Raw genomic sequence first — 72089 nt, forward strand, 5'->3', positions numbered from 1 at the left:
TTTTAATTCCTGCAATCAGTGCACAGTGCAGGTGATTTTGTCATTTTCAAGTGGAAAAGAGCAATGTCTTTCATGGAAATCTTCCATCCCATTAGTTGTCGCTGTCCCAATGTCAGGGTGCACCGACCCGCCTCAGAGCATGGGCGTCGAATCACCACGGTGCCAGAAGTAGTAGAAGTGACGCCACATACCCTTTGACCTTAATGACATCACAGAAAGTGACATCATTTGACCTTTGGCACAGATGTGTTTCCCAGGAAGGCATGTCACATGACCCTAACATCACAACACTTGACATCTCTGAAGTGCCATCAGTATAACAGCATCATTAGCATAACACAAACACCTGACTGCCTTAGACACCACTTGTGCTATAGTGCTGAACTGATCTTCAGAGCTGGAAGGCATTATACGTGCCCTGAATTGTAATGACCGAGTAAGGTGAGTAACCTTATACCATAGGTGACCTTTATGTCAAAATTACCTCAGTATTTCAGGGCCAGCGTTTTGCCGTGGTTGCCACCCTCACATATGCCCGCTTGTCCATCTTTATGCCAAAAAGTACCCCCATTATTCTAGTAGCAGCGCTATGCCCCTGGCATCTATGTACTAAGAAGTTTCGCAAGTATGTCAGTATTTTTCCACGAGTGCCATGAATTACCTCCAGGAAGCCAGAATCAGTATTTTTCCATTGGTGCCCTTTATGTCTAGAATTGCCCCCATGTGCCAGAGCACACTTTGCCCAGGCCTTAACACCTCTCTCAGATCAGAGCTGGGTCTGTCAGGGGTCCCTAAAAGGTTGGGGCCCAGGGCCAGAGCACACTTTGCCCAGGCCTTGAAACCTCTCTGCAGATCAGAGATGGGTCTATCAGGGGCCTCTTGAAAGGCTGGGCCTGGGGCTGGAGCACACTTTGCCCAGGCCTTAAAACCTCTCTGCAGATCAGAGATGGGTCTGTCAGGGGCCTTGAAAGCTCTCTGCTTACTGAGCTTCACAGACAGAAGCGGGATGTGCCCGCAGTAGCCCAAGATGTAAACGTCTACTTGAGACGCGCCAGCCACTGAAGGCTCTAACGCATTACTGACCAATCTAAGTGAAACTGCAACTCTCTCTTGAAACATCAGTGTAGATGGCAAAACCGAGAAGTCACCTGGGGATCAAGGCAAGATTCCTGGTGCTTGAAGGACTCTCCAATGGAGATCCGCAGAGCTGACCGGAAGCTTGGTTTATGTAACAGATCGTTATTATCATTTTTATTTTTTGGTGAGCCATGCTGGTGGCAGCAGTGTCGTGATTGGCTGAGGAGAGTCTGGAAGTCTGCTCCTGCACCTTTGTGTGTTAATGTTTTTATCGCCTCCGAGACCCCAAGTAGTGCAGTCTCGGTGCTGAAACCCGGTCTGAAAGCAAACTGGGCTTTATCCAACATCTCGTTAGCTTCTAGATGCTGAGATGCTAAGATAGGCGCATATTCAAATGATTTGCCCAAAGTTTTGCCATAAAAGGGAGACAAGAAATTGGGAAATTGTTTGATTCAGCAGTTGGATCTAAAGTAGATTTTTTTAATAAGGGCAAGATGGAAATCTTTTTTCCAGTGAGTTGGAAAACCCCGCAGTTATGATAACATTCAGCGAAGGGGTTACTAATGGGTGCACCAGGTTTGACTAGTGCAATGGGCTTACTGGTTAGGTCCATAGTAAGTGGGAAAAAGTTGGCAAAAACCGCTTTACGACCTATCGCCTTGCTATTTGCTGTTGTGGTGAAAGCCGCCATTTGGAGCTTATTTTATACAACCTGGATCTTAGATTTAAAAACAGGCCGCAAGTTTATCTCAAAATTCTTGGCTCGAGGGATTACTTGAGGAGGAGAGTGGTGTGGAAATGGAATGAATAATTTTAAAAAGGTATTTCAAAGAATTGGAAACTACTTCGATTTTATTAGAAAATAAATTGTTTTATCCTTGACAATCAGCCGCTTATATTCCGCAATGGTTACTCTGTATGAGTTTCTCTGCATCGTGCTGTAGTCTGACCACCACAGCCTTCAAGTGTGTGGTATTTCCATCTCATATCTATAAGTCCAGGAGAAAGCCATGGAGCGTAACGGCGATGCCTATGGGAATTGATTGTTTTGGGTGGAACAAATTTCAAATGTTCTGAATTCAGCCAATCGTGATATTCGGCTGCGGCCATGTTAGCTTCATTGCCTAGGTCTGGCTTAGCAAGCGCAAGACTTTCTACTAAGGCCGGCCTATCGAATTTATTCCAGGGTCTGACCGGTATGCATTGCACATCTTGTTTCATAGTAAAAAAAGGTTTAGGAGATGTAAGATGAAATTTAGGCCCTCATTATTTCTTTGGTGGTAAAAACCGCTTACCGCCAAGGCGAAAGGCACCAAAAGATCATCGCCGCAGTTACCATCCGTCAGCCATAATATGACCCCAACTGGATTTCCGCAACAAGAAGGTGGAAATTCAGCTGAGGCCATGCTGGCGGATGGTGGTAAGGTGGAGCTGCTACCACCAGCAGTGCCACACCAGTAGACCACTGCCAGCCGTATAATGACAAACAATATGTCCTGGCGGTGTTCTGCTGGCGGGCACTCCTGGGGGTAGCAGGGCCCGTCCCGTCCCCTGCCGGAAGACACCCCTGGATGCAGGTAAATCGGGAGGGGGGCGGGGGATGTTGTTTGTGTGTGTGGTGGTGTGTGCATGTATGTGTGTGTGTGCGTGAATGCAAGTGTGTGTAGTGTTGTTTGCGTGCATGTATGCATGTGTGAGAATGCGTGTATTCATGGAAATGTGAATGCGTGTCAGTGTGCATGTGTGTACGGATGTGTGTGTAAATGAATGCATGCATGCGTGTATGTATGCGTGTATGTCTGTGTGAATGAGTGCGTGTCTGCATCTGTCTATGGGAGGACGTTGGAAGGGAGGGGGAGCATGGATTAAGGGGGGCTTGGGGCGTCTGGAGAGTGTTGGGGGCCTCCTATCAGTGACAGGGAAAGAATTCCCTATCACTGATAGGACCTACCGCCATGGTTTTTGGGCATTACAAACGTCACGAAAACCCTGGCAGTCGGCAGGGTCATGATACCGCCAGTGGGACAGTAGCAGCCACCGGGCTGGAGATTTTCATCTCCAGCCTAGCGGCTGCTTCCACCATGGCGGTAGGTGTGGTACATTGGTGGGTTGGCTTCAGCCAACCCGCCAATGTCATAATGTTGCGGTAAGTACCGCCAGCCTGTTGGCTGTACTACCGCCACATTATCTCCGACCGCTGGGGTCATAATGACCCCCTTAATTGCCAAATGATCAGCCCAGGTCAGTGGTATTGTGCCGGTACATTGAAGTTTAGGATCATTTGAAACATGCTTTCCAAAGTGTGACTAAGACGCTGGTGGAGAGCTGCATGGGATCAGCCACCAGTGGACTTCGCAGGTAAGAATGGTGATGAAGTGTGTTGCGGACGAGTAGTCAACGAGGCCAGTGAATCTGGGCTCCTGGGCGACTGGAATCTGATGTGGGCATTGAGGGACACAGAATAAAACAGGCACCTATCTTTCACGAAGAGGAAACACTGCTTAATTTGTGCTGGTGTGTGCAGGTGGTGGGCACTGGACGTATTTCTGGAAATGGGGCTTATTTTTCACCATCAGACTTTGATGAAGCAAGAGCAAGGCAGAAAAGAGAAACAGGAGGATGAAGAGAAAAGTAGGCCAACAGTGACCAAGGGAGAAGGCGGGTTGAAAGAGTGCCTGCGGAGTGAGGTACAGGAACCGGAAGTGAGAGTGCTGGAAGCAAGAGACAGGAGTCATAACTTGGCAGCCTTGGGCTCTAGCAACCCCAGCACTGGGCAGCAGCAGGGGGCATTGATATGGAAAACTCTGGGCTGGTACTGCTGCTTTCCACAGACTAAGCACTGGAAAGAAAATGGGGTACAAAATGTTCTGGGGTGCATGCAGGGGTAGAATTTTCGTAGTTTTAGATAGATGAATGTTATTGTTTTTAGTTATTTAAAACCATAACAATTAAAAGGAAAAACAAAAAGCAAAAAATATATATTTTTAAAGCGGAGCGCCATCCGACTGAATAAACAGGACAAGGCGCGCATCCCCTGATACAAAATATTGTGTGTAGGAACAAAGGGTATGTGGGGCAACAGCTCTAAGGCAAAAATGACCCTGCATGAATGTCTCTTTTACTAACATAATATGTAATTTTATATGTTCACAATCTGATGTGTTTCCTCAATTACTCATGTGTAATGCACCACATAGGTGCTTATCAGAGAATACTAATCCTAAAAAAATTACCTAGAAGTGTGATGCCATCCTTGGAAAATGGCAGACGTACGATTAGTGCTAGCTGGAGGGCGCGGGACATACCAGGCGCCCCCCGAAGACCCGTCTTTTGGATCACTTGCTCTAGGAGTGTCTACGGTTGACAAGACCATCAGGTGCGGGCACCTCCCCTGTCTGATAGCAGCGTCTGCATCCCACACTGGCTTTACTTGCAACTGTACATCTCTGATCTGAAGTAACCAAAAAGTTATGTAGTACATTATAATTCTCCTAAGTAAATAAAGAGGTACCAACTGGTGATGTCAAATCATGAATCTTGTGTCTGAGGTGGGCTTTAGGGTGTGCAGTGATGGCCTTGCCCTCCTGCCCTACACTGTTCCCACAGCCTGAGAGGTTGTTAGCCAGGAGTGATCAACCAGATTGTCATCTGATAGCAACAACTTTTTAAATTCTTGCCCCTGCTTCACCCTTTGATTCAGTTTTTGTGTTTTAGAAAATTGGTTACTTATTGCAGATTTTCATGGAATAACATCTAAAACAATCCCGCTAGGGTTAAGCATTCAGTTCAAACCATATGTACGTCACTGATGACCATATAATGTGAGGCATCAGTGGCTTCCTTAGCAGGGCCGAGCATTCAGTTCATAAGTTGTACGCATGCCATTGATGACTAGATAGTATGTAGGATCTATGGCTTCCGTAGTAGGACCAAGCATTCAATTCATAAGTTGTACGCATGCCATTGATGACTAGATAGTATGTAGGATCTATGGCTTCCGTAGTAGGACCAAGCATTCAGTTCATAAGTTGTACGCATGCAATTAATGATCAGATAGTATGTAGGATCTATGGCTTCCGTAGTGGGACCAAGCATTCAATTCTGAAGTTGTACACATGTCATTAATGACCAGATAGTATGTAGGATCTATGGCTTCCATAGCAGGGCCGAGCATTCAGTTCATAAGTTGTACGCATGTCATTAATGACCAGATTGTATGCAGGATGTATGGCTTCTGTAGTAGGACCAAGCATTCAGTTCATAAGTTGTACACATGCAATTAATGATCAGATTGCATGCAGGGTCTATGGCTTCTGTGTGAGGACCAAGCTTTCAATGCAGAAGTTGTACGCATGTAACTGATGACCAGGTAGTATGTAGGATCTAAGAAGCTGTATCCTGGCCGAGCATTCAATTTAGAAGTTGTACACATGTCATTGATGACCAGTCAGTATGTAGGATCCATGGCTTCTATAGTAGGACCAGGCGTTCAATTCAGAGGTTTTACGCATGTCATTGATGACAGCAGAAGGCATGCAAGCAGGATAGCCTTAGTAGGACCTCGCATTCATTCCAGAAGTTGCAAGCATGTCACTGATGAGCGGTATCATATTACATATGTATGACAGACACAGCAGGACCACGTGCTTTTGGATCTGTAGCCACAATTGATCTATTAAAAACATTTACCCAATCTGGGGACAGGTTTGGAGAAACCATGAAGTGCTGTATGTAGATGGAGTGAAGACTGTAAAAAGCTCAGACAAACCCTGAGTTAGGCTGAGGACGGGATCAGTGAGGTAAAGCACTCTCTGCTCATGGCAATGTGATCCAAGTGTCCACAAGTCTCATCCTGGCAAGGGGAGCTCAGCCTTTCACCCGCCTGGGATGGATAAGCAGAGCACGAGTAAATTAGGTAACTGTAGCATCAGTTCTGTACTGGAGTTATAAACAGAAAAATGTACCTTTAAGCAATGTATAAACTCAGTTATTGTTATATAGCACCTGTTTTATTGCTGTCCCTTGTTGTAGGACACTCTCAAAACCTATGAGAAAGGACTGCTGCTCACACGTCACTACCTTGGGTTAAGGTAAATAGATTTGAGACATTTATTAAATATGTACACTCTTAGCAGCACTGAAACATGTTGCTTGAGAAAAAAGTGCTTTATTGAGAACTATGTACAAGTTGTGAGCTATAGGCTGAGGGGGGCCTGGCGTCTCACTCGTCGACGCTCCTTATTGGTTCTCTTTGCCACGTGCTCAGCCTCCATCCCGCCCCATCACTTCCGGTCCGCGCCTCAGAGCACGTGCCGGCGCCATCACCAGCCCATCCGTACGCACCGTGTGATGACCTAACAAAAGACAGGGCCTTTGTTTCACACTCACCGTGTGATGACCTAACAAAAGACAGGGCCTTTGTTTCACACTCACCGTGAGATGACCTAACAAAAGACAGGGCCTTTGTTTCACACTATGGTCAAGTGCTCTTTGGACAAGTAGGTGGCTCTCCTCACACAGGAAGTGTGCACTGACAGATCACGTCCGGCTCCCCCTCACTCTGGCAGGAAGGAAAGCCTCCAAATATCCCACTTACTTCCTGTAACGGGTGCAAAGGTCTGCATGTCATACCAAAGGCAGAAGTTACCATCTGCAGGATTACTGCAAACGTGAGTTTATTTCAGTAAAACATCGAGGGTTGTGACAGTTGCTGAACAATACCATGCCAAGATTCTGGAGCTCGGAAGAGTGAGATTTAGAAAGTATCGGGAGAAATCCGTTCCCTTCAACTTGCATTAAAGTGGAGGCAGTTTTAGGTGGAGAAACCCCAAAATTGAGTCATTTTGAAGACCCGCTCCACAAACGGAGTGCAAGCAGTCATGACTTGAGTGACGTCATGAAACTTACATGTACAAAGATGTCAACCGCCGCTTGTCAGGTTCGTGTGGGTGGGATCTGTGTCACCAGGACCAAGTATGTTGTCACTCGAAAACGTTAGTTACCTTCTGGAAGAATTTATTTTGGTGGATACTCTATCTAACGGCAGATTCCTTGTCTGTTTAATAATCCTAGGCGTCAGGCTGGATCTGGAAACTTCAAGACTCTTTGATGTTGTTTCGGAGCACTGGTTCCGTGTCGGCACTGTAAGTGATGCCGTCGGAGTCATATAGCGTTCGCCCTGGTGCAACACTGTCTGATTCTATCTGTTTCTTTTGTGCCTTCGAGGTGAACAGGTGGAGTGACATAAACCCATACAGCTCAGTGCAAGAAGCCAATCGGGACCTCAGTAAAAGTCTACTTGTCTAACCATCCATCAACGAAGAGAAGGGTGGGCTCGGTGTGGAGCCCACAGGTAGACAGAGTCTCCACCAGAAAGATCGTTACCAAAGGTGAGTTCCTCTTAATTCTGATGAAATCTTCTACCTGCAAATTCCTTACCTGTTGAACAGGTTCCCAAGCACTGTCTCTCCAGGAGGTGGGCGGATGGATGGTCAGAAGAGGAAATCTTGAAGCACGGATCTGGCAGTGCGCACCTCCAAGTCTGAACAGTAATGTTTGCAGAATGTGTGCAGGGGTCCCAAGTTGCAGCTTTACAGATCTCTATGATGGGACCTCCTCTTGTAAGAGCAAAAGATGATGATTTAGCCTGAGTGGAATAGGCCCTGATTCCCTCTGGTGGTTCCTATCCAGCACGGGCTTAGCACATCTTGATGCAGAGGATGGTTCAGGGGGACCGCATCTGCTTGTGGGCTGCTTTGCCCTTCCTACTGCTACAGCAGCCAACAACGAGCTGGTTGTCCATTGTGAAGTCCTTGGTGCAGTCAACGTAGTAAATAACTGAGCACCCAGGATCCGGGCGATGCAGATGCTCCTCCTCGGAACAGGGTGGGTATATAAGGATAGACTGATGCTGTTGAAAGGGAGTAGCCTCCTTGTGGAGAAAAGCAGCTTTAGTTCACAACACCAGCTGACAGGGAAAAATGTTGTGAATGGTTAATGGACAGCCCACTGACCTGTCCTGTGAAGAAATAGCAAACAGAAAGACTCTTAGCAGCAACTACAACTCTGAAGGGACTCAAACGGAGACCCATCAAAAGGTGTAGATCAAGGTTTCAGTGGCACAACAAAAGAAGCCAGAGTGAAAATCATTCAACCCCTTGAAGATGGGCGGAATCATGTGGTGCACCTCAAGTGGGATGTGTCCCCCAAGGCTCCCCTCAATGGATACTGGAGCGCGCAGAACTTGTAATGCTAAGCATTTTACCATAAAGTGAACATGTTTATCTGAGGAGTGCCCCAACGGGCGAAGATATCCAGGGCTCCCTCAGGTGCAATATGTCACTTTTCACCAGCAGGCTAATGGTGACTAAGGCTGTTGGCACTAACATTCAGAGACGCCAACAGGTGATTGGCTGTTAACCACATCCCTTGATGGACTGCCTTCTGACAAACCAATTCACACCATACCCCCCCTTGCTTGTTCACGTACTACATTGCAGTCATATTGTCATCAATGCAAACTGCACGTGAGCTAGGGTCAATATCTTGAAAGTTTCATTCCAAGAAAACCTTCAGGATCCTGTGATCTAGGATTAGACGCACACCGGCTTCTTTCTTTGGATCAACGAAGTATCATGAATAGTATCCATGCCCAATGTCCTGCTCTGGAACTAACTTCACTGCCCCCTTGAGAAGCAGCACTGCCCCCCGCTGCAGAATGGAGAGGGGATCCTCGGCAGGGATGAAGGTTGGTGGGGGAAGGGTGGAGGGGACTGTGGGAAGGGTAGGGCATACCCCCTTTCTATCTGTAGGACTCATGTTCTGAACTAGTTGCCTTTCAGGCCGTAGAAAGGAGGGTAGCCAGCCGTCCACCGGCTCCTTTGCTCTGGGAGAAGAAACTAGAGCTACTTCTCTGGTGGTGCTGGGGAGAGGAGGAAGAGGGGGAGGAGGTGAGAGGATGTTGAGATCCTAGACTTGAAAGTGGTAAAACCGCCTGTAATCCCGCTGAGGCTGTTGTTTCTGTTGAAGGCCTAGAGACCTCACTGTAGTCCTGCTGGCACTGAATTTTTCCAGGGATCAGCCAGATGTGCTCTCAAACAAATGGGTACCTTTAAACGGAAGGTCCGCGAAGGTGGCCTGTACGTCTCCAGAAAAAACAGGGACACAAAGCCAAGTATGGGGAATGAGGGCGACACAGAAACCTATAGCTCGTGTCACTGGTTCAGCAGTATCGAGGTCATACTTCATGACGTATCTGGAGGCATACTAGCTGTCCCCAAGGACCTCTGAGAAGTGAGATTTAAGGTCCTCCAGAAAATGGTGGACAACTAGCTGGGTCATGCCCCACGGGGCACTACTGTATCTGGCTAAAAAGAATGCGGTGCTGACATTTTTTAATTCCATGCTGCCATCTGGAAACATTTTCCTGCCCCAAACCTCCATGCATTTGCACTCCCTGTCTGACGGAGTGGGTGGAAAGTATCTGAGACCTGACTTGAGGAACAGGAAGCCTAGATCACCAGCCTCTCCGGAGATGGGTTGGTGGACAAGGAGGGGTGTGTTCTGAGGGGCAGGGCAATAGTGTCTTTCTACCAATGGGTAGCACAGGATGAACAGAAAGCTGATCCAGTCCCTCTGATCCATGAAGGTTGAGCGGGCCCGAATAATACTCGAACAGTTCTTGCTTGACATGGCCACTGGGAGTGAAGGTTCCTGATGCTGTCTCTCCTCCTCCACCAATGTCTGTGCCTCTCTTTGGGATCCATGCCTTTCCATGGGGAGCACCAGCTCTGACCCCGAAGGAGCCGGTCTGGGTGCCGGTGGCACAGAACTCGATGCTGGTTGGGTCCCAGATTGATGAAGAGACAGCGTTGGTGGCCTCAGGGGCAGCGCCGATTGTGACACCAGTGGCGAGAGTGGCACCACCTATCTCTGAGCCGGCATGAAAGGAGGGGTCTGGTGGCACCAGAGGCGGAGAGGTTGACCCCGAGTGCCAGTGAAGTCGGCATGGGGGAAGAAGGTGTTAGACGGGGCCTTCTTTCCATCTCTCGCTCCCTTGAAAATCCTAAACAAAGCGTCTAGAAACACTGCTGGGCTGGGCTTGGGGGTAGGAAGCTGGGCTATGTTAGGAGGCTGGCTCAACTGTAGGCTCTAGAGGCGAAGCCAGAGGTGAATCTGCCTGCAGATCTGGTTTAGGCGGCGTAAAGATAACTAACTCTGGTCCTGGGGATGCAGGTCCTGTGGGAGTAGGAAGATACCTACATGCCTTACCTCTGGAAGAAGCCCTATGTGTCTTGTGTTACTTGTGTTTCCAGGAGTGAGAGGATGGTGACCCCCAAGAGGCCCCCGGAGGGTCTTGCATCTCGTCATCAGGGATCCTCTCCTTGAAAGTGTAGCCTCCCCCTCCTTGGTCGCCTTAGAACGCATACTCCGAGTAGAGTCAAGGGCTATCGAGTCATGGTCCGACCCCAGTCACCACAAGCAAATCAAAAGAGGGCCGCTCTGGACATCTGTATCTTGCAGCCCCTACAGGCTAAAGCCCAAACTCTTCATAGAGACATCCTCGCACTGCTGCTTGTGTGTTCATTCAGGAAGCATGCAAGGCATGAAGCTGTCAGAGAGAAAGAACTTAGTCCAGGTTGAAGGCGCGGAAAGAAGGGAATTGATGTCATTGAGCCAGGGTAAGTGCTATATGGCTTCAGTGATGTCACCTGGTGTCACTTCCTGTGCCAACACAGAGCCAGAGCCCCCTACAGGCCTCAAACTACTTTGAAGGTTCCAGATTCATTAGAATGACATTTTATTGCCTTTTTGCATCTAAGCTGACAGGGCACCTGTGCCAAGTCCTTATGTGAGCAATAGCAAAAGAGCTTTGCTACTGAAAGAGGGACTTTGGGCAGAGTTTCTGTGCTTCTGCTAAAAACAGGGCTTGTGTTATACTTCGTGCCTAGTTGGTTATGGCGAGACCCCAATGATCATAGCTATAGGCCTGGGCTGTTTATGAAAAGTTACAACTAAGGCAGTAAGCCTGACCTATCTATTGTGAAAGGCATACAGTACTGCCAATTTGTGTTTAAAGGTGCATGAACCTTACAATGTGCGAAAGCCTGCACATAGGTATTTAGTCACAAGGAATCTCACAGACGACCATCGTAGGCCAGGTTTTGGGGTCGGTTTCACTCCTGTGACAAACCTCGGGGAAAAGGTTTACTTTGAGAATCGCTGATATGCCTTTATATGGAAAGGTTTGTATATTAACTAACTGTAGGTTTGTACTTGTTTGTAATTTTATGACTGTATATTTATTGTAACCTTGTGGGAGCTTGTGTGGTAAACTGTCAGTGATACAGGTTTAGGCTTGATAAATCAACTGGAAAATGTTACGCCAGAGGCCATAGGTCTAACCTTTTCATTGTGAAAATTTACGACAAATGTAACAGACCTTTCTATGAAAATCACAAGTTGATCCTCTTAGGGGAGCTGACTATTGTTTTGCCGGCTGTACTTTTGTGTATATTTACAATTTTCTGACTGTACATGTGAGGGTTGCATTGTATGAAATCTTCAGCCAACTTCAGTAGACATGAGTTGGTTATAGTGAGAAGTCAATGATAAAGGCTACAGGCCTGATTGTGTGGGAACATGTATGTGCCATAGGTCTGATATGTTTATTATGAAACAATTTAAAAAAATCAGTAACCCTATTGTGAAAAGCGTTTGTTGAAATCAACAATTTTAAGGGTGGATTGTGGTTAAACTGTATTTAAGGCAGTAGGCAGTTTTTGTTTATTACATAGAATCTCACAGAGTAAAATGTCAGACAACAGTTTTGGTAATGGCCCTGCTCCCCCTCTGACAAACACTCGAGTTGAAGATTTGCAATGTCATAATCCTTCTTAGGCCATCTTCAGAGGGGGTATATCTTATGTTGCCAAGCATAATTTTGTATCTACCTGTAATTTTATGACTGTGTTGCGTACTTATGTTGAATGCCAAAGAGCTCTGTTCGTTACGGCAATAAGCCAGTGATGAAGGCTGTAGGCTTGATTGGTTCATTGGAAAAAGTTATGTTATATACCGTAGATCTGATCTGTTTATTATAAAAAGGTACAACAATGGTAGTAGCCTGAGTTATTTGTTGTGAAATGCATTTATTAAAGCCAGAAGGCGTTTGATGGTAGATTGTTATTACATTCTGTTGAAGGCGGTAGATCAGTATTTTGTTACGTTGACTCTCACAGATTAATTCAATAACCAGGGGTTTCAGGGTTTGTTTTCCCTCAGAGAAACCCTTGCGTAGAAGATGTGTGCTGTGATAATCTTTTCTAGACCTTTCAACTGGTGTTGTACATAGTTTTGGCCATGGTGTACTGCGTATGTCATTTTATGACTCTACGAATTATTGCTTTAGGCAAAGCTTGTCCTCAATACAGGTGGGTTGACTTTATTATGGAGACTAGACAAAGGTAAAAGCTAGAGGTCTTATTGGTTCATTAGGAAAAGTTATGTCAGGTACTGTAGATCTGATCTGTTCATTATGAAAAGTTACAACAAAGGCAGTAGGCCTGGCTGTTGTATTGTGAAAATCATGTGTTACAAACAATAGGCTTTTAAGGGTGGATTGATATTACACTCTGCTGATGCCTGTAGTTGGGCACTTTGTTACATGGAATCTCATAGATTACTGTACTAAGGAAGGAATTTTGTGCTGGTTACTTCCTTTGACAAATCTTGGGGGGCGGAAGATTTTCACTGTGATAATACTTGCTTGACCCTCATGGGAAACAAGTTGGTCCATTTGTGCCCTTGGCTCCACTGTCCAGTAGAGAACAGCATTTTGCCTAATCACATGTGCACATTGGCCTGAAAATGAGTGTGTCTCATTGACTGGGATGGTGGACAGGACTCTAGTTTTGCATTATTTTCTTATTAAGAGCTTCCAGCAACTCCCCAGAGAGTCCAACCAGGCTGCTCATTTGTCCTTCTTTTATCTGCAGTAGGCTCCATCCTGTGCAGACAATAATTCTAAACTGGGTAGCCATCTTGGAAAGGTATTGTTCATATTGTATCATTGTTTTACTGTTCTAAGATGGCCACCAGGTTTAGAACCATTATATGTCCACCTTGAATCACAACAACAGTGATACACTTTACACTTTTGCAAAGTAGCCTCTCACTGCAATGGTTACTGAGCGATCGTCTTGAAATGCCTGCCATGCTTAATTTTATAATTGTATTGAAGTTTGCCATGTTTAGACGGCAGAGTGTTTTCTTTTACTATTTTAATTCTATTAAATGATCATCCATAGACTTGCTGAGCTTGTTTTACTGCGGAAGGGTAAGCGGGTGAATGCAGGACAGATTCACTTGGTCGATGAATGGATTTTTAAGTAAAAGGATGAGTGACAGAGTGCATGCTTATTACTTACAGAGTGCCTAAAGTCATCTGTTATGTTATGTTATAAAGGTTTATATAGCGCCCAACTGCCAACGGCCTCGTAGCGCTTATACAGCCATAGTGATGACATACTGCTTAAAAAATTATTCAAGGGATTTAAGTTTTAAATAACCAGGTCTTCAATTCTTTTCTGAACAACATCTCTTGAGAGATAGCTCTCAACTTGAGAGGAAGGTTATTCCAAAGTAGAGCACCTTGGTAAGCTACCGATCTTCCTCCCCATCTGGCTTTCCTCATGATTGGGACTTTAGCCAGATTAGCTGAGGAGGATCTAAGAGGTCTGGCTGGAATATAAACCTGAGCAAGAGTTTTCAGCATTTCAGGTCCCTTATCAAATATAGATCTGTGGACGTGGCACAGGGTCTTGAACTGAATCCTTTCTGCTACCGGGAGCCAGTGTAGAGAAACAATTCCTGTCCGTATTGAGTGATGTTTAGGGATATTTAGTAGCAGACGAGCCGCTGCATATTGTACTCTTTGCAATCTCTGAATTACATATTTCGGGGAGCCAATGAACAACGCATTTCCATAGTCAATTGGGGCACCAATCAGTGCCTGGACAACCATTCTCCTCGCTGTGAAAGGTAGAATAGTTAAAACCTTCCTCAAGGTCCTTAGCAGAGCAAAGGCAGTTCCTGCTATTCTATTTGCATGTTGGGCCATTGAGAGAAGGGGATCAAGCCATACCCCGAGGCTTTTAATCAAACCTTTAGGGGGGATAAGGGTCGATAGTCCTCTCAGTATGCTGGAGTTAAAAGGGGGAATTTTATTTCCAAAAAACATAACCTCCGTTTTATCATCGTTGAGCTTTAGTTTACTATCAGCCATCCAGGTTGCAACTGCCTTCATACATGGGGCTAAGGCTAGGCCCATATCTGGATGGGAGTTAGAGAAGGAAACTATCAGCTGCGTATCATCGGCATAAGAAACTATGTTCAGTCCGAAGGGCTCAATTATGCCTGCTAATGGCCTCATGTAAATGTTAAAAAGTAATGGACTCAAGGCCGAGCCCTGAGGAACACCACAACTACTAAAAGTGCTCCTAGAGATACATTCTCTGTCAAGTACCTGAAATGACCTTCCATATAAGAAGGAGCAAATCCAGTCTAACGCAGACCCAGCAATTCCACATCCTTGTACCCTTTCTATAAGGATTTTTAAGTCAACTGTATCAAAGGCCGCACTTAGGTCAAGGAGGATAATCGCGGTTTCCATACCTGAGTCCATCCTCTTCCTTGGCTCTTCTGTTATGGCGATCAAGGCAGTTTCAGTGCCATGTTTAGGTCTGAAACCCATCTGGGTCGGATGTATAAGATTATTTCCTTCCAGGAATGAGGGTAACTGAGAGTGTACAGGTTTCATCTGTAACGGAAGAGGCACTTTCAGTTATAACTCAGACTGGTTGTCATTGCCAATGCTTATTTTTGGTCTTGTGGAGTGGTTCTGGTCCGCTGACACGACCCTTGCCATGCATCCTTGATGTGTCACCAGAGTAGGAAGGCATGATGACGCCTAGAGGTGGCCCTACCATAGCTATCAGCAATTCGCGCCCATGGCGAACGGGGCACCCCAAGTGTTCCATGGAGCAGAGTCAACCAACGTGTGATAAAGGAAATACATGCACTAAGCCTTGAGGGTACAGTACATACCCTGTTCACACATAGCTCATATATAGGAAATAAGCATCTTGTAAAGCCCGCTGACTTACAACGAGTAATCCCTGCGCTGACACTTGATACATTCAATATTATATTATGTGCAAACACACAACTAGCCATGCTCCCACCAGCTGTTATTATTGGAGCATTAACCAAGCTGTTACTTAAAAGAAACATCGCAAGCACTGAATAAGCCACCAATGTGGTGGGAGAAGTGCATATTGATTCAAAAATGAGCTGTGAGAGCCACAAGGATGCCAGAGTGCAGAGACAAGAAAGGTAAGACTGAGACAACGGGAGTGGGAGTGTGTGTGTCCAGGAGCATTTCCAGTTCAGTCGCAGTTTAACTGTACTCCGCGTTAGTGACAGCATTAAACACATTGGGGCCTATTTACCAAAGAGCTGCACCGCTCTTTTGCCAGGCAACGGGTGCTAGTGCGACGCATCCCTCAAGTTTGACTTATCAAGCCATGCACGGCTGGCCTTACCTCGCTTCATTAATCTGGAGTAACACAACGCAGCACAAATCTCTGCGTTTCGTTATTCTGCCCTGGAAAAGGCATTCCATGCATGGGTGGCACATGGGTGTTCCGCCCGCATCCACGCATGGATTGTGGCGCATTGCTAGATTTACCATTACTGGTAGACCTGGAAATGCATCAGAATACTACAGCTTACCAGGAGAGGCGCAATGAGAAGTAACTTTATTCCTACTCGTTAGAATGCAGCACACATAGCAAGAGGAAAAGCCTCCCAGGACTGTCTTTGTGCAGGAAGGTGCCCCTTGCTGCACGAAAACAATCCCGTCTGTAACACCGGCACCCCTGCGCCATGGTATAAGGGAGTCTGCATTGGAACTGGGCAGCAAATTGTGCTCTAGAGCAGCGAAAAGCCAGGAATGCACCATACAACAGTGCATTCGTGCCCTTTCCTTATTGTATTGCGCAGCAAGGTGGCTTGCTGCATTGCATGAATATTTGATAAATATGCCCCATTGGGGCACATTTATCATTGCTTCACGCAGCACAGCAAGGCTCCTCGCTGCGCTGCGTGAAACTAAAGGGCAGGAATGCGCCATATTTAACACTTTACCTCGCATTCCTGTCATTTCCTAGTGCTGGTGCATATTTGGCAAATGCAGACACCCTTGCATCACGGTGCAAGGATGCCTGCGTTGTAGGCAGGATTGGTTATGTGTTGGAAGGAACCCTTTCCTGCACAAAAACAATCCCTTGAGGCTTTTTCCTCTTTGTATGTGTGTTTCAGAATGCGGCATACGTGGAAAGAGTAAAAAACAAGGAGAAATAGAGGTATTCCTCCTTGTTAAGCCTCACTTTGGAAGGTGCAGCATTTTGATGCATTCCCAGGTCTGCCACTGGTGTAAGTCTGGGAATACTCCAAAATCCATGGGTGGATGTGTGGGGAACACCCACTCTCCAGCCATGGGTCGCCTCGCGGCCGGAGAGTGAGCCGAGGCAGAGATTGGCACTGCTTTGCGTTACTCCAGATGTATCATGGATGCATGACTATGTAAGGTGGCCTTGCGTGGCTTGCTAAGTTTCATTAAGGTTTTTTATCGCTCTCTGGTCCCTGTGTGTGGTACAAGGGTGATGCAAAACCTTTTTAAATCTGGCCCATACTCTCTCACCTGTATTTGGGCCAGTGTGTTAATTTATACACAATGCAGCTTGTTTTCAGTCTCATAGCATAAACCACCCATTGATCCTCTTACGGAAATTCCTCCTTACCCAGGTTTTCCCTTTAACCAAAATCAGTTCCAATGACTGTAATGGGAGTAAGTAAAGCAGACGCACTTGGCCAGTTTCCGACGTTGACTTGTTGCCGTTGATGAACAGAAGTAAGAACTCATATTCCCACTGTGGCATCTTCATAGCTTGGGGCTCTGTGAGATCTAATGCATGGCACCATGAGGAGGCCACTTACAATGGAACAATAATTCCAGTCTACAGTACAGAATGTCTAAATGAGGGGAATACTCACAAAATTCAAATATTGTCTTGCTTTGAATCATTTCTATATTTGCACCTGTAAAGCACCTTAGGGACGGGATTTGGGAGCAAAAGGCTGGTGCGCGGCAGAGAAGTCCTGATTGTAGTAAGGTCAGGAGTTGGAATCAGTGCGGATTTTACCCACAATACCTTTTTTAGGACCCGCCTCAGTACAGTGCCTCTGAATCTAAAGAGAATTTCCATTCCGAAGGCAGTGAAAGGGTTAAGGCGTTTTACGTTGGCGTTATTTCAGCAATATAGATAATAAAACATCATTCTGGGGTAATCCTGCTATTCAAATTGGAGAATAAATGTCTTCGACTGGAATAGTGGCATTAATGTGGGGATTTATGAAATACGTCTACCTTGTCTTGAAGAGGAAATATTGTTATGTGACCTTTTGAATTAAACACACACGATTAGAAATAACGAAAGGTCTGCAATCTGAAGGAGGGTTCTTGCAGCCTGGATATCTGAAGCGGTGATTGTTAGGACTGGATCTCTTCCAAAGGCCTGGTTTAGAGTTTAGCGGAGGGGTTACTCTGTTACAAACGTGACGGTCCCATCCGCCGTATTACAAGTTCCACAGGCTATAATGGGATTGTAATAAAACTGTAAACTTTGCACTTGTATAGCGCACTACTCACCCGTGAGGGTCTCAAGGCACTCTACACATACCGCTGTGGAACCCCTCCTGGCTTTTTCCTGTGAGGCACCCACTCCTGCGTAACCCCCAGGGTGAAGCCAAGCATCCAAGTGCTATGAGGGCCATTGTGGAGATTAAGCAAGCTATTGCCCAGAGTTACAGAGTGGGACCCATTAATTAAATTAGGCACCGAGGTGAGAATTATCTGGTCCAAGGGAATTGAGCCCACGACCCGCTGAGGCGAGAATTGAACCCTGGTCCCGGGCCAGATCTCTGCATCAGGGTCTGCCGCTCTAACCATTGTGCCACACTTCTCCACATAATACATGGGGCGGACTGGCCGGAGTGGGCTTCGGGCGTTTTCCTGGTGGGCTGAAAGGGTGGGGGCTGGTTTTTCAGCGGTGGGGGCTGGTTTTGTTACTGGGGGCCGGTTTTGCAGCTGTGCTGCAATATCAGCCCCCAGTAACAAAAGATAAAAAGCAGCCGTGCTTCATCCTGTCGGGCCCCCCCAACCCTCGACCCGGGGGTGGCCTGACAAAATTGCCAGGACTGCTTTGGGTTCCCAGTCTGGCCCTGGTAATAGAGCGGACGGGATACCCGCCACGTTTGTGATGGAGTGACCCCACCCCCCCAAACGCTAAATCAGCCTCAGTCTGTATGATCTTTTCTTAGGTGACAAAATGATCAATAAAATGATATCTGAGAATGATTCAGCCTTACCTGAGATGTTACATATTAGAGAAAACAAGACCCCAGATAACAAAAAGGTGGGATTGATGTGTTAAACAATATTTAATCTGACATCGGTCTCAAGGTTAGCTTACTCTGAGAGGCCGTTACTTTGTGTATGCCGAACCCCAGTCTTAGTTGTGAAGATCATATTGAGCTGTTCAGACAAATGCAGGGATGTGCGAAAAAAATGAAAACCCTTTTCCGTGTGTTATGGAGATGTGTTAGAGTGTAATCTTATTGGACAAGTGTCTTTGGATGAGTTTGATAAGATACACATGTATTTTTCTGCTACCTGATATTCACTGCAATATTAAATTACATACCAAATTACTTGAGCTAAGAATTCAGGACCTGAGTTAGAACTTGGCGGATGAGTTACTCTGTCACGAAACGGACGGACATCCTGTCTGCCGTATTACAAGTTCCATAGGATATAATGGGATTTAGGTTTTGGCGGACGGGATATCCGTCACCGAGTAACCCATCTGCTGAGTTCTAAATCAGGCCCTAAGCCAGAAACAAAGTGCAGTGTGTTCTTGGGGTGGTGAAGAACCAGATTCTTGGAACGTCCGATGGTTGAGGATGGCCGCCTCAGTTCAATTGGCTGAAATATGAGCAAATGCAGGCTGAGAGTAAGGAGACTTGAGAAGTGCAAGCGGAGGTACGGAAGAGAGTCCAAGACACATGACGACTGCTCTGCACAAGGGGTGGGTGTGTTTTGTATGTCGTATCCTCCCCTTATTTACCCTTCAGTATCTGTTTCTTTTTATGTATATCTTTCTTGTACATACTGTTATTAAGAAGTACTTGGTTGTGGCAAGGGCTGATATGACATATCATTTATGTGCAGAAACAGTTTTTGTGTTATTCAGATTATAAGATTGAACCAATGGTTTACCCTTTAAGGGTGTATTAATGTTTAATAAACCATATATTAGAAAAAGAAAAAATAAGTGATATTCACATCCTTTCTGCCACTGACAACATCACATACATTAATCTCACAGACCTGTAACCCCTCTAGACGCATTCACCACAGCCAGCCAGGAGGAAGTTGTCACTTAGAGGGAGAAACATGTTGCTGTGTTTCTTTACCTCTATGTTTGGGGCAAGATATTTTTAATAAAAGCCATTTGGACACACAATAAAACGAAAGGTTTTTGGAGATGGCATGATGTTTCGATGAGTGCAATTAACCCATGACATGGACACGGTGCCCAACACAGAAAAGGGTAGAGAGGTGGGAGCCAGCCGTGTATCACAGCAGTGCTCACACAGGTTTACCTCCATCTGACAGGATGTAGGCCCACATTATGACATTTGTGGTATAAACCGCCTACCGCTGCGGTGACGGCCGCCAAAAGACCGTCACCGCAGCTACCATCCGTTCGCCAGATTATGACCACAGCCAGACTTTCGCCACAAGAAGAGCGGAAATCCAGCTGTGGCCATACTGGTGGATGGTGGTAAGGTGGCGCTGCTACCATCAGCACTGCCACGCCAGTAGACCACCGCCAGCCGTATCATGACACATGATATGGCCTGGCGATGTTCTGCTGGCGGGTGCTGCTGGCGGTAGCAGAGCCCCGTCCCTGACGGAAGACCACCTGGATGCAGGTAAGCTGGTCTACCGACAGAGGAGGGGGGTGGGGGTGTTTTCTGTGTGGGGGGGGTTGTGTGCATGAATGTGTGAGTGTGTCCGTGAATGCGTCTGTGTGGGTAGTGTTGTTTGCATGGGTGTACGCATGTGTGTGAATGCGTGTAAGAATGGAAATGTGAATGCATGGTTGCATGTCAGTGTGAATGCGTGAATAAATGCGTGTATGCCAGTGTGAGTGAGTGGGTATATGCGTGGAGTGTGTCTGCAAGTGTGTGCGTGTATGAGGGGGTGGTGGATCGGAAGGGGGGAGCGTGGATGGGGGGGTGGAGGGCATCTGGGGAGTGTTTGGGGGTGGTGGGTGAGCCTCTTACCAGTGATAGGGAATTATTTCCCTGTCACTGGTAAGGCCTACCGCCATGGTTTTCGCCACGTAAATGATGGTGGTAGGCTGGCTCAAAATGCTGTCGGCGGGTACTATAGCGCCCGCCGGGCTAGAGATTGTTATCTCTGGCGCTGCTACTGCCATGGCGGTAGGAATGGTAAATTATCGGGTTGGCTGCAGCCAACCCGCCAATGTCATCATGTGGCGGTATGAACCACCAGCCTGTTGGCCGTACTACTGCCACCTATCCACCTACTGCAGAGGTCATAATAACCTCCATAGTTTTATGGCTGTGTTTAGACTCTGGGAGGAATATTTACAAGGAATTGGCGTAGGGCTGCCCGCAAGTATTATTGCTGCACTGCTCGACGCAGAAACGCACAGTACCTACAAGATATGGAGCATTTATTTCCTTTTCCCCTGTGATGACTCACAATATGCTGCCTACCGCCGAGGCAGGCACCCTAGCGCCATGGGGCAGGGTGTCTATGTTGCATGCAGGACTGTTTTTGTGTAAGAAAGGGCACCTTACTGCACAGAAACAATCCTGGGAGGGGGGGGTTCCTCGTTCTATGTGTGCTGGAAAATGCAGCACACATAGAGGAAAAAACAAGGAAAATAAAGATAGTTCTCCTCGTTTCCCCTCCCCTGGGAAGGGAACCTTATTCACGCATTCCCAGGTTTCCATAGCCTCGTAAATCTGCGGCAGCGTCAAACCCGTGGGTGTTGCATGGGAAAACCCACTGCAACGCCCCGACGCAGTGTACGGGGACTCAGCATTCTCTCACTCCATATCCACGAGATCATGAAAAGCCACGCAAAGTGATGCACCAGCAGGGTAGGGGGCCTGTAAATATGCCCCCTGGGTATTTTCCACCAGGTACACAGAAACAGATGTTAGCAAGAGTGTTTCACAGAGACCTTCCTCCTCATCATCAGACGCATCACTGTTTGACCCAGCACCACTTACTCCTTCTATGGATTCTGGATCAGCATTCGCACTGTGCGCCACTTCAAACCTTTGGCCACATGTCATTATGTCTACACACCTTTGTGATTCAGAATTCCCTGATGCCCTTCTGTCTCTTGCCCAAGTCCTCTCCCCTTTCCAGCATATCTCAGCTTTGAAGAAGTATAATTTTTGACTTTGGCAGTGATTCACCTGAGAAAGGTACCACTGAACTTTCAACAAGGAAGCCTTCCAATTCCTAATCAATACAGCAAACAACCGCCCAAGAAACTGTCTATCTATGGTTTTATTGTCACGTGCTGCTCTTCACATTATTGCAAATGCCACAGAAGGCGGTAGCTAGATGGTGACATTCCTACTCTACCGGTGACGTAGATACCGCACAGCCTTTGGAACTATTTCTCTATGTGGACTAAGCTGCAAACTTTGTAAAATCAGAACTGGTCTCCCACCGTCAACATCTGTATTTTTCCTTTGCAGGAACAAGCTCCCTGCTAGTACTTTTGCATCTATACATTGAATTGGCTTTGCCCCTTGAAGAAGGCTGTGCAGATAAGCAGGATTTGAAAATCAGTACGCTATGCTGCTTGTGGAATCCCCATAACAAAGGTGTCCTTGTATGTGTTCACATAATAATCTAATGTCATCAAAAGACAACAATCAGATCCAGCATGACCTGCGTATTAAAAGTAGAGGCTGTGGTCCAAGGTTGAGAGATCAGGGCTACCCCCAGCAAAAGTTCTTACATCACAATGACATTTTATCCCCCAGACTCTGCCATCGCCGAAGTCATGATAATGTTACAACAGATGTGTACCTTATTACAGGTGTGCTTCAGAGCATCCAACGGCCCACAGATCACACGTGCTCTAGTGTATCCCAGTGGCCAACAAAAACAGCATTCTCTGGTATATCCCAGCACCTGACAAAGGCAGTATCCTCTGATGTACTCTGCAGCACCCAGTAGCAATGTTCTCCAGCGTATCCCAAAAGGACCCAGATGCGGCGTTCTCTGGCACGTTCCAAGAGCATCCACTTATGGCGTTCTCCAGTGTATCCCAAGAGCACCCAGATGCAGCGTTCTCCGGTGTATCCCAAGTGCACTGAAATGCAGCGTTCTCTGGTGTATCCCAAGAGCACCCAGATGTAGCGTTCTCTGGTGTATCCCATGTGCCACCAGATGCAGCGTTCTCCGGTGTATCCCAAGAGCACCCAGATGCAGCATTCTCTGGTGTATCCCAAGTGCACCCAGATGCAGCGTTCTCTGGTGTATCCCAGGAGCACCCAGATGCAGCGTTCTTTGGTGTATCCCAAGAGCACCCAGATGTGGCGTTCTCCAGTGTATCCCTAGAGCACCCAGATGCGACGTTCTCTAGTGTATCCCAAAAGCACCCAGATGCAGCGTTCTCTGGCATATACCAAGAGCAACCACATGCAGCGTTCTCCAGTGTATCCCAAGAGCACCCAGATGCAGCGTTCTCCAGTGTATCCCAACAGCACACAGATGTAGCGTTCTATGGCGTATTCCAAGAGCACCCAGATGCAGTGTCCTCTGGTGTATCCCAGGTGCACCCAGATGCAGCGTTCTCCAGTGTATCCCTAGAGCACCCAGACGCTGCGTTCTCCAGTGTATCCCAAAAGCACCCAGATGCAGCGTTCTCTGGCATATACCAAGAGCGCCCATATGCAGCATTCTCCAGTGTATCCCAAGAGCACCCACATGCAGTGTTCTCCAGTGTATCCCAAGAGCACCTGGATGCAGCGTTCTCCAGTTTATCCCAAGAGCACCCAGATGCAGCATTCTCCAGTGTATCCCAACAGCACACAGATGCTTCGTTCTAGGGCGTATTCCAAGAGCACCCAGATGCAGTGTTCTCTGCTGTATCCCAAGTGCACCCAGATGCAGCTTTCTCCAGTGTATCCCTACAGCACCCAGATGCGGCGTTCTCTAGTGTATCCCAAAAGCACCCAGATGCAGCATTCTCTGGCATATGCCAAGAGCACCCACATGCAGCGTTCTTTGGTGTATACCAAGAGCACCCAGATACAGCGTTCTCTGGTATATACCAAGAGCACCCAGATGCAGCGTTCTCCAGTGTATCCCAACAACACCCAGATGCAGCGTTCTCCAGTGTATCCCAACAACACCCAGATGCAGCGTTCTCCAGTGTATCCCAACAACACCCAGATGCAGCGTTCTCCAATGTATCCCAACAGCACCCAGATGCAGCGTTCTCCAGTGTATCCCAAGAGCACCCAGATGCAGCGTTCTCTGGCATATACCAAGAGCACCCACATGCAGCGTTCTCCAGTGTATCTCAACAGCACACAGATGCAGCGTTCTCTGGTGTATCCCAACAGTATGTAGATGCAGCATTCTCCAGTGTATCTCAACAGCACACAGATGTGGTGTTCTCTGGTGTGTCCCAAGAGCATTCAGATACGGCATTGTCCTATGTATCCGAACAGTGCCTAGGTGCAGCGTGCTCAAGTATATTCCAACAGTGCTCAAATGCCGCATTGCCAGGAATATTCCAACAGCACCCAGATGCAGCACTGTTCAATGGATCCCAACAGTGCCCAGAAGCAGCATTCTCCACTGTATACCAACAAGTCAAGAGATCCAATGTTCATCATTGTTTTCCCCAAGAACATTCTTCACCGTACTCCAACAGTGCAAAGACACACGTCTTCCACGGTGGCTCCAAGCAGCGCCCAGGTACAGCATCCTCCAAAATATGACAGTAGAGCATAGACACAGGCCTCCAAGCTGTGCCCATATGCACACAAACCTCCTCTCCAAGTTCTGGTGGGTATAGTGTAATACTGTGCACCTTGCTTGAGCTCACCTAAACTCTCGCCCTTAGCCTCTCCCCTTACGTTTTGCTGCTCCACCTCGTGTTTGCTCCTCCAGTCTAGGTTCCACAACCGTCTGGGGTACCACAAAGGTATCTCCTCTGGAAAAGGGTGTCGGAGGCAGGCGCTGAATGATAGTGTACTGGAATCTCCTTGACTGCAATCAGTGAGGAGGCTATTGCCTTGCATGTGCCCTGTATGTCCCATCTGTTATCAGCTGCAGGTGTACGCGTGCATGTCTTCGCTGCATTTGTTGCAGATGACCTGACAGCACCAGTGGAACTTACAGTTGCACTGCCACACATGCGTGTACTGAAAGGTGCTGTACCCTCGGCCGCAACACATCAGCTCGCAATTGTCAGTGTGCAGTGAGGTGCGGTTGCACATACGACCTTGGGTGCCGATGCTCCCAGTCACCAAGTCCTCCTCACAGAAGGTGGGAGACGGCTCAATGTAAACAAGTTCAGTGGAGGTAGGTTTGCGATGGATGTGGGAATTTCTGAGCTTCAGAAAGGCTGGCTGCTGCTGCCGGCGGCCACGTACTGCTTCCACCATCACCGCCTGGTCATACTTCTCCTTTAGGACAAAGCCAATTTCTCTGAAGTTAGGCAGTGTCACCCAGCAAGTCTTCAAGGTGCAAGAACCTGACACCCCATGACATTTGCACTCCAATCTGGCATGTTTCTCCAGCATCTTTTGGCCCTCAGTCAGGATGGAAACGGTCCCAGCAGAGGAGAGGAAAAAGAGAAAAACAGAGTCACTGGTCAGCTATTCCAAAAATGGGGGTGTGAGTAACACTGTTCCTAAGTAGACCTCTCTAGAACATGGAGGAGAGTAACAGTCACCACACAGACCTCTCAAGAACATGGAGGGGAGTAACATAGTCAGACCTCTCTAGAACATGGAGGAGAGTAACAGTCACCACACAGACCTCTCAAGAACATGGAGGAGAGTAACACTGCCACAAAGCAGACCTCTCAAGGACATGGAGGAGAGTAACACAGTCAGACCTCTCAAGAACATGGGGGAGAGTAACTCTGTCCCTAAGCAGACCTCTCAAGGACACGGAGGAGAGTAACAGTCATCTAGCAGACCTCTCTAGAACATGGAGGGGAGTAACAGTCACCATACAGACCTCTCAAGAACATGGAGGAGAGTAACACAGTCAGACCTCTCTAGAACATGGAGGAGAGTAACACAGTCAGCCATCTCAAGAACATACAGGAGAGTAATGTCCCCAAGCAGACCTCTCAAGAACATGGAGGAGAGTAACACAGTCATACCTCTCAAGAACATGGGGAGAGTAACTCTGTCCCTAAGCAGACCTCTCAAGGACACGGAGGAGAGTAACAGTCACCTAGCAGACCTCTCTAGAACATGGAGGAGAGTAACCGTCACCACACAGACCTCTCAAGAACATGGAGGAGAGTAACACTGCCACAAAGCAGACCTCTCAAGAACATGGAGGAGAGTAATAGACACCAAGCAGAACTCTCAAGAACATGGAACAGTGTAACACAGTCAGACCTCTCAAGAACATGGAGGAGAGTAACACAGTCAGACCTCTCAAGAACATGGGGGAGAGTAACTCTGTCCCTAAGCAGACCTCTCAAGGACACGGAAGAGAGTAACAGTCATCTAGCAGACCTCTCTAGAACATGGAGGAGAGTAACAGTCACACCACAGACCTCTCAAGAACATGGAGGAGAGTAACACAGTCAGACATCTCAAGAACATAGAGGAGAGTAATTTCCCCAAGCAGACCTCTCAAGAACATGGAGGAGAGTAACACAGTCAGACCTCTCAAGAACTTGGAGGAGAGTAACACAGTCAGACCTCTCAAGAACTTGGGGGAGAGTAATACAGTCAGACCTCTCAAGAACATGGAGGAGAGTAACACTGATCCCAAGCAGACCTCTCAAGAACATGGAGGAGATTAACACAGTCAGACCACTCAAGAACATGAAAGAGAGTAACACAGTCAGACCTCTCAAGAACATGGAGGAGAGTAACACTGTCCCCAAGCAGCACTCTCAAGAACATGGAGGAGAGTAACACTGTCCCCAAGCAGACCTCTCAAGAACATGGAGGAGGGTAACACAATCAGAACTCTCAAGAACATGGAGGAGAGTAACACTGTCCCCAAGCAGACCTCCCACGAACACGGAGGAGAGTAACACTGTCAAACCTTTCAAGAACATGGAAGAGAGTAACACAGTCAGACCTCTCAAGAACATGGAGGAGAGTAACACTATCATCAAGCAGCCCTCTCAAGATCACAGAGGAGAGTAACACAGTCAGATCTCTCAAGGACATGGAGGAGAATAACACAGTCAGACCTCTCAAGGACATGGAGAAGAGTAACACAGTCAGACCTCTCAAGGACATGGAGGAGAGTAACACAGTCAGACCTCTCAAGGACATGGAGAAGAGTAACACAGTCAGACCTCTCAAGAACATGGAGGAGAGTAACACAGTCAGACCTCTCAAGAACATGGAGGAGAGTAACACTGTCCCCAAGCAGACCTCTCAAGGACATGGAGGAGAGTAATAGACACCAAGCAGAACTCTCAAGAACATGGAACAGTGTAACACAGTCAGACCTCTCAAGAACACGGAAGAGAGTAATACAGTGAGCAAGTAGACCCCTCAAGAACATGGAGGAGAGTAACACTGTCCCCAGGCAGACCTCTCAAGGACATGGAGGAGAGTAATAGACACCAAGCAGAACTCTCAAGAACATGGAACAGTGTAACACAGTCAGACCTCTCAAGAACATGGAAGAGAGTAATACAGTGAGCAAGTAGACCCCTCAAGAACATGGAGGAGAGTAACACTGTCCCCAGGCAGACCTCTCAAGAGCATGGGTGAGAGTAACACAGTCAGACCCCTCAAGGACATCACCAAGTAGACATCTCAAGAACAGGGAGGAGAGTAACAGTTGCCAAGCAGACGTCTCCACTCAAGAGCATGGATGAGAATTACACAGTCATCAAGCATGTTCTCCAAGAATGTGGGTGTGAAGAGGACACATGCCCTTAAGTGAGGTGTCCAGTGATGGGTCGGAGGGTGCATTTAAGTGAAAACCCCTGTGTGACATCACCTTCTCCTGCCCCTTCCTCTCATTCCTCACTCCCTAGTTAGCTCCTCGCTGAATTCCTCCCTGTGGGTTAATCTCTTCTCTAGTCCACTCTGGACCCATCCCCACCTCGCCACATTCATTGAGCCTCTTATTGCTTATAATCTCTCCCAGCCAAGTCCTAACGCTACTGCTCCGCTCTACTCGATAACGGAGAGTGGAAGAGGGCCAGGGTTTCCTCGAGGCTATGTTGTTGATATAATTGTAGCATTTTTTAGTTTTGATATACACTTAGAATAAACATATAAGCTCAATTTGGATTAATTATTAACATACACCTAGTTTTACTAATTTATCATAACGTTTAATATGTTTTTTAATTTCCCCTGTACTTTACCAAGGGAGATGGCCTCCGCCACTGCTGTATCTCCCCATGGCAAAGTGTAGGGAAAAGTAAAACATTTTATTTAACTCAAAAATTAGTAAAACTTTTTCATGCTAAATATTAATACCACCTAATTTTATATATAGTGTTTTTAAATGTAGAACATTTAAAAGAAATCACACATGAACTAAGGAAACTACATTTTTTAATATTCATTAATAATTGTAAAGAAATGCCTCTTAGCAGGGCTAAACTTCACTTTTTGCCCCACGGTTTGATAACTTTGGACTGATGCTGCTGGTTTTTCAACACTGTAAGTGCACAGAGGCCTGTGAAACAGTCTTCAGTGCCAGTTCCCTGGTCCTTTAAAAAGGCAGATGTAGAACTGGATCACCCACAAATGGCATAAAGTAAAGGCCTCTGTGACTGGATCCCTAGCAGAGTTGGTCCCCACACGGGGGCCTTTATAGCGGTTTTTGAGTTACTTGTTGCGGCTAACCCTAAGCCACGAGTTACGGTAGATTACATTGATTTGTTGTGCTAAGTGAAAGTCTGCGGTTTATTGATTCTTTACCTGCAGCTAGATTTTGTCATTGAGGTATCTACTTAACCATAAAAATACAACTTATTTTTATAAATTGGCATCAATTTTATTGCATTGCATTTCATTCTTATTCAGCTGTTTTGGTACTTTTAAAAGCTTTAAGTCGTTCCTTTGATAAGGTCTGACTGCTCCGAGCCTCAGCTACCCAGGACTGAGCTAGGGGTTACAAACAAACCTGACCAGACCTGATACAGAATTATGACTTTATTACTTATTGAGTTTGCACAACCATACCATATATGAAACAATTTAATCACAATAATTATTAAAAGAGATGTACAGAAATAATTAAAAGTAGTTCACCAGGTCCGGTGGAGGGACCTTTCGTTGGTGTAGAGGACGGGGAAAGAGGGGGTTACTTCCTGTACGGTTGTCGCGAGGGAAGATGAGAGGGGAAGGGAAGTGGTAGGTAGTGGGAAGGGGGAGGACCCGGGCTGGGGAAAAGCTGCTCGTGATGGGGACGGAAGTGAAGCAGATAGGTTTCAGTGGATGAGAAAAACTTGTTGGGTTAAAATCACATAGAATTAGAAAAACAAAGGGTCAGAAGACGGATGATGAGTTACATATAGGAAATGTTTGCTCAAGAACCACAGCCAAACCTCAGATTGGATGCAGGTGATGAGCCTTTAGGATCAGTTAATGGCTCAATGGCCATGCCCTGTCTGTGCCCAAATATTCTTTCAGATATTACCCCTAAGTAAATTAGCAGTCAGTTGCCACAGCTCCTAAGCACTTGTGGCAACCTGATGAAGTCCTACTTACATGCCTACTTGGGCACATAGACACTCAGACAATTACCCACTACCCTGGCCAGCAGCTGTCTCCATTCACAAGGCGTCCACAGGAGACCCACAAATACCCCTTTCAAAGGAATAGCAGAGCTCTGGGATCCACAATCGCTGGTGACAGGTAGGAGGAACACTTGCTTAACTTCATGCTAACTTAACTACATAGAGCAGAAACCAGCCCACTGCCCGCTGTGCCTCTAGACCCACCTGCCGCCCCACATGGTTGTTGTGAAGGTTCATCAGAGTGCGGGTACTACGCTTCACCTCCCTCGCGTCTACAAAGTCCTGTGAGAAGAGAATGCCGTGAGCCACATCCACAGAGCAGCCGCCCCACCGCCATCCCCTTCCTTTATCATAGTAGCCAATCTTTTCCTGGTCACAGCCACAGTCGGTAAGGTTGCCATGGGTACAGGCACTGATGATGGCATAGGTGATTCCTGCGGACAGGATGGCATAGGAGAAGGCCATCTCTCGGCACCCTGCACCAAACAAAAAACAAGTGTTAATCCTACCTGGAGAAGAACATTGGGCACTAGGGACAAACACAAGAACAGAAATTAAACCACCCTTAACAAACATCAGGTTAAATTGGCTGCATGGCCCTGTGCGTCTGCTATACCCCAATGTCAGTGACCTGTCTAACCTACAATTTAATAGTTCTCTATATAGATAGGGGAGCACGCTGTTTTGGTCAATTATACACATCTTGAATTAACACAAAAAGTAAAAAACAAAACCTGAAGGTTTTTCCACAAAACTCTAAAACTGCTTTTATTCTTCACCATTAAATAAATACAAAACATTGCCTGCATTTTAAGACAAAGCCACATTCATCTGGAACCATTCACTGTCCATTGAAGCATAATCCATTCTTTAGACTATGGCCTTCATTTAAACATTGGCGGTAAAAGCCACCTACCGCCGCAGTGACAGCTGCCAAAATACCGCCACCGTGGCTACCATCCGTCCGCCACATTATGAGCACTGCCGGACTTCCGCCACAATAAGGGCGGAAATCCGGCAGTGATCAGACTGGCTGACCATGGTAGGCTGGCGCTGCTACCACCAGCACCGCCACGCCAGTAGAACGCTGCAAGCCGTATCATAACCTGTGATACAGCCTGGCGTCGTTCAGCTGGCGGGTGCTGCTGGTGGTAGCAGTGCCCCTTCCCGTTCCCTGCTGGACCCCCTCCCCGAAGCAGGTAAGGTGATCGTCTGACAGGGGAGGGAGGGTAGAAGGATGAAGGGCGTGTTGTGCGTATGTGTGTCCATTTCTGGAAGAATGCATGTATGAATGCGTGTATGAATGCGTGTGTGTATGAATGCATGTATGGATGAGTGTAAGTGAATGGATGAATGCGTGGTGCGTGTGGGTGTCTGTGTGCGTGTATGGGGTTGGGGCTGTGTGGATGAATCGGAGGGGGTGGGGGCTTAGTGTGTGTATGGGGTGGGGGAATGTATCTGAATGTCAGGGGGTGGGGGGCTAGTGTGTGTATGGGGGGCAGGTGGGGGCTGAGTTTAGATGGAGGGGGTGTCAAGTGAGTGTTGGGGGAGCCACCTACTGGTGAATTCCCTGTCACCGGTAAGGCCTATCACCAGGATTTTCATGGCGCTGCTAACACCACGAAAACCATGGTGGTAGGCAGGCTCATAATGCCACCGGCAGTACTGTGCCGGCCGCCAGGCTGGGAATTCACATCCCCAACCGGCGGCTCATACAGCCATGGTGGTATGAATGGTAAATTGTGGCGGCATGTACCGCCAACCTGTTGGCTGTACTACCGCCACATTAACCCTGACATAATGAGGCCCTATGTGTTTAACCCAGTCACATCCCAACAGATATTGGCTGATACGATGGGTAAGATCTTTATTCCCATGGAACCAAGCAGACACGTGTCTCCCTGCATGCAGCTTCTTCCTCGGAACTCACCTGTTAACATCCCAGTTTTCATCAGAAGAGAGGAAATATTAATTATTAATCACAACTGTCTTTTTTGCTGAAAAGAGAGAAACGCAAAGCAGAAATGCAGAGTTATGAAGACCCCTTGCGAGTGATGGAGTTGTTGGTGGGGATCGTGTGAGGATGGCCCAGCCTGAGTTGGGATGAAGATGAACACATAGATACGTGGCAAGTGGAAGGGGGAGAGGGATACTGTGAGCAATTAACTTCTCTTATAATTGAAGGAGATGGCCTGCTCCCCTATCTGTATAGAGTACAAATGGAGAAGAAAGGATCTCACCATGGTTTAGAGAAATTAATCTCTAATCGCAACCAAGGTCCGGCTCTCACTGCTCAATACGGAGTGACCGTTCGAGAATGTGTAAGAGCGTGTTAGGGTTTTTAAAAAACACTTGTGCGGACATACCAGCTTATGCATTGTGTTTTCCTTGTGTATTTTAATACTTTGTAACTTTTAACTAGTTGGCTTTGTTATGTATCAAGTAACAATTCTACTTACTTTCTGTTGGGGCAAGACTGGGGCGAAGGAACTGTGACTTTCAAACTGATAAAGGCAAATTCAACTCTTAGATCCTCTCAGCCTTGACCGACCATCACCCACACCTGTTACTGGCTCCACAGCTCCTTGTTGTATGCTCCTGGGTGCACCATGACCTTAGCAGCAACGAACCGACCGTGTGTGAAACTTGACCGGGCATGTGGTGAGGACTACAAGCCAAGATCTAGAGCCACCTATGTAGAGGCTGAGGTGAGGCAAGCCTCACTCCTGTGCATCCCGGCTCATCAGAAGAGGAAACACTTCTCAGGAGACTTCAGGAGGCCTCCCTCCATCTGTGAATCTTTAATTAACTTTTAAAGACAAAATATATGCCATTCATCAGTTTTTTCAGGCACAGCTGATATTACCCATAACTTCCTCTACTGTCAGACCACAGGGGATCTTAGAAACATCCAAACTCTATCTTCTTTCAGACTGTAGATGCCAGATGAGATCTCTAAGATCATGAAATCCATTAACTCTGGTTCCCGGGCGACCCTTGTCCTCCCTTTTTTTCCATCGAAGAGTACACACAGTGGCACCAACTCTATTTACATGGGTCAGTTCTTCTTTCGCTCCCTTGGACTGAGGAAAGGCCTCTATCATTCCTTTGCTGAAGAAGAGGTCTCTGGACAATGGCGTCTTACGTAACTACAGACCTCCATCCTGCTGCTCTTCAGTACAAAGCTCACCAAACAAGAAGTTAATGCCCAAGTCTCGGGGAGTATTACTCTGCTTCATCCAGCTCAGGCAGGTTTCTGGCTTCTTCACACATCTTGTGGACAACTGAAAAGCCTCTCTTCAATTAAAATAATTATCTCACTTCAGTTTCCTGTTCACAAACACCAGACTGTCACTCAGCCTTCTCATCGGTGAATGGACAGACGTCCTGTATGTCCTACACCTCAGTCTTCTCAGCAGTGTTTGGATGGCCGGCCACTGTGTCCCACACTTCAATATCCTCACCAGTGATTGGACTACACGGCCCTCTCATTCCAACCACCTGTGTCCTCACCACTGACTGGGTGACTAGGCCATCTCATTCCAACAACCAGTGCCCTCACTAGTGATTGGGTGAATAGGCCATGTCATTCCGCAGGCCCTTGCACCCCACACTTCAATATCTTCACCAGTGATTGGACTACAAGGCCCTCTCATTGTACCCACCTCTGTCCTCACCACTGATTGGGTGACTAGGCCTTCTCATTCCACCCACCAGTGTCCCCTCCACTGATTAGGTGGGGGGGGGGGAGATTGGGCCATGTCATCCCACAAGCCCATGCTTTCCACACTTCAGTGTTGTCACCAGTGACAGGTTAGAAGAACTGTGTGTTCCGCACTTCAGTGTTCCCATGTGTCATACAGGCGTACACCAAGGTGTTGTTAGCAGATGTGGGGCTTAAAGTTTGCAATGGATTCCCCTGCAGCATTCCCACTGATCTGGGGAGGAAAAGATGGACGTCATCCATGTGTTCAATGGTGACAGGACTAGAAGGCTCATGATCTTGAGCGCATTTGCTGATCATTGGTCAGCACATACATGTGGTGTATGTTCTCATTCATGATTGGACTAAAATACTAACTGCTGGTGAGCAGGCACTTGTGGTATATATTCTCATTAGTGATTGGCCTAGGTGGCTGCTCCTCCTTAGTGTATCTGCTGGTCATTGGTCATCAGATACTGGTGATGTTTGCTCTTATTCTCGATTGGCCTAGAAGGCTGCTGCTCCTTAGTGGGTCTGCTGGTCATTGGTCAGCACACACATGAGGTGTATGTTCTCATTCATGATTTGACTGGCGGTCTAGTCGCTACTGAGCAGGAACTTGTGGTATGTATTCCCATTGAAGATTGGTCTGTGAAGTTTCTGCTCCTGAGTACATCTGCTGATCATTGGTCAGTAGATGCTTGTTGTGCATGTCCTCATTCTGTCGCTGGTGAGCACGTACTCATTAGTGATTGATCTAAGAGACTGCTGCTCCTTAGTGTGTCTAATGGTCATTGGTCAGTAGATACTGGTGGTATATATTCTCAGCAGTGATTGGTCTAGGAGGTTGAATCTCCTTAGTGTGTCTGCTGGCCATTGGTCAGCAGATACTCTTGATGTATGCTCTCATTAGTGATTGGCCTAGAAGGCTTCTTCTCCTTAGTGTATCTTCTGGTCATCGGTCAGCCAAAACTGGTGGTATAATATCTGAGCAGCGATAGGTCTAGGAGGTTGAATCTCCTTAGTGCAGCTGCTGGTCATTGGTCAGCAGATACTCTTGGTGTATGCTCTCATTAGTGATTGGCCTAGAAGGCTGCTTCTCCTTAGTGCAGCTGCTGGTCATTGGTCAGCAGATACTGGGGGCGTATGCCCTCACTGTCGATTGGCCTAGAATGCTGCTTTTCCTTCGTAATACTGCTGGTCATTGGTCAGCAGATACTGGTAGTATATATTCCCACTAGTGATTGGCTTAGAAGGCTGATTCTCCTTAGTGCAGCTTCTGGTCATTGGTCAGCAGACACTGGTGGTGTTTGCTCCTATTCTTCATTGGTGTAGAAGACTTCTGCTCCTTAGTGAGTTTCCTGGTCATTGGTCAGCACATACATGTGGTGTATGTTCTCATTCATGATTGGACTAGACTAGCTGCTGGTGAGCAGGCACTTGTGGTATATATTCTCATTAGTGATTGGCCTAGGAGGCTGCACCTCCTTAGTGTATCCGTTGGCCATTGGTCAGCAGATTCTGGTGGTGTTTGGTGGTGTTTGCTCTTATTCTTGATTGGCCTAGAAGGCGGCTTCTCCTTAGTGAGTCTCATGGCCATTGCTAGGCAGATACTGGTGGTGTATGCTCTCATTCTTGATTGGACTAGAAGACTCAATGCTGGTGAGCAGGGACTTGTGGTATATATTCTCATTAGTGATTGGCCTAGGAGGCTGCTACTCCTTAGTGTATCTGCTGGTCATTGGTCAGCAGATACTGGTGGTATATATTCTCAGCAGTGATTGGTCTAGGAGGGTGAATCTCCTTAGTATGCCTTCTGGTCATTGGTCAGCAGATACTCCTGATGCATGCTCTCATTCTTGATTGGACTAGAAGTTTAGCTGCTGGTGAGCAGGCACTCATAGTATATATTCTCATTAGTGATTGGCTTAGAAGGCTACTTCTCCTTAGTGTATCTGCTGGTCATTGGTCGGCAGATACTGGTGGTGTATATTCTCATTCTTAATTGGACTAGAAGTCTTGCTGCTGGTGAGCTGGCACTTGTGGTATATATTCTCAGGAGAGAGTGGCCTAGGAGGCTACTCCTAATTAGTGTATCTGCTGGTCATTGGTCAGCAGATACTGGTGGTATATATTCTCAGCAGAGAGTGGCCTAGGAGGCTGCTCCTTCTTAGTGCAGCTGCTGGTCATCGGTCAGCAGATACTGGTGGTATATATTCTCAGCAGAGAGTGGCCTAGGGGGCTGCTCCTCCTTGGTGTATCTATTGGTCACTGGTCAACAAGCCCATAAGCCGGATCCATCGATGCCCTCCCTATTGAAGGCAGTTGAGGGCTCTTGTTTGGCTCCTGCTGGCAGGTCAGTCAGCAGAAGCACAAGGTTGGTACTCATATCCACTCACCTCCTATCTGCATTTTTACGTACCCAGTTTTAACTCCTGGCCAAAAAGGGTTCTGTCTCCAAGGGCAGTGCAGTTCCACCGGTGATGCTGAAACTGGTGCTGGCACTCCTCAGCTGCCAAGTGGGCACCTCTGCCAATGGCCACCATGGCATCAGGTCGGCTGTGGCAGAAGGCCCGCTGCCGGGGGGACAGACCTGGAATCCTACTGCAGATAATACTCGCCCCAAGAGCCAGCACAGACGAAAGACACCTGCAAGAGAGAAGCAGACCTGGTTATGTACAACTTGGCTTCCAGGGGTGCATGTGCCCTGAAGAAGAGTGTATCCTCCTGACATGCCATGACCCCTCCTGACATTCTGTGCCCAGGCCCCTTCCTGGCATCTCATGTCTCTCAATGACATAGTAGTTTGGTCAGCAGATACTGGTGGTGCATGCTCTGATTCTTATGCTTCACCTAGTATCTCAGCAACGCCATATGACAACTAACCACCGGGTCATCGCAGCTCTGCTCTCCTTATGCTTCACCTAGCATCTCAGCAATGCGGTACTCTAACTAACCACCGGGTGTCATCGCAGCTCCGCTCTCCTTATGCTTCACCTAGCATCTCAGCAATGCGGTACTCTAACTAACCGCCGAGTGTCACTGCTGCTCTGCTCTCCTTATGCTTCACCTAGTGTCTCAGCAAGGCCATACTCCAAGTAATCGCCGGGTGTCACCATTGCTCTGGTCTCCTTATGCTTTACCTAGTATCTCAGCAATGCCATACTCCAACTAACCACCGGGCGTCACTGCTGCTCCGCTCTCTTTATACTTCTCCAGTGCCATACTTCAACTAAACACCGGGTGTCACTGCAGCTCCGCTCTTCTTATACTTCACCAATGCCATACTCCAACTAACCACCGGGTGTCACTGCTGCTCTGCTCTTCTTATGCTTCACCAATGCCATACTCCAACTAACCACCGGGTGTCACTGCTGCTCTGCTCTTCTTATGCTTCACCAATGCCATACACCAACTAACCACCGGGTGTCACCGCTGCTCCGCTCTTCTTATGCTTCACCTAGTATCTCACCAATGCCGTACTCCAACTAACCACCGGGTGTCACTGCTGCTCTACTCTTCTTATGCTTCACCAATGCCATACACCAACTAACCACCGGGTGTCACTGCTGCTCCGCTCTCATTATGCTTCACCTAGTATCTCAGCAATGCTGTAGTCCAACTAACCACCGGGTGTCACTGCTGCTCCGCTCTTCTTATGCTTCACCAATGCCATACTCCAACTAACCACCGGGTGTCACTGCTGCTCTGCTCTTCTTATGCATCACCAATGCCATACACCAACTAACCACTGGGTGTCACTGCTGCTCGACTCTTCTTATGCTTCACCTAGTACCTCAGCAATGCCGTACTCCAACTAACCACTGGGTGTCACCGCTGCTCTGCTCTTCTTATGCTTCACCTAATATCTCAGCAATGCCATACTCCAACTAACCGCCGAGTGTCACTGCTGCTCAGCTCGCCTTATGCTTTAAATAGTATCTCAGGAATGCCATACTCCGACTAACCACTGGGTGTCACTGCTGCTCTCTTCTTATGCTCCACCAATGCCATACACCAACTAACCACCGGGTGTCACTGCTGCTCCGCTCTTCTTATGCTTCACCTAGTATCTCAGCAATGCCATACTCCAACTAACCTCCGGGTGTCACTGCTGCTCCGTCCTCCTTCTGCTTCACCAATGCCATACACCAACTAACCACCGGGTGTCAACGCTGCTCCGCTCTTCTTATGCTTCACCTAGTATCTCAGCAATGCCATACTCCAACTAACCTCCGGGTGTCACTGCTGCTCCGTCCTCCTTCTGCTTCACCAATGCCATACACCAACTAACCACCGGGTGTCAACGCTGCTCCGCTCTTCTTATGCTTCACCTAGTATCTCAGCAATGCCATACTCCAACTAACCTCCGGGTGTCACTGCTGCTCCGTCCTCCTTCTGCTTCACCAATGCCGTACTCCAACTAACCACCGGCTGTCATCGCAGCTCCGCTCTTCTTATGCTTCACCTAGTATCTCAGCAATGCCATACTCCAACTAACCGCCGAGTGTCACTGCTGCTCAGCTCACCTTATACTTCAAATAATATCTCAGGAATGCCATACTCCGACTAACCACTGGGTGTCAATGTGCTCCGCTATCCTTATGGTTCACCAATGCCATACTCCAAGTAACCACCGGGTGTCACTGACGCTCCGCTATTCTTATGCTTCACCAATGCTATCCTCCAACTAACCACGGGATATCACCGCTGTTCTGCTCTCCTTCTGCTTCACTTAGTGTCTCAGCAATGCCATATTCCAAGTAACCGCCGGGTGTCAGCGCTGCTGCGCTGTCCTTATGCTTCACCTAGTATTTCAGCATTATCATACACCAACTAACCACCGGGATGTCACTGCTGCTCCGTACTCCAACTAACCACCTGGTGTCACTGCTACCCCGCTCTCCTTATGCTTCACCTAGTATCTCAGTAATGCCATACTCCAACTAACCACTGGGTGTCACTGCTGCTCTGCTCTCCTTATGGTTCACAAATATCATGCTCCAACGAACCACCGGGTGTCACTGCTGCTCCACTCTCCTTGTACTTCACCAATGCCATACTTCAACTAACAACTAGGTGTCATTTCTGCTACGTTCCCCTTATGATTCACCAATACCATACTCCAACTAACCACTGGGTGTCACTGCTGCTCCGCTCTCATTATGCTTCACAGAGTACCTCAGCAATGCCATATTCGAAGTAACCACCGGGTGTCACCACTCTCCTTATGCTTCACATAGTATCTCAGCAGTGCCATACTTCAACTAACCACCAGGTGTCACTGCTGCTCCGCTCTCCTTATGCTTCACCAATGCCATACTCCAACTAACCACTGGGTGTCACTGCTGCTCCGCTCTTCTTATGCTTCACCAATGCCATACTCCAACTAACCCCCGGGTGTCACTGCTGCGTTGCTCTTCTTATGCTTCACCAATGCCTTACTCCAACTAACCACAGGGTGTCACTGCTGCTCTGCTCTTCTTATGCTTCACCTAGTATCCCAGCAATGCCGTACTCCAACTAACCACTGGGTGTCACTGCTGCTCCGTTCTCCATATGATTTACCAATGCCATACTTCAAAGAATCACCGGGTGTTCACCCTTCACTCTCTCTGCACACACCTGTAGAGAAGGTGGGGGTGACTGAGTACTACACCCCACCCCTCTGTACGCACAGGAGGCCCTGGTACCCTTCACTCTCTCCACACACACATGTAGAGAAGGCAGGGTAGTGACTGAATACTACACCCCACCCTCTGTATGTGCCCACCACAGAAGTGCACAGGAGGCCGTGGCAACCCTCACTCTCTGCACACACCTGTAGGTACGCACAGGAGGCCCTGGTACCCTTCACTCTCTCTCCACACACACCTGTAGAGAAGGCAGGGTAGTGACTGAATACTACACCCCACCCTCGGTACGTGCCGACCACAGAACTGCACAGGAGGCCGTGGCAACCCTCACTCTCTCTGCACACACCTGTAGAGAAGGCACAGGGTGACTGAGTACTACACCCCACCCTCTGTGCGTGCCCACCACAGAAGTGCACAGGAGGCCGTGGCAACCCTCACTCTCTCTGCACACACCTGTAGAGAAGGCACAGGGTGACTGAGTACTACACCCCACCCTCTGTACGCACAGGAGGCCCTGGTACCCTTCACTCTCTCCACACACACCTATAGAGAAGGCAGGGTAGTGACTGAATACTACACCCCACCCTCTGTACGTGCCCACCACAGAAGTGCACAGGAGGCCGTGGCATCCCTCACTCTCTCTGCACACACCTGTAGAGAAGGCAAAGGGTGACTGAGTACTACACCCCACCCTCTGTGCGTGCCCACCACAGTAGTGCACAGGAGGCCATGGCAACCCTCACTCTCTGCACACACCTGTAGAGAAGGCACAGGGTGACTGAGTACTACACCCCACCCTCTGTACGCACAGGAGGCCCTGGTACCAGTCACTCTCTCCACACACACCTGTAGAGAAGGCAGGGTAGTGACTGAATACTACACCCCACCCTCTGTACGTGCCCACCACAGAAGTGCACAGGAGGCCGTGGCAACCCTCACTCTCTCTGCACACACCTGTAGAGAAGGCACAGGGTGACTGAGTACTACACCCCACCCTCTGTACGCAAAGGAGGCCCTGGTACCCTTCACTCTCTCCACACACACCTATAGAGAAGGCAGGGTAGTGACTGAATACTACACCCCACCCTCTGTACGTGCCCACCACAGAAGTGCACAGGAGGCCGTGGCAACCCTCACTCTCTCTGCACACACCTGTAGAGAAGGCACAGGGTGACTGAGTACTACACCCCACCCTCTGTACGCACAGGAGGCCCTGGTACCCTTCACTCTCTCCACACACACCTGTAGAGAAGGCAGGGTAGTGACTGAATACTACACCCCACCCTCTGTACGTACCCACCACAGAAGTGCACAGGAGGCCATGGCAACCCTCACTCTCTCTGCACACACCTGTAGAGAAGGCACAGGGTGACTGAGTACTACACCCCACCCTCTATACGTGCCCACCACAGAAGTACACAGGAGGCCGTGGCAACCCTCACTCTCTCTGCACACACCTGTAGAGAAGGCACAGGGTGACTGAGTACTACACCCCACCCTCTGTGCGTGCCCACCACAGAAGTGCACAGGAGGCCGTGGCAACCCTCATTCTCTCTGCACACACCTGTAGAGAAGGCACAGGGTGACTGAGTACTACACCCCACCCTCTGTACGCACAGGAGGCCCTGGTACCCTTCACTCTCTCCACACACACCTGTAGAGAAGGCAGGGTGGTGAATGAATACTACACCCCACCCTCTGTACGTGCCCACCACAGAAGTGCACAGGAGGCCGTGGCAACACTCACTCTCTCTGCACACACCTGTAGAGAAGGCACAGGGTGACTGAGTACTACACCCCACCCTCTGTACGCACAGGAGGCCCTGGTACCCTTCACTCTCTCCACACACACCTGTAGAGAAGGCAGGGTAGTGACTGAATACTACACCCCACCCTCTGTACATGCCCACCACAGAAGTGCACAGGAGGCCGTGGCAACCCTCACTCTCTCTGCACACACCTGTAGAGAAGGCACAGGGTGACTGAGTACTACACCCCACCCTCTGTACGTGCCAACCACAGAAGTGCACAGGAGGCTGTGGCAACCCTCACTCTCTCTGCACACACCTGTAGAGAAAGCATAGGGTGACTGAGTACTACACCCCATCCTCTGTGCGTGCCCACCACAGAAGTGCACAGGAGGCCGTGGCAACCCTCACTCTCTCTGCACACACCTGTAGAGAAGGCACAGGGTGACTGAGTACTACGCCCCACCCTCTGTACGCACAGGAGGCCCTGGTACCCTTCACTGTCTCCACACACACCTGTAGAGAAGGCAGGGTAGTGACTGAATACTACACCCCACCCTCTGTACGTGCCCACCACAGAAGTGACCAGGAGGCCGTGGCAACCCTCACTTTCTCTGCACACACCTGTAGAGAAGGCACAGGGTGACTGAGTACTACACCCCACCCTCTGTACGCACAGGAGGCCCTGGTACCCTTCACTCTCTCCACACACACCTGTAGAGAAGGCAGGGTAGTGACTGAATACTACACCCCACCCTCTGTACATGCCCACCACAGAAGTGCACAGGAGGCCGTGGCAACCCTCACTCTCTCTGCACACACCTGTAGAGAAGGCACAGGGTGACTGAGTACTACACCCCACCCTCTGTACGTGCCAACCACAGAAGTGCACAGGAGGCTGTGGCAACCCTCACTCTCTCTGCACACACCTGTAGAGAAAGCATAGGGTGACTGAGTTCTACACCCCATCCTCTGTGCGTGCCCACCACAGAAGTGCACAGGAGGCCGTGGCAACCCTCACTCTCTCTGCACACACCTGTAGAGAAGGCACAGGGTGACTGAGTACTACGCCCCACCCTCTGTACGCACAGGAGGCCCTGGTACCCTTCACTGTCTCCACACACACCTGTAGAGAAGGCAGGGTAGTGACTGAATACTACACCCCACCCTCTGTACGTGCCCACCACAGAAGTGACCAGGAGGCCGTGGCAACCCTCACTTTCTCTGCACACACCTGTAGAGAAGGCACAGGGTGACTGAGTATTACACCCCACCCTCTGTACGCACAGGAGGCCCTGGTACCCTTCACTCTCTCCACACACACCTGTAGAGAAGGCAGGGTAGTGACTGAATACTACACCCCACCCTCTGTACGTGCCCACCACAGAGGTGCACAGGAGGCCGTGGCAACCCTCACTCTCTCTGCACACACCTGTAGAGAAGGCAAAGGGTGACTGAGTACTACACCCCACCCTCTGTACGTGCCCACCACAGAAGTGCACAGGAGGCCGTGGCAACCCTCACTCTCTCTGCACACACTTGTAGAGAAGGCACAGGGTGACTGAGTACTACACCCCACCCTCTGTACGTGCTCACCAGAGAAGTGCACAGGAGGCCATGGCAACCCTCACTCTCTCTGCACACACCTGTAGAGAAGGCACAGGGTGACTGAGTACTACACCCCACCCTCTGTACGCACATGAGGCCCTGGTACCCTTCACTCTCTCCACACACACCTGTAGAGAAGGCACTGGGTGACTGAGTACTACACCCCACCCTCTGTGCGTGCCCACCACAGAAGTGCACAGGAGGCCGTGGCACCCCTCACTCTCTGCACACACCTGTAGAGAAGGCACAGGGTGACTGAGTACTACACCCCACCCTCTGTGCGTGCCCACCACAGAAGTGCACAGGAGGCCGTGGCAACCCTCACTCTCTCTGCACACACCTGTAGAGAAGGCACAGGGTGACTGAGTACTACACCCCACCATCTGTACGCACAGGAGGCCCTGGTACCCTTCACTCTCTCCACACACACCTGTAGAGAAGGCAGGGTAGTGACTGAATACTACACCCCACCCTCTGTACGTGCCCACCACAGAAGTGCACAGGAGGCCGTGGCAACCCTCACTCTCTCTGCACACACCTGTAGAGAAGGCACAGGGTGACTGAGTACTACACCCCACCCTCTGTGCGTGCCCACCACAGAAGTGCACAGGAGGCTGTGGCAACCCTCACTCTCTCTGCACACACCTGTAGAGAAGGCACAGGGTGACTGAGTACTACACCCCACCCTCTGTACGCACAGGAGGCCCTGGTACCCTTCACTCTCTCCACACACACCTGTAGAGAAGGCATGGTAGTGACTGAATACTACACCCCACCCTCTGTACGTGCCCACCACAGAAGTGCACAGGAGGCCGTGGCAACCCTCACTCTCTCTGCACACACCTGTAGAGAAGGCACAGGGTGACTGAGTACTACACCCCACCCTCTGTGCGTGCCCACCACAGAAGTGCACAGGAGGCTGTGGCAACCCTCACTCTCTCTGCACACACCTGTAGAGAAGGCACAGGGTGACTGAGTACTACACCCCACCCTCTGTACGCACAGGAGGCCCTGGTACCCTTCACTCTCTCCACACACACCTGTAGAGAAGGCAGGGTAGTGACTGAATACTACACCCCACCTTCTGTACGTGCCCACCACAGAAGTGCACAGGAAGCTGTGGTAACCCTCACTCTCTCTGCACACACCTGTAGAGAAGGCACAGGGTGACTGACTACTACACCCCACCCTCTGTGCGTGCCCACCACAGAAGTGCACAGGAGGCCGTGGCCACCCTCACTCTCTCTGCACACACCTGTAGAGAAGGCACAGGGTGACTGAGTACTACACCCCACCCTCTGTACGTACAGGAGGCCCTGGTACCCTTCACTCTCTCCACACACACACCTGTAGAGAAGGCAGGGTAGTGACTGAATACTACACCCCACCCTCTGTACGTGCCCACCACAGAAGTGCATAGGAGGCCATGGCAACCCTCACTCTCTCTGCACACACCTGTAGAGAAGGCATACGGTGACTGAGTACTACACCCCACCCTCTGTGCGTGCCCACCACAGAAGTGCACAGGAGGCCGTGGCAACCCTCACTCTCTCTGCACACACCTGTAGAGAAGGCACAGGGTGACTGAGTACTACGCCCCACCCTCTGTATGCACAGGAGGCCCTGGTACCCTTCACTGTCTCCACACGCACCTGTAGAGAAGGCACGGTAGTGACTGAATACTACACCCCACCCTCTGTACGTGCCCACCACAGAAGTGACCAGGAGGCCGTGGCAACCCTCACTCTCTCTGCACACACCTGTAGAGAAGGCACAGGGTGACTGAGTACTACACCCCACCCTCTGTACGCACAGGAGGCCCTGGTACCCTTCACTCTCTCCACACACACCTGTAGAGAAGGCAGGGTAGTGACTGAATACTACACCCCACCCTCTGTACGTGCCCACCACAGAAGTGCACAGGAGGCCATGGCAACCCTCACTCTCTCTGCACACACCTGTAGAGAAGGCACAGGGTGACTGAGTACTACACCCCACCCTCTGTACGTGCCCACCACAGAAGTGCACAGGAGGCCGTGGCAACCCTCACTCTCTCTGCACACACTTGTAGAGAAGGCACAGGGTGACTGAGTACTACACCCCACCCTCTGTACGTGCCCACCACAGAAGTGCACAGGAGGCCGTGGCAACCCTCACTCTCTCTGCACACACCTGTAGAGAAGGCACAGGGTGACTGAGTACTACACCCCACCCTCTGTGCGTGCCCACCACAGATGTGCACAGGAGGCCGTGGGAACCCTCACTCTCTCTGCACACACCTGTAGAGAAGGCACAGGGTGACTGAGTACTACACCCCACCCTCTGTACGCACAGGAGGCCCTGGTACCCTTCACTCTATCCACACACCTGTAGAGAAGGCAGGGTAGTGACTGAATACTACACCCCACCCTCTGTACGTGCCCACCACAGAAGTGCACAGGAAGCCATGGCAACCCTCACTCTCTCTGCACACACCTGTAGAGAAGGCACAGGGTGACTGAGTACTACACCCCACCCTCTGTACGTGCCATCCACAGAAGGGCACAGGAGGCCGTGGCACCCCTCACTCTCTGCACACACCTGTAGAGAAGGCAGGGTAGTAACTGAGTACTATACCCCACCCTCTGTACGTGCCCACCACAGAAGTGCCCAGGAGGCCGTGGCACCCCTCACTCTCTGCACACACCAGTAGAGAAGGCAGGGGGTGGCTGAGTACTACACCCCACCCTCTGTACGTGTCCACCACAAAAGTGCACAGGAGGCCGTGGCACCCCATCCCTCACTCTCTGCACACACCAGTAGAGAAGGCAGGGGGGTGACTGAGTACTACACCCCAGCCTCTGTACGTACCACCACAGAAGTGCACAGGAGGCATGGATGTGATTAGCTCATCCACCCATCTCACTGCCAGCACCCAGAGCCTAAGGCAAGTCACAGCTGCACCACAGCATACGCCCAGCAGCAGCTGGCACCACTGGCCCTGGCACTTTTCCAGCTACGATGTACTTCAAGGAGGTGGGAGGGTGGATGGAAAGCCCTTTAGGTGATGACACTATTGAGGGAGTGCCACTGCCTTCAGTGGAGGTTTCAGGGAGTGGGCTGTCACTCCTCCTGGCCAAATCTCCACCGACTCTGGCACACAATGAGACAGAGTGAGTGTTTGAATAATAACAGGTTAGGCCTTTTCATCAGGTGCTGGGACAGGTGAGGATGCTGTGCAGTGATACTGCTGTTACTGCCGTTGCCATGACTGCCCAGGGCCCTGGTTACTGCTGCTTCAGAGGTTAGCCAGACTCACTCTTGCCCAAGGCAGCGCCGCACGTCTCCACTGCTCTACGCCTGCGAAAGGGCAGGAATGCAAAACCACCTTGGTGCAAGGGTGCAGGTGTTGTGGACAGGATAGTCAGTCCTTCCTACACCAAAGCAATCCAGAGAGACCTCTTCCTCTTTCTACAAGTGCTGGAGGCTGCGGCACACATGCAGAGGAAACGATGAGGAGAAGAAAAAATGTCTCTCCTCTCTACACCTGCCTTGGAGAGGCGTAAGATTTTGGAGCTGCTCCAGGTGTTTGTCATTTAGTAAATCTGGGGCAGCGTCAAAACCCATGGCTGTTGTGAGGGAACAGCCACCGCGACGCCCAAGGAACGCCTCCCTGGCGCAGAGTAAAGTCACTCAGCGAGCTGCTCTACCTCGCCTTACTCCATATCTATGAGGCCGTTTGAGGCCGCGCAGGGTGGTGCTGCGTCGCCTCATGGATACAGTTCAGAGGCCTGCACAACGGAGCGTCACAGAAAGTGACGCACTGCCAGCGCGGGCCTCTCATAAACATTCCCCACAAGGTCCTGGACTTCAGCTATTCCTGCTGTCTCCAGGTCATGAGTTTTAATCCCAGAAGGGCAGACTTTGCCTTCTGTCCTTTTCAGGTCCATAAATTGCGTACCTTAAAATGGGTTCCAGAAATATCTGGTATTTACAGCACATATAAACAGAGGTATTGCCTTCAGTGCCACATAACAAGCTATTAATGTGAGTGGGTATCACACAGTAGTTACAACAACTAACAGAACTGACTACGCTGCTAGAAGCAGAGCACTTTTAATGACATAGAGCACTGAACACCCACAAAGCCTGGCAGCTGCTATCGAGGAGCTATGATCTCACAGGTCGCTCACTGGTTTCAGCTCCTACAGCTCAACCATGGGGAATAAACCGTTCAGTGCCCAAGTGGGGAAGTCGGAATCAGGGAGGGCTCGTGGATGTCTCCCCCGCAGCTACAGGGCATCCTTCCGCCAGGCTCAGACAGATACCTGGGGTAGCCACAGCTCCCGGCTAATGCTCAGGGCAACCGGGTGGAATCACAAAAGTATCTAACAAGTGGACACCTGAGCTGTCTTTCCTGGAGCCCTCCAAGGACTTTAATGTGCGCCGCTTGAGATGGGATGGCCAGAGTCAGAACCTTTGATGCCCAGGGGCGTGGGCAGGGTGGTCGGTCATCGAAGGTTTATCTAAGGGACCTCTAAGCCGAATATCATGGGAGCCATCTGTGAATCCCTTTTTTGAGGCACGTTTCTGGGTTCGTGGGACAAATGAGCCTGGAGCTACAGAAAGGAGAGATGAGGGTCTGGGGTGGTCCACGTTAGATGTTCCAGGAAGACCCTGGTGTCTCCGGATACCCTCAGGGACCAACAAGGTTGCAGATTACCATCTGAAGAGGACAGAGGGGTACAGTGGAAGCAGAGGAGTTCTGGGTTCTTTTCATGGCGCCATCTAGAAGCATCGGTACCTCAGGACTGAGGTGGGCACTAAACGCGGGTGAGGTGCACGGAGACTCCGAAGCCCCTGCCCCTTTCGGGTACGCTCTGTAACGTTTCGACACTCAACGTATTCTCTGTTATCCCAGTGAAGCCCCCACAAGCACATCCTTCCTCCTGCAGGGAAGCAGAAGCCTGTGCTGAACACAAGTTCCCCAGAAGTCCATCCACCCGCAGCAGACGACAACCATGGAGCTCACCAGATTATGGCGTGATGAAGGTCGGTGGCAGCTAGGCTTCTGTGCAGGGGCCCTCTCAACAGCACACAGGTACTCTGAGGCAGTGAGTGGCTAACTTCTATCACCCCAGAAAAACCACTGGGCATAGGGCATTTTACCTGTACTCATGGGAGAGAGTCAGCTGACCCTCTGGACCTCTTCCAAGCCTCTTTCCATGGCTTCAAGCTACCTGCCCTCAAGCACACCTACAGATGACACCACCAGGGAGGATGTGGTACTCTCATGGGGGCCTGTACCCCTTTCTCTGAGCCATCCTGAATGGATGGCAGGGTACCACTCTACCCTCCAGCTGGGCTGTCACCCACACTTACTGTGTGGCCTGTTCTGCTCCCCATTCTCAGGTCAGGATGAGACCAACAAGGAAAACTCCATCTCAAGGACAGGCAAGCAAGCTTGCTGTGATCAGCTCCCTCTGTGGACCCCTGACACACAGATGTGAGGGATGGACCAGCAGAGGCGTGAGGACTGAAGGGAAGGACCCTGCTCCTGGCGCCCCTCTTGCATTGGGCAATATTCAAGAAGTGACATGCACTCATATATTCACTCACCCGTCTCCGCAGAGCACAAGGCCAATGTAGGGAAGAGTGCGGCAAAGGTGCAGAATGCCCCGGGTCCCCCGCATGCTGCCGACACTTCTCTTCACTCTCAAGGCTGCTGTTGGCACTCAGTCCAGCTCCGGGTGTGCACCACCCCAGACAAGTGCTTGTTATCCTTCCTCTTGGCATCCCTTTGGGCGGGCTGCTTGATGGCTGCTTGGGACTCTGCTTGCCTTTCCTCCGGTCCTTGTTTCTGTCGCTGGTTGGTGCTCCTCACCGCTCTCTGGTTGGCCCTCTCTTGTTACACCCTCGGTGCTGCTCTTGATGGTGTTCACACTTGTCCTTTTCATGCTCATCTGGCTCTACTCTTGGTCTTCATCTTCACGCGACTCTTGGTGTTGTCGTGGCTGCTGTTCTCAGTGCTCCTGGTCTTCTTGTCGTGTTCTCACTGGTGCCCTTTTGGATCTCCACCTGACTTTCCTCTATCAGCTCTTGTTGGCGAGTTCCTAACTGTTTCTTGACACCCGCTTACTCCTGGTGTTCTTCTCTCTTCACCACTTTCTTCTCTTCCTGTAAGTCCTCTTCATCATCATCTTATTCCTCTTAGTGCTCTTCCTGGCATTCCGCTTGGGGTTTCTGTTAATGGCCCTCTCGCCGTTCCTCTTCAGTTCTTTGCTGATTCTCTTCTTGCTGTTCTCTTGCTTTTCTGCTTGAATTCCTTCTTGGCTGACTTCTTGGTGCTTTCTTTCTGCTCTTTTCTGGTGATTCTCTCAGTGTCCTCTCGACCTTCTAGGCGCCTAGCTTGGTGCTCTTCTTGTTGCTCATCTTGATGCTCAATGCTGTACTCTTCTTGGTGTTTCTCATGAAGCTGTTTTTGTGGCTTTTGTTCTTGATGGTCCTGGCTCTCTTCTTGGTGTTTTTACACGCTTTTCTATTATTTCCTCTTTTTATAGGTGCTGTTCATGATGCTCATCAACTCTCTTCTTCGTGCTTCTCTTGGCGTTTTTCTTGATGATCATCTTGGTACTACATTTGATGATCATGTTTCACTTGCTGATCTTCTTGGTGTCCTACTGTTATCCCTTTCGGTTCCCTTCTTCGTGCTGTTCAACTCTCGCATCCTGGTACTTTTCTGTGTATTTATCCTGCTGCTATTTCTTCTGCTGTTTCAATAGAGTTCTTTTGGTGCTCTTCTTTTTGTTCTTTTGGGCTCTCTTCTTGACCTTTCTCTTGCTTCTCTCCTTGGTGGTCTTTTTAATCTCAGCTCTCTTATTGTTCTTTCTCTTGGTTCTGCTCCTTCCGACTCTCGTTTTAGTAATCCTCTTGGCCCTCTTCTCAGCTGTCTTCTTACTGTTACTCCTCGAGTATTTCTTGGTGATCCTTTGTTTCTCTTGGAGTATTTCTTGATGGTCCTCCAAGTCTTCTTCTCAGCTACCTTCTTACTGTTTCTCCTGGAGTGTTTCTAGGTGGTCCTCCGGGCCTTCTTTTCAGCTACCTTCTTACTGTCTCCCCTGGAGTGTTTCTTGGTGGTCCTCCACGCCCTCTTCTCAGCTACCTTCTTACTGTTTCTCTTGGAGTGTTTCTAGGTGGTCCTCCAGGCCTATTTCTCAGCTACCTTCTTACTGTTTCTCTTGGAGTGTTTCTTGGTGGTCCTGCAAGCCCTCTTCTCAGCTTCCTTCTTACTGATTCTCGTAGGGTGTTTCTTGGTGATCCTTCTCTCATCTGACTTCTTACTGTTTCTCCTGGGGTGTTTCTTGGTGGTCCTCCAGGCCTTCTTCTCAGCTACCTTCTTACTGTTTCTCTTGGAGTGTTTTTTTGGTGGTCCTCCAGGCCTATTTCTCAGCTACCTTCTTACTGTCTCCCCTGGAGTGTTTCTTGGTGGTCCTCCACGCCCTCTTCTCAGCTACCTTCTTACTGTTTCTCCTGGAGTGTTTCTTGGTGGTCCTCCACGCCCTCTTCTCAGTGATCCTCTTACTGTTTTTCCTACAGTTTTTCTAGGTGATCTTCTTGGCACTCTTCGTTTAGTTTCACTTGCTGCTCTTCCCGGTGTTTTATTGCTGTTCCATTTAGCCCTTTACAAAGCATTATTCTTGTGCCCCTGTTCCACAAGTGCTCTTCACAGCACTGTTCTTGATGCTCCTATGGATGGTCTTGTAGGCGCTCGGTTCAGTGTACTAATTGCGGTACTCTTGGAGTTCCTTTGCACTCCAGTTAGTGACACTCTTTCCAGTCCTCTTGGGATCGCATCTCCTCACTCTTCTTGTCGCTGCACTCAGCAGCACTCTCCTGCCTTACTGTCTGATGGTACTCTGTGTGTGTCTCTTGTCACTTTTCGCTGTTTCCGTTGCTGAGTCTCTGGGTGTGTGCCCTGGATGTTCAGTGATGGTTGTGCTCCGGGCTGACTCCTCCACAGAAGGCCAGATAGGATGTGTGACCACGCAACTGTTCAACCCCCGCGGCCTTACGGAGTGGCCAACATGGAGTTGAACCAGCGATGAGTCTCAGCTGCCACCAGGAGTATCTTTACCGGGCATGAGTCAGAACTCGGTCTCATCAGGTGGTGGGAATCTCTTTGGTGGTCCAGACCAGGTTTTTGTGAGTCTCAGCCTCCACTCTGTGGCTGGGCAGTCTTAACTCCCAGCGACAGACTCTCTTTGGTATACTTGCTCCAGAGTCTACAAGGTTCAGCGGCCAATGACAGTCTCGTTGGTGGGCTGGGCCAGTGTTTGGTGAGTCTCAGTTTCCTGCAGTAATCTCTTTGGTAGCCTTGGGATAGGGTCAGTAAGTCTCAGCTTATGGTGTGAGTCTCTTCAGTAGCGTTGGCCTGGGCTGGTCTCAGCCACGTTCAGGAGTCTCTTCAGTGGCTTGGAGGTCTCGGATACTAGCAGATGTCTCTCTGGCTGTCTCTGTGCACCGCAACCCCCAGCAGCAGTCTCTTCTGCAGGCATGGGACAGGGCTGGTCCCAACCCCCAGCAGCAGTCTCTTCTGCAGGGTTGGGCTGGTCTCAGGCACGTTCGCAACTATCTTCAGTGGTTTGGGAGTCTCAGGTACGGGCAGGTGTCTCTCCGGCAGTCTCTGTTCCTCTCAGCCACCAGCAGCAGTCTCTTCTGCAGGCATGGGACAGGGCTGGTCCCAACCCCCAGCAGAAGTCTCCTCAGTGGCTTGGGAGTCTCGGGTTCTGGCAGGTGCTTCTCCGGTTGTCTCTGTGCATCTCATCCCCCAGCAGCAGTCTCTCCAGTGGCTTGGGAGTCTCAGCTACTGACAGGTGTCTCTCTGGCTGTCTCTCTGCTTCTCAGCCCCCGGGCAGCAGTCTCTTCAGTGGCTTGGGAGTCTCAGGTACTGACAGGTGTGTCTGCGGCGTTCTCTCTGCATCTCAATCCCTCCCCAGCAGCAGTCACTTCTGCAGGCTTGGGCCAGGGCTGGTCTCACTCCCCAGCAGCAGTCTGTTCTGCAGGCTTGGCCCAGGCTGGTCTCAACCCCCAGCAGCAGTCTCTCCAGTGATCTGGGGGTTTCACCTACCGGTAGGTGTCTCTCCGGCTGTCTGTGTGCATCTCACCCCCCCAGCAGCAGTCTCTTCTGACAGCAGACTCTGCAGACAGACCGACAGCCACGCCTCCCGCAGTCTCCTGCATTCTCTCCGCCTGGCACTCTCTTCTTCGGCTGACATGGAGTTATGAATTTCCCCCCGAGCAGTCCAACAAAACCCAACTTGCCGTTGTGCAGGTAAACAGAGCTCGCCCTCCTCCCACCTGGTGCCTCTGCCAGGAGGGCAGGGTGGGGCTGGGGTGGGAGTGCCTGTGCAGGCGGGAGACGAGACATCTGGGGGGCTGCCACCCCCACATGACAGGAACATGGGAGCTAATGTGAAATATTGCACAACCCGGTAGGGGATTTGCAACACATGATGAATGGGTAACAACGAGATCAGGAGACTACAGGCCAGTGCTTAATTTGTAAAACATGAAGTGTCAGGGCCAAAACTTTTAAAGTATGGCCAGCACTACTGAGTGTTGGCGTTCAGTTCAGGGTCTCGAAGCTGTCGGGCTTCGATTGCACTTCAGTCTCTTCACTCCACCACCAGGCACTCCCTGCCCTTTGATCTCACTCTTGCAGGCTCCTGCACTCTCTCTTCGCCTTTCTTTTCCCAGTCTGTGTGTCTCTCTCTTGCTCTGGGTCACAGTCTGATGAGGAAAAAGAAGTCCTGGTCCCCAAAAATAAATGCAAGTGGACCACACCTCCAATCACCGGCTCAAATTAAGCACTGCTGCAGACTGGATTGGGTCCTAATGAAATGGCAGATCTCCTTCAGGTGCCAACTGGGCCACAAGGAATTCGGGGCCTGCTGACATGGAGAAGGAGGGCATCCCCTCACAGGAGCTGAATAGGAGGTGTGGAAATCAGGGGCCTCGGACACAGCCTGGGAGATAGAGAAGGGAGGGAATTCACTCACAGGAGCTGAATAGGAGGTGTGGAAATCCGGGGCCTTCCTGACACTGCAAAGCAAGCTCTAGGGAAATCCGGAGGCTCTCCGAGAGATGCAGACTGGGCTCCAGGGAAATCAGGAGACTTCTTGGTATATGTCAGCTAGGTCAGTGGTTCCCAACCTTTTGACTTCTGTGGACCCCCACTTTAACATTGATGGAACCCAGGGACCCCCACTGAATCATCATCGGAATCCAGGGACCCCCGTCTGTGTCATTACTGGAAGCTGGGGACCTAATTTGTCAATATTTGTTCATATTTGTTAATTTTCTAGGCTCTCGCGGACCCCCTGAGAAGGCTTCGCGGACCCCCAGGGGTCGCCGGACCACAGGTTGGGAACCACTGAGCTAGGTAACAGGGACATTAGAAAACTTCTTGGTAGATGCCAACTGGGCAACAAGGAAACCAAGACGCTTCATGATGGATGCCAACTGGACAACAGGGAAAATCAGGAGACTTCTTGATAGATGCCAACTGGGCAACAGGGAAACCAGGGAGTGTCTTAATAGATGCCAGCTGGGCTCCCACAGAAACCAGGAGACTTCATGATGCCAACTGGGCAACAGGGAAATCAGGAGACTTCTTGATAGATGCCATCTGGGCAACAGGAAAATCAGGAGACTTCTTGATAGATGCCATCTGGGCAACAGGGAAATCAGGAGACTTCTTGATAGATGCTAAGTGGGCAACAGGGAAATCAGGAAACTTCTTGATAGATGCCATCTGGGCAACAGGGAAATCAGGAGAAGTCTTGATAGCGTTGGTAGGCCTTTTGGTAGCTATGCGCTCTATAAATGTTCATAACATAACATAACAGTGGGCATTGACCAGCTGCCAGGGAGATCAGGAGACTTCCCAAGAAGGGTTGCCACCGTTCTTAGGAAAAAACACTGGCCACTTGTTGACCTCTTGCTCTTCTGGATCAGCCAAGAGCTGGTAAGCGGAAAAGAGTTAGTGTAAAATTGTCCATTTTCTTTTGTAAAATGTCAAATATTCCTATGTTTGATCGAATAATCATTCTGAAAAACATTAGACAGCTATGTTTGTTTTAGGTTTATGTTTCAGAAGTGAAAAAATACTTGATTTGGCTGCTTTCCCCAACATTTTTAGCAGCCTTGACTTAAATACCCAGCCAGGTGCCAAGCCTGTCCTCAACGGGTAGGATCTGGGTGAAAGGGAAATGGTGAGACTTCCTGGTGGGCGCCGGCCCAGCAAACAGTAAAGCAAGAAACTTCTGGGCAGACTCTGGCTAAGCCGCAAGTATAGGGAAACACCATCCGACTGTGCGGCTGGGAAGCGGGGGACACCCGATGGGCGTCAGCGAGGAGGAAGACATGGGCAGGACAGCAAAGGGGAAGTCATCCGAGTGAGTGGAAGGTACTGTCTGAGTGTCATAATGACGCTATCAGGTACCAGCTCGCTGAAGTGAAACTGGGGGGCAATGACTGCACCATGGAGAAATTGCTGGTGTACCCCACAAGTGCCAACCCCGCTAGAAACCTATCTCACTTCAAAGGAAGCTAACAGAGACATTCAGGACCTGATTTATAGTTTGGCCGAGAGGGTAACTCCGTCACAAATGTGACAGATGTGGGGTCCGCTCTATTACGATCCTATTATATCATATGGCGATCGTAATACGGCAGACGGGATATGCGTAATGTTTGTGACAGAGTATTCCATCCACCAAGTTGCAAATCAGGCCCTAAATGTCCAGGATTCATATTTCTCTCCAATTCCTTCTTAAATGTTGTCATGCGTGAGGTCTGGGAGGCCCCTGAACCAGTGCAGCTGGTGTTATTGCAAAAGGGGGGGGGTCACGGAGTGGATACGGGTTTTGTTAGGGGGATGTCAGATGAGTCAGCGCCCTCTGCCTTTCCCTGAGGTTCCCTGTGCCACAGGCCAGCAGGAACTGTAGGTGGGGGGATCCTTGGACACAATGGCGGCTTGGCCATTCAAGTCAGCAGAGACTCCTCTGAACAAGTGCAGAGGCTTGTGCGGCGGCCATCTTGTTCCCAGGCACAGCATCTTGTTGCCATAAGAAGCACCCTCCCTCGCTCACGAAGGCCAGCCCAGCTCGTTGTCCGAGAACCTCCGCATGCTGGCCATCTCATTTACCCAGGAACCTCACAAGGCAGCCATCTTGTTAAGCCTATAGAAAGAGCGGGCCGTGAAGTTGAAGCCGAACTGTAAAAAGACTGTGGCTAACACGGATTGAGGTATCGAGGATTAGAGTGAAACCAGTGAGCTGAAGCATTAGTTCAGTCAACCTGTGTGAAATATGGCATTTTAAGAAGACGAATGCTGCATTCTTTCACTCCCTGTCGGGCCCAAGGCACGTGGAGTCAAGACTCCACCACGTTCACAAGTCAGGCTTGAGATGACCAAATGCAGTGACCCGCCGTTGTCTGTCTGTCTGGCTGCTGCACGCAGGGGCAGGTGGGAGTGAGGATCTGAAGAGGAGGGAGTATTTGATAATCAAGCAGATGAGCGACTCTACTGAAGGCGGGATGGAGAACCGCCTGGTAGTCCGTAGCCGTCCACGGAGACACATGGGGACAAACACTGCCCACCACCCATTCTCTGGAGATCCCTGGAGCAGGTCACTCCAGCTCATCAGACAGTCAAACAGCCAAGCTGCGTAGCAGGGAATTACCTTTTAGCTGAACAATAACCCGCAAGCAGAGTAGCTTGGGATGATGAGGAACAATCCATACTAGGGACCACGCGGAAGGAAGGACCAAGTCAGGGGGAGTCACGCATTCCAGGAGAGGCCCATTGGATAATCCCAGGCAGGAGTAGTTAGCACACCTTGATCAGGGAGGAGACACCTGATCTTCCAGACGGAAACTGAGTACCGTGATGGGTCTATGTGCAGGGGCATGAGTTGTGAATTTGTCAGGCCTGGGCTCATCAACCTCTGGGTACTGGACTAGTACTCAAGAGACAGGCTCCACCGCTCAGGATGGTGTGGACATCTTGCTCCTGAACATCATTGGGACTCCTGACCTCACAGGATTCTGTGAGCAATGGGTTCTTCTTGGAGAAAGGGAGCTGTCGGGGGTCGTGAACCCACCGCCAGCGGCAAGAACCAGCATCAATGAGAGTAGGGCGCCCGGTAGGCCGCCGGATGGAAAGAAGTGCCAGAACGGTGTCCTGGGCAGGGACGAAGCCAGGGACACTGAGGGGCAAAGAGGGGGGCAGCGGCACATGAAGCCTGAGCACAGCACAGAGCTGCAAATGTCACAATTTGTAGCAAGGGAAATTCAGAAGCCATGACGTGGAACTCCAGGGGGCTTCGCGTCCACAGCACGGACTGGAACTGAGCGGGAGGGGGCTGGCAGAGATCATTTATGGTGACGACTCCCCGGCATAAGACTTGGGAGCAATGATGAACAATTGAACAACATGATTCATGGCGGACGCCATTCCGCGATTGTGTGCATATTGATGATTGATTACTGTTGTGATGATTTATGACCGGTCATGTGGATCATGGCGCACTGCTAATAAGCTGCGGCCACTTTTACTCCACTCCAAGGTTGGGAAATGGTATTGCTGGTTGGTGGTGGAGCGGTGGCCAAGAGGTCCAGTTGGTGGTGGAGCGGTGGCCAAGAGGTCCGGGGGGGCCAGATGGCCGATCTAGGGTGGGTTAAGGAAGCTTCCGCTTGTTCACTCATTCTGTGCATGGCATGTTTTGGGGTGTGAGGGAGGAGAGTGCTGGGGTCACCTGAGGAGCTTCAGACAAGAGGACGCATCGCAGGTCAGAGCGGCTGGTAACAACTGACCTCCCTGGTTCTCAATAGAAGATAAAATAATGATAGAAAGCACTGAGGGCTCTATTGCACCCCTTGGGGTATCCTTACTACACCACTCACGTCCCTTGTTGTGGGGGAGTTGGCTGGAGGGGGTATTTCAAAGGGTAGCTTGGATGATGTGGGCCCTGGTGCAAGCAAGGAAAATGGCCACTTTGCTGTTGTGATAGTAAAATACAGCAATTATCAGGGTTTAATGGGCACTTCGGGGCTATACCCCAGTGCCACTGCACCTGCTACACCAATCTGGAAATCCATCCTTCTGGCTTCACTGCTTCTGTGTGCTGCAGTTCAAGGCTCCAAGCAGGGCCTGCGGACAGCTTTACTACTACAAGAGACCTGTGCCCAGCCAGAGGTAAAAGATCAAAGTAGTGTTACTTTAAAAACACACACAGGTAACCACGCAATTTAAGAAAAACCTTCTGCAAAGCCCCATGTGCTTTAAACACAGATCTTTAAATATTCACTTCAAGGCAAAAGAAAACATGGTCTCTTCTTAGGTTTTGTGACACTCGCACCTGAAGTGAAAGGCTGTCTGCATTGCTGGCAGGACTGCTTTTGCACAGGAAAGGACACCTCCCAACTCAGGAACAATCACGAGAGGCATTTTCCTCTTCATATGTGTGCTGCAGAATGCAACACACATGGAAAGGTGTAAAAAACAAGAAGTTAAAACATTTCTCCTCATTACGCCTCACCTGTGGAGGCGTAAGGTTTTGGCACTGCCTCAGGTTTACGTGACTTTATAAATCTGGAGCTGCGTCAAAATCCATGAGTGTTGTGTGGGAACACCCACCGCAACGCCCATGGGACGCCTCCTTGACACAGAGTAAGGCAACACAGTGACTTGCGCTGCCTTGCTTACTCCATATCTATGAGGCCGTTCAGAGCCACGCAGGGTGGCGCTGCGTCACCTGATGGATATGACTGAGAGGCCTGCGTCACCAGAGCGTCTAAAAGATTGATGCCCCGGAGGCGCAGGCCTCTTGTAAATAACCCCCTAAGTTTACTGTCTCACTTTGACTCACTCAGTCTCACTCGGTCTAATTCACGCAGTCTCACTCATTCTACTCTGGCCCACTCTGTCTCACTCAGTCCCACGCATTCTCACTCATTCTGAATTACTCAGTCTTTCTGTGTCTCACACACAGTAACACTCAGTTGCAGTCACTGCCATTCTCCTTCACTCACTCACATTTATTCTCACACATACTCATCCTTACTGTCACTCATTCTCACTCGCTCTGACTCACTCCTTCACTGACTCTCTCACTTTATCTCACACACATAGTAACACAGACATGTTCACAGCGCAGATCATTCACCAGCTCTGAACAGTATCTCTGATGGGTGACGCAGGCACGTTCATGCACGTGTCAGCAACCAAACAATCTCACTAGGTGCCTCGGTTTGTTGCTGGACCCGAAGTGGGTCTGCATTTTATATTTATTATACCAAGAGTAAATATTTATTTACTCTTGATACAATAAAAATGAACCACAAAACAAGGAGAGTGTAGTGTAGCTGTGAAGCACAAAAAGGAGATCCGCCACTGGTCCAGGGACACCCATCCATCAAACCAGTCCAGCCACTCAATCATCCATTCTTTCACTTATCCACCCCTTTCATCCAGCCATTCATCCATCCTTTCAATCATCCATCCACACTTTCGCTTCATCTATCCACCCATTCACTCAGCCATTCATCCTTACACCCATCCATCCACCATTCGTCCAATCAATCCACCCACCCATCCATACATCCCTCTATTTACCCTTTCACTCAGCCATCCATCTTTTCACTCACTCATCCATCTATTCATCCATCCTTCCATCCATCAATTCACCCTTTCACTTATCCATCCGTCCTTTCATCTAGACATCCATCTACCCTGCCTTTCACTCATCCATCCATTGTTTTAGTCATCCATCTTTAATCACATCCTTTCACTCATCCATCCATATTTTCACCCCATCAAACCATTTACACTTCCATTTATCGATCCTTTCACTCATTTTTCCATCCATCCTCTTATCATCCATCAATTCACCCTTTCATTCCTCCATACATTAACCCTTTCACCCATCCATGCACCATCCCTTTTACTCATACACCCTCTCTCCCTTTTACTCTTCCATTTTTACATCCATCCTTTCACTCATTCATCCATGCATCTATCCATCACCCAAGCTAATTATGAGCCTTTGTCTGCCGATCTGCAGACGGAAGAGGCCCATCAAGAACCCACCCCTATTGGAAGCTGCTAAAGCAGGGAGTGGGGTGTGTGTTTGTGTGTGTGGGTGTGGTGTGTGCATGTGCTGTGGGGGGAGGAGGCTGGGGGGGGGAGTGACGCTGCCCATGATGCAGGCAGAAGCTTAACTACACACTTACCTCTTAGTCCACCAGTGCAATAGTTGTCCACGGCCGGCTCCTTCCGTCTCTCCGGCCTCTACCAGTTGCGATAAGGAAAGTGAAAGTAAATGCAGCACTAAACACTTGTTACTGCCAGGAGAGCAGCCCCTGCACCCCTCCTACAGCCTGTCCCTCTCTGTGATGACCAACAAATTGTTGCCACCCACTCCCAGCTGGTCCTCACCGGCCTGCCCCACCCCCAGCCTTTGAAGTGAATGGAGCTTTGCCACCTCCTCCCAGGCTGCTCTTAGTGCGCCCCAAACAGAACCAGATCTCTTGCTTTCTAACTCAGCACTTCCTCTCCGATGATGGGCACCCCCAAACTCAACTGCACTCCATGGACAGCTCAGACTCACCCAACACGCCTCAGCCCTCACCCCCTCCACGGTACCAATCCTGGACCCTGTTTTACCTCCTTCCATAGCATCACAATCAGCACACCCAGTTCCGTCACCTGGGGAACCCCGCCATCGTCAGCTCCTCAACCGACACCCCCAGCACACAAGAACTAGCACAAGAGGCTCTGACCGTCGACACCACTGGATCACAATGTCAGCGGCGGGGTGGGATTCCGCCCTTCACAAAAACCAACCAGAGCTTACAGACCACCTGCCCAGCGGCATCAACACCTTCAAAGACTGAATAACCACCTGCGCTGATAACCCCGACTCCGCGGAAAAAAGGTGAATTAGTGTGAATGTGGAGGCATGGCAGCTGGTACATGGAAGGGCTCAGGAGGCCCAAACAGCACAAAAAGCTACTAGAACGGAGATGTGGAGCGAGCCTGGAAGAATCTGATGAGAAAGTATTCAGATCCAACCACAGATGCCACCACAAGCAAATCCGCACCCAAAAGAAAGGCAGTAGCCAAGTTCATCAACAACTCAAAAGCAGCAAAGAGATTTTTGCCATCATCTGGGACTTTACCATACCAGAAGCAACAACCCAAACCCCAAAACTGTGCAATGACCTCTCAGACTTCTCTGCGACAAGGCCACAACCATTTACACCAACTTTCACCCACAACAGGAATCCATCAACCCTGTAACAAGTCTCCCGATATCAAACAAAGGCGACAACCTGATAATATGGAACCCTTTCACCACAGAAGAAACAAGAACAATCATGAAGGCCATCCACTCTGGAGCCCCGTTATACCCTTGGTCCACCTTGCCTTCGGCAAAGGTTCAATCCCCAACAGTAGGGCTCTCATTTCCATCTTCAACACCTCCATCGACACAGCCACCTTCCCAGGAGCGCACAGCCATCATCAACTCGCTCCTGAAAAAGCCCTCAGTGGACTTAGCCAAACTTACGAACTACTCACCAACCTCCCTCCTACCATATCTGGACAAGGTCCTAGAAAGATCCATCAACAGAAGCCTCGCAGACTACCTCGCCAACCACCAGCTCCTCTACGCTACGCAACAGACCTCAGACCTAACCACTGTACAGAGACAGTCCTCATCTCAGCAACAAACAACATCCAGATGATCCTCAACAGAGGGGAACCCGCAGTCCTCATCCTACTCGGCCTCTCGGCAGCTGTTGGCACAGCCTTCCACTCCATCCTGATCAGAAGACTTCATGAGGCTGGCATCCATGCACCCACACTCAAATGGATTGGCACCTTCCTCACTGGAAGAACACAAACAACCCACATGACGCCATACTCCTCTGAAGCTTGCAAACTTATTTGCAGACACCCACAAAGTTCCTCGCGCAGCCGGATCCTTTTTAACATGTACATGACACCACTGGCCGATGTCATCCCTGTGCTCGGTATCAGCATACTCACCCATTCCAACAACACACTCCTGTTATTGTCGATTGCGGAGAAAACACCCAGCACCAGGAACAACTTCAGCTCATGCATGTCCTAAGTGGCCTCCTCAATGATGTCAAACTGCCTCAAACTAAACACAGACAAGACTGAAGAGGTGATCTTTGGAAAGATGCCTTTTCGTGGGACTCTGCCTGGTCCCACTCTACCCTATACACACAAGTAGCAAAGCTCGGATTCATTATCAACAACCAGCAGGACACGTCTGCCCGTTGTTGTTGATGCAGCCTGCTTCCACACCCTGAGAATGCTGAAAAATGTATATTTAAGTGACTACCTAACAACACTAGGAAAACCGTCATTGAAGCCCTCACCACCAGCAGACTGGACTGCGCGAACACCCTCTATGTGGAAACACAAACTGACTTCAGACTGTGTAGAATGCAGCATCCAAACTGGTCCTCAGCCTCCCACACTAGTCTCACATCACTACTCACTTGAGAGAATTGCAGTGGCTACTGCTACATTAGCAAGCACAATTCAAACTTCTCATCCACAGATACGAAGCGGTGCACAAAACAGGCCCACCTTACAGCCACATGCAGTTCCACCAACCATCCTGACAACCCTGCTCAGGTGGACTCTTGCCAGCACACATCTCAAGCATCCGCAAAAATAGAACAGGAAGTTGTGCCATCTTATCAATCCCCCTTCAAACGTGGCACGTCCTCCTACACCACATTACAACCTCCTCATCTCTTCTAGATTTCCCCAAGAAGCTGAAGGCCTGGCTCTTCGAGTAAGCCCCCTCGAGGCGAGCACCACACATCTGCAAAGATACCCTTCTAGGTGATAGTGCGCAACACAAATAGACATAACATAACACGGTGAGCTTGGGGTATGTTGACATAGATTGAGGTGGTTGGGGCTTTGTGCAGAGAGTACTGGATTTACTGTCCTTTGAACGATGATTTGGGGGTCTCAGAATCTGAACCCATGACCTACAGATCACATCAGATGCCAGCAGGGGTTCTTGGGGGACAGTGCTATGCATTGTCTTCGAGGGGTGTGTTGTTTGTGAACAGCGGGTGCTGCTGTGAGGCAGGTGAGTTCCACCCATAGGGTCCTTCTGAGCAGTATAGGATGGGAGTCCCTGTGTGTTTTTCTGACTAATGTGTTCTGTTGGATGTTGTGATTGTTCCTTATCACGGTTGGTGCTGCAGTGAGTTCGGTGATGGACCACTACATGCTGTACCCCTCTAAGTATGCTATGTTCATTGGATGTCAGAATTGTTTACTACGATTGATGCTGTTGTTTTTCTGGTGAGAACCATCTATGTTGAATGCCTGAGCTGTGCTGCACCTCTCAGTGCTCCGGTGTTTTCACTTTGATGTTGTGATTGTTATCATGGTTGGTGCTGCCCCTTTGCACAGCTCAGCACACTTAGGTGTAGCTCTTGGATGCATGCACAGGGGTGTGTGTGGGGTGATGTTCAAGGTGTGCTGAGTGTGTGTCTTGTTGCTGGGAGGGGGTGTGTCTTGTGTGCTGGGTGTGTGCCTTATTGTGTGCTGGGTGGTGTTCAAGGTGTGCTGAGTGTGTGTCTTGTTGCTGGGAGGGTGTGTGTCTTGTGTGCTGGGTGTGTGCCTTGTTGTGTGCTGGGTGGTGTTCAAGGTGTGCTGAGTGTGTGTATTGTTGCTGCGAGGGTGTGTGTCTTGTGTGCTGGGTGTGTGCTTTGTTGTGTGCTGGGTGGTGTTCAAGATGTGCTGAGTGTGTGTCTTGTTGGGAGGGAGTGTGTCTTGTGTGCTGGGTGTGTGTCTTGTTGTGTGCTGGGTGCTGTTCAAGGTGTGCTGAGTGTGTGTCTTGTTGCTGGGAGGGGGTGTGTCTTGTGTGCTGAGTGTGGGTCTTGTTGCTGGGAAGGGGTGTGTCTTGTGTGCTGGGTGTGTGTCTTGTTGTGTGCTCAGTGGTGTTCAAGGTGTGCTGAGTGTGTGTCTTGTTTCTGGGAGGGGGTGTGTCTTGTTGTGTGCTGAGTGTGTGTCTTGTTGCTGGGAGGGGGTGTGTCTTGTGTGCTGAGTGTGTGTCTTGTTGTGTGCTGGATGGTGTTCAAGGTGTGCTGGGTGTGTGTCTTGTTGCTGGGAGGGGATGTGTCTTGTGTGCTGAGTGTGTGTCTTGTTGCTGGGAGGGGGTGTGTTTTGTTGTGTGCTGGATGTGTGTCTTGTTGCTGGAAGGGGGTATGTATTGTTGTGGGCTGGCTGTGTGTCTTGTTGCTGGGAGGGGGTGTGTTTTGTTGTGTGCTGGGTGTTTGTCTTGTTGTGTGCTGGATGGTGTTCAAGGTGTGCTGAGTGTGTGCCTTGTTGCTGGGAGTGGGTGTGTCTTGTGTGCTGGGTGTGTGTCTTGTTGTGTGCTCAGTGGTGTTCAAGATGTGCTGAGTGTGTCTTGTTTCTGGGAGGGGGTGTGTCTTGTGTGCTGAGTGTGTGTCTTGTGTGCTGGGTGGTGTTCAAGGTGTGCTTGGTGTGTGTCTTGTTGTGTGCTGGATGGTGTTCAAGGTGTGCTGAGTGTGTGCATTGTTGCTGGGAGTGGGTGTGTCTTGTGTGCTGGGTGTGTGTCTTGTTGTGTGCTCAGTGGTGTTCAAGGTGTGCTGAGTGTGTCTTGTTTCTGGGAGGGGGTGTGTCTTGTTGTGTGCTGAGTGTGTGTCTTGTTGCTGGGAGGGGGTGTGTCTTGTGTGCTGGGTGTGTGTCTTGTGTGCTCAGTGGTGCTCAAGGTGTGCTGAGTGTGTCTTGTTTCTGGGAGGGGGGGTGTCTTGTTGTGTGCTGAGTGTGTGTCTTGTTGCTGGGAGGGGGTGTGTCTTGTGTGCTGAGTGTGTGTCTTGTTGCTGGGAGGGGGTGTGTCTTGTGTGCTGAGTGTGTGCCTTGTTGTGTGCTGGATGGTGTTCAAGGTGTGCTGAGTGTGTGCCTTGTTGCTGGGAGTGGGTGTGTCTTGTGTGCTGGGTGTGTGTCTTGTTGCTGGGAGGGGGTGTGTCTTGTTTGCTGAGAGTGTGTCTTGTTGCTGGGAGGGGGTGTGTCTTGTGTGCTGGGTGTGTGTCTTGTTGTGTGCTGGGTGGTGTTCAAGGTGTGCTGGGTGTGTGTCATGTTGCTGGGAGGGTGTGTGTCTTGTTGTGTGCTGGGTGTATGTCTTGTTGCTGGGAGGGGGTGTATCTTGAGTGCTGGGTGTGCGTCTTGTTGCTGGGAAGGGGTGTGTCTTGTTGCTGGGAGGGGGTGTATCTTGTGTGCTGGGTGTGTGTCTTGTTGCTGGGAGAGGGTGTGTCTTGTGTGCTGGGTGTATGTCTTCTCGCTGGGAGGGGGGGTGTCTTCTCGCTGGGAGGGTGTGTGTCTTCTCTCTGGGAGGGTGTGTGTCTTGTGTGCTGGGTGTGTCTTGTGTGCTGGGAGGGGGTGTGTCTTGTGTGCTGAGTGTGTGTCTTGTGTGCTGGGAGGGTGTGTGTCTTGCTGCTGGGAGGGGGTGTGTCTTGTGTGCTGGGGTGTGTCTTCTTGCTGGGAGGGAGTGTGTCTTGTGTGCTGGGGTGTGTCTTCTTGCTGGGAGGGGGTGTGTCTTCCTGCTGGGAGGGGGTGTGTCTTGTTGCTGGGAGGGGGTGTGTTTTCTCGCTGGGAGGGGGGGTGTCTTGCTGCTGGGAGAGGGTGTGTCTTCTCGCTGGGAGGGGGTGTGTCTTCTCGCTGGGAGGGGGTGTGTCTTGCTGCTGGGAGGGGGTTTGTCTTCTCACTGGGAGGGGGTGTGTCTTGCTGCTGGGAGGGGTGTGTCTTCTCATTGGAAGGGGGTGTGTCTTCTCGCTAGGAGGGTGTGTGTCTTGTGTGCTAGGTGTGTCTTGCTGCTGGGAGGGGGTGTGTCTTCTCGCTGGGAGGTGGTGTGTCTTGCTGCTGGGAGGGTGTGTGTCTTGTGTGGTGGGTGTGTGTCTTCTCGCTGGGAGGGGGTGTGTCTTCTCGCTGGGAGGGGGTGTGTCTTCTCGCTGGGAGGGGTTGTGTCTTCTCGCTGGGAGGGTGTGTGTCTTGTGTGGTGGGTGGGTGTCTTCTCACTGGGAGGGGGTGTGTCTTGTGTGCTGGGGGTGTGTCTTGCTGGGAGGGGGTGTGTCTTGTGTGCTGGGTGTGTGTCTTGCTGCTGGGAAGGGGTGTGTCTTCTCGCTGGGAGGGGGAGAGGGTGTGTCTTCTTGCTGAGAGGGGGTGTGTCTTGTGTGCTGGGTGTGTGTCTTCTTGCTGGGAGGAAGTGTGCCTTGGGTGCTGGGTGTGTCTTCTCGCTGGGAGGGGGTGTGTCTTGTTGCTGGGAGGTGGTGTGTTTTCCCGCTGGGAGGGGGTGTGTCTTCTCACTGGGAGGAGGTGTGTCTTCTCGCTGGGAGGGAGTGTGTCTTGCTGCTGGGAGGGGGTGTGTCTTCTCGCTGGAAGGGGGTGTGTCTTCTCGCTGGAAGGGGGTGTGTCTTCTCGCTAGGAGGGGGTGTGTCTTGTGTACTGAGTGAGTGTCTTGTTGCTGGGAGGGTGTGTGTCTTATGTGGTGGGTGTGTGTCTTGTGTGCTGGGAGGGTGTGTGTCTTGTATGCTGGGTGTGTGTCTTACTGCTGGGAGGGGGTGTGTCTTGTGTGTTGGGAGGGGGTGTGTCTTCCTGCTGGGAGGGGGTGTCTTCTGCTGGGAGTGGTGTGTCTTGTGTGCTGGGTGTGTGTCTTGTGTGCTGGGTGTGTGTCTTGCTGCTGGGAGGGGGGGTGTCTTGTGTGCTGGGTGTGTGCCTTGTTGTGTGCTGGGTGGTGTTCAAGGTGTGCTGAGTGTGTGTCTTGTTGCTGGGAGGGGGTGTATCTTGTGTGCTGGGTGTGTGCCTTGTTGTGTGCTGGGTGGTGTTCAAGATGTGCTGAGTGTGTGTCTTGTTGGGAGGGAGTGTGTCTTGTTGTATGCTGGGTGTGTGTCATGTTGTGTGCTGGGTGGTGTTCAAGGTGTGCTGAGTGTGTGTTTTGTTGCTGGGAGGGGGTGTGTCTTGTGTGCTGACTGTTTTCTGTTGTGTGTTGTGGTGGTTTACTACGGTTGGTAGTGTTGTTTTTCTGGTGAGAACCATCTATATTGAATGTCTGAGCTGTGCTGCACCTCTCAGTGCTCTGGTGTTTTCTCGCTGGGAGGGTGTGTCTTGCTGCTGGAAGGGGGTGTGTCTTCTCGCTGGGAGGGGGTGTGTCTTGTGTGGTGGGTGTGTGTCTTGTGTGCTGGGAGGGGGTGTGTCTTGTATGCTGGGTGTGTGTCTTACTGCTGGGAGGGTGTGTGTGTGTTGGGAGGGGGTGTGTCTTCCTGCTGGGAGGGGGTGTCTTCTTCTGGGAGGGGTGTGTCTTGTGTGCTGGGTGTGTGTCTTGTGTGCTGGGTGTGTGTCTTGCTGCTGGGAGGGGGTGTGTCTTGTGTGCTGGGTGTGTGTCTTGCTGCTGGGAGGGGGTGTGTCTTCTCGCTGGGAGGGGGTGTGTCTTGTGTGCTGGGTGTGTGTCTTGCTGCTGGGAGGGGGTGTGTCTTGCTGCTGGGAGGGGGTGTGTCTTCTCGCTGGGAGGGGGAGGGGGGTGCCTTGCTGCTGGGAGGGGGTGTGTCTTCTCGCTGGGAGGGGGAGGGGGGTGTCTTGCTGCTGGGAGGGGGTGCGTCTTCTCGCTGGGAGGGTGTGTGTCTTGTGTGCTGGGTGTGTTTCTTGCTGCTGGGAGGGGGTGTGTCTTGTGTGCTGGGAGGGGGTGTGTCTTGCTGCTGGGAGGGGGTGTGTCTTGCTGCTGGGAGGGGGTGTGTCTTGCTGCTGGGAGGGTGTGTGTCTTGTGTGCTGGGAGGGTGTGTGTCTTGCTGCTGGGAGGGGGTGTGTCTTGTGTGCTGGGTGTGTGTCTTGCTGCTGGGAGGGGGTGTGTCTTCTCGCTGGGAGGGTGTGTGTCTTGTGTGCTGGGTGTGTGTCTTGCTGCTGGGAGGGGGTGTGTCTTCTCGCTGGGAGGGGGAGGGGGGTGTCTTGCTGCTGGGAGGGGGTGCGTCTTCTCGCTGGGAGGGTGTGTGTCTTGTGTGCTGGGTGTGTGTCTTGCTGCTGGGAGGGGGTGTGTCTTCTCGCTGGGAGGGGGTGTGTCTTCTCGCTGGGAGGGGGAGGGGGGTGTCTTGCTGCTGGGAGGGGGTGCGTCTTCTCGCTGGGAGGGTGTGTGTCTTGTGTGCTGGGTGTGTGTCTTGCTGCTGGGAGGGGGTGTGTCTTCTCGCTGGGAGGGGGTGTGTCTTCTCCCTGGGAGGGGTGGGGAGCGGATAACCCTCCTATGCTGCGCCTGTGCAGTGCACTCTCTGTTGCTAGAGCACGGAGTGCTTGAGGCAGGCGTGGCTTCTTGTAGATTACCACCTCAAAGTGGGAGGAAGCATTTACCAGAAAAATGAAAGTGGAATTTAGAAGATGCCCCCTTCTTTTTTACCCCCAAAATATAAATGTAGATAAACTTTAAAAAATGTTAAATATATAAATACGACTATCAATAAAAATGTCAAAAAATGAATCCCATCCGGCCAGAAGCCGCACCTGAAGCCTGTAGCAGGAGCACAGCCCTTCCCAGCTGCCCACCAGTCCAGGAGCGGCTCAGCCCAGAAGGTCACAAGGCAGGAAACAAGGGTGAGAACCTGAAAGAAACCGCAGCTGAAGTGATGAGCACCCAGGCAGACCCTGGTGCTAGGCAGGAGGGTGCATGATAAACACCCAGTGAGACCCCTTGGAACTGGTGCTAGGGAGGAGGGTGCATGATAAACACCCAGTGAGACCCCTGGGACTAGAGCTAGGCAGGAGGGTGCATGATAAACACCCAGTGAGACCCTCTGGAACTAGAGCTAGGCAGGAGGGTGCATGATAAACACCCAGTGAGACCCCTGGAACTAGAGCTAGGCAGGAGGGTTCATGATAAACACCCAGCAAGACCCCTGAAACTAGAGCTAGGCAGGAGGGTTCATGATAAATACCCAGTGAGACTCTCTCGAGCTGGTACTAGGCGGGAGGGTGCATGATATACACCCAGTGAGACCCTTGGGACTACAGGTAGGCCAGAGGGTGCATGATAAACACCCAGTGAGACTCTCTGGAGCTGGTGCTAGGAGGGAAGGTGCATGATAAACACCCAGTGAGACCCCTGGGACTAGAGCTAGGCAGGAGGGTGCATGATAAACACCCAGTGAGACCTGTGGAACTAGAGCTAGGCCGGAGGATGCATTATAAATACCCAGTGAGACTCTCTCGAGCTGGTGCTAGGCGGGAGGGTGCATGATATACACCCAGTGAGACGCTTGGGACTACAGCTAGGCCTTAGGGTGCATGATAAACACCCAGTGAGACCCCTGGGACTACAGCTAGGCCGGAGGGTGCATGATAAACACCCAGTGAGAATTTCTGGAGCTGGTGCTAGGAGGGAAGGTGCATGATAAACACCCAGTGAGACCCTCTGGAACTAGAGCTAGGCCATAGGGTGCATGATAAACACCCAGCAAGACCCCTGGAACTAGAGCTAGGCCGGAGGGGGCATGATAAACACCTAGTGACACCCCTGGAACTAGAGCTAGGCTGAAGGGTGCATAATAAACACCCAGTGAGTCCCCTGGAACTAGAGCTAGGCTGAACGGTACATAATAAACATCCAGTGAGACCCCCTGGAACTAGAACTAAGAGGGAGGGTTCATGCTAAATACCCAATGAGAACCCCCTGGAACTGGACCTAGGCCGGAAGGTGCATGATAAACACCCAGTGTGACCCCCCCCTGGACTAGAGTTAGGATTAAGAGTGCATGATAAACACGCAGTAAGCCCCCCTGGAACTAGAGCATGGCAGGAGGGTGCATGATAAACACCAGGTGAGATCCCCTGGAGCTAGAGCTAGAATAGAGGATGCATGATAAATGCCCAGTGAGACCACCTAGGACTAGAGCTAGGCCGGAGGGTGCATGATAAACACCCAGCAAGACCCCAGACACTAGAGCTACGCCAGAGGATGCATGATAAACACCCAGTGAGACCCCTGGGACTGTAGCTAGGCCAGAGTGTGCATGATAAACACCCAGTGAGACCCCTGAAATTAGAGCTAGGCCGGAGGGTTCATGATAAACACACAGTGAGACCCTCTGGAACTGGTGTTAGGTGGGAGTGTGCATGACAAACACCCAGTGAGACCCTTTGGAACTAGAGCTAGGCTGTAGGATGCATGATAAACACCCAGTGACACCCCTGGCACTAGAGCTAGGCTAAAGGGTACATGATAAACACCCAGTGAGTCCCCTGGAACTAGAGCTAGGCTAAAGGGTACATGATAAACACCGAGTGAGTCCCCTGGAACTAGAGCTAGGCCGGAAGGTGCATGATAAACTCCCAGTGAGAGCCCCTGGAACTATAACTAAGAGGGAGGGTGCATGATAAATGCCCAATGAGAACCCCCTGGAACTGGAGCATGGAGTAAGAGTGCATCATAAACACCCAAGGAGACACCCTGGGACTAAAGCTAGACTGGATAGTACATGATAAACACCCAGTGAGACCCCCTGGAACTAGAGCTAGGCACGAGGGTGCATGATAAACACCCAGTGAGATCCCATGGACAAGAGTTTGATGGAAGGGTGCATGATAAACACCCAGCGAGACCCCCGGGAACTACGGCTAGATGGAAGGGTGCTTGATAAACACCCAGTGAGACCCCTGGAACTAGAGCGAAGCATGAGGGTGCATGATAAACACCCAGTGAGACCCCTGGAACTAGAGCTAGGCAGAAGGGTGCTAAATAAACACCCAGTGAGACCACCTTGGACTAGAGCTTCGCCAGAGGATGCATGATGAACACCCAGCAAGATACCTGGAATTAGAGCTAGAAGGGAGGGTGCATGATAAACACAGTGAGACCCCATGGACCTAGAGGTAGGAGGGAGGGTGCATGATAAACACCCAGTGAGAACCCCTTGGAACTGGAGCAAGGAGGAAGAATGCATGATAAACACCCAGTGAGATCCCTGGAATGAGAGCTAGGCACAAGGGTGCATGATAAACACCCAGTGAGACCCTTGGGATTAGAGCTAGGATGGAGGGTGAATGATAACCACCCAGTGACACCTCTGGAACTAGAGCTAGCCTGGAGGTTGCATGATAAACACCCAGTGAGTCCCCTGGAACAAGAGCTAGGCCGGAACGTGCATGATAAACACCCAGTGAGACCCCCTGGAACTAGAACTAAGAGGGGGGGGGCGCATGATAAACACAACCACCTGGAACAGGAGCTAGGAGGAAGAGTGCATGATAAACACCCAAGGAGACCCCCTGGGACTAGAGCTAGACTGGATAGTGCATGATAAATACACAGTGAGACCCCTGAAACTGGAATTAGGCATGAAAGTGTATGATAAACACCCACTGAGACCCCTTGAACTAGAGGTAGGATGAAGGGTGCATTAGAAACACCCAGTGAGACCCCTGGAACTAGAACCAGGCCGGAGGGGGCATGATAGACTGCCAGTGGAACCCCCAAGAACTAGAGGTAGGGAAGCGCTGTTTGCTGCCGGGAGGAGTGTCACGGGGCAGGAGCCCTTTAAATTAACTTTGCGCTCCCGCCGTCGCGGGAAGCGCTGTTTGCTGCCGGGAGGAGTGTCACGGGGCAGGAGCCCTTTAAATTTACTTCGCGCTCCCGCCGCGCGGGACGCGCACGGGCGAAGCCCGGGCCAAGGGCGGGCCCATCCTTGCCCGTCATTGCCAGGAAGAGGCAGGGCAGGGCCACCCCCCTGACATCTACCCAAAGACGTGGACCAGACAACTAACTTGTCCATGGCTGCCTGAAGGAGATCTTAAGTTCCTTTGCTTGGTGCGTGGGCAGCCCTCCCATAGAGCCCCAGGCCCCATCAAGCACGTGGAAAACTACTAACCTAAACCGGATACTCGCAGGTTTTTCTGTGTACTCAGTTGAATTTACCTCAGTTCATCATATAACTGCTTATTGAATTATGCTTCTTGGAGGGCGGAAGGAGGCGGCACCATTCTTCTTCTCCCAAGGGCAGGAGCCCAAAATTAATTACCCGTTTTGCGCCTGTCTGTGCCCGATAAGTGGTTGGGCCAGGCTATATATATACGCTTTGGGCATCTCACTGTGGTCTTGTCTTTGGGATTTGTGAACAGTAGTGTCTGATTAGCTCATTAATCACGCTAAATTGACAGTGGCTGGGTCCCAAAGGCCTACACACCCCTATAAGCCGGGGGCTCACTAAAGGCCCCTGATTTAAAGAATAATGGGCCGACGACGTGGGGGTGGGTTGTAAGGAACGCAGCACTGTAACAAAACCCTAGATGGTTTTCTGCAAAAGGCTGTTGGGGAACTTGAAAAAGAAATAGAGTTAGTGCAGCGACGCTTAGCTGCCCCCGCTTCTTCAACCAACAGCCTAGCTCATGATAGCTCAGCCCCACAGCCCCCCCGCGAACAGAATTACAGTCTGTACTGACTACCCCTTTCCCCTCCCCATCTACAATCTCCCAGGAGAATCAGGATGAAACCCCAATCGTAATCACCACCCGTGCTGCACCAATTCTGCTGGCTCAGAGTCCCTCAAATGAAGGCCCCCTTACCTTAGCAGATTCTAATACCAAAGGAAAAAGGAAATGAAGGGAACCCGCTTTTAAAAACAAACGATCCAGGACTTTCAGCCCCTCTAACTTGGCCCAATCTTCTAATAAGGATACGGTATTAATCCCCTTACGCAACAAAAATGAGTGTCATGCTAATGAGTACACCAGGGATTTCATAAGAGATGAGCTTTCCAAACTATTTCTTCCTATTTTAACCCGCCTCCAATCAATTGAGGACAAATTGGGAAGCCTTATTAATAGCCAGCCACCAAAAATTGCTCCACCCGTAGAAACTCCATCCTATCCCCTTGCCAACCATGACCTCATCACTGCCAACAGACCCACTGGCCAAATACCCAAAATCCCTTTTTCCTCTTTAAACCAAGATTGGCCCAGCTCCGTCAAAACAGCTAGTATTTTAATGAATAAGCCCCATATGGTCTCAGTTCCCCTTTCAAAAGGAACTGCCCCATGGAATAACTCATTAACTAATCCGGGAGATGGCAACCCCACTTGGGCGCACCCGCAAACAGAACACCAGAAGAGCGACAAGATCAGGGGTCTGCCAGATTCAAAAGTGCTCCATTTCCACCAGAATCATGTCATTATGTGCTCATTATATCGAATGTTCCTGAACTCAAACCTCATTCCACTGAATCTTTTACCGAACTCAAAAACAAGGTTATTCATTGGTTGCACGTGAACGGAGGGTTTGCTTTTTCCATGACACCCTCAATACTGATGGTGAGAAGGGTAGGGTGGGTGGGTTCCCTAGCAAAGATCGGTTCAGGGGACTGCATAGTTATCAACTTCAATTCTCCAGACCTTGTCCAACGGCTCTTTATAAACGCTAACAGACCTTATCCTATAACTGGAGAAGCCTCCCTTTGCAGGTTACAAGTGTTTTATCCACCTCCCACGCCAGTTTGGAGTAGACAACCGCCAACGTTATACGGGGCTCCCCCGGCTATCCACACACAGTCTATCCCTCTATTTGGCCCCAGATGCCCTTCGTCATCTCTCTCTGAGACAGACTGACTAGGAGATGACCTTTCGAAAGTGGCTCCGAGCAATGGTGAGGCTGAGGACATTTACCCTACTGCCCTCAGCATCTCCAACTCTGTTGCCCCTTCGACCTTGGCAGATCCTGTTAACCAGGGACCACCCACAAGCACCACGAGTCAAGTCAGCGAGGAATGTATTCCGTCCCTACCAATTGTTCCATACATTCTGGGGTCCACTCGTATGCCCAACCTACCTAATTCATATATAGCTGGGGCAACATCCAGCGAGGTTCACATGGCACATAGCGAGAAAGCCACTGGTCCTATTATACTTGAGGGAATTAGTATGGTTCCTAGCAGTTCCTCCCCCTGTAGGAAATATCCTCAGAATAAAGCAGGGTCCATAAAAACAGAGGATCTCGATGAGGTACTCAGCTGGAATATAGCAGGGTTGGAAAGCAAATTACAAAGTCCAGGATGGGGCAGT

At 50.1% G+C, this 72089-nt stretch overlaps 1 protein-coding gene across 1 annotated transcript; it reads right to left on the bottom strand.

Annotated features, from left to right (window-relative positions):
- Positions 1 to 22348: 22348 nt before the first annotated feature.
- LOC138260878 (protein Wnt-7b-like) lies at positions 22349 to 51188 on the bottom strand. The gene is made up of 4 exons (XM_069209328.1): positions 47540 to 51188; positions 35372 to 35598; positions 29451 to 29722; positions 22349 to 25080 (listed from the first exon to the last, which is right to left on the bottom strand). Exons 1-4 carry the CDS (start codon positions 47611 to 47613, stop codon positions 24601 to 24603), a joined length of 1053 nt encoding a protein of 350 aa, XP_069065429.1. The 5' UTR covers positions 47614 to 51188; the 3' UTR covers positions 22349 to 24600.
- Between the last annotated feature and the right edge of the window lie 20901 nt (positions 51189 to 72089).

The sequence above is a fragment of the Pleurodeles waltl genome, chromosome 10 (genome assembly GCF_031143425.1).
Source record: "Pleurodeles waltl isolate 20211129_DDA chromosome 10, aPleWal1.hap1.20221129, whole genome shotgun sequence".
Classification (NCBI taxonomy): Eukaryota; Metazoa; Chordata; class Amphibia; order Caudata; family Salamandridae; genus Pleurodeles; species Pleurodeles waltl.

Excerpts from the sequence above, each read along its gene's own strand:
- LOC138260878 (XM_069209328.1), bottom strand. The coding sequence starts at position 47,613 with ATGCGGGGGACCCGGGGCATTCTGCACCTTTGCCGCACTCTTCCCTAC. Across the intron at positions 29,723-35,371 it reads TGGCCAGGAGTTAAAACTGG|GGTGCCGAGAGATGGCCTTC; the intron begins GTACGTAAAAAT and ends TGTTTGGTGCAG. Across the intron at positions 25,081-29,450 it reads ACAACCATGTGGGGCGGCAG|ATGCTGGAGAAACATGCCAG; the intron begins GTGGGTCTAGAG and ends GAGGGCCAAAAG.